Source organism: Pleurodeles waltl, chromosome 4_2 (genome assembly GCF_031143425.1).
Source record: "Pleurodeles waltl isolate 20211129_DDA chromosome 4_2, aPleWal1.hap1.20221129, whole genome shotgun sequence".
Lineage (NCBI taxonomy): Eukaryota > Metazoa > Chordata > Amphibia > Caudata > Salamandridae > Pleurodeles > Pleurodeles waltl.
The window spans coordinates 595,627,352-595,699,440 of NC_090443.1; positions in this window are offsets into that span (position 1 = coordinate 595,627,352).

Here is a 72,089-nt window from a genome sequence, read left to right on the forward strand (position 1 = left end):
TCTGTAATCCACTTGATAGACTGTGGCTTTGCACTCCCCAGGATGGTACAGTGGGCAATCCACCCACTGTAGAGACTTGTGAGACTGTGGCTTTGCACTCCCCAGGATTGAACAGTGGGCAAACCACCCACTGTAGAGACTTGTGAGACTGTGGCTTTGCACTCCCCAGGATGGAAAAGTAGCCATGGAGGACTCATCTGGCTGAGGTGCCCCCCCTTCCCCTCCCCCTGAGGTGCCTGTAGTTTTGATATCTGATGCCCCTGCAGTGTTCTCTCCAATGGGACGGGGACGGCAGCACAGGAGGGCCCCACAAGCGAGAAGACAGATGTGCACGAAGGGCCCAGCAGCCACATGTCGGGTGGCGAGTGAACTCCATCTCATGGTTGGATCTGGTGCCCTGGAGACACATGTCAAGAACCGCTGAACAGGGCCCTTCAAGACAAGCACCGCTGAACAGGGCCCTTCAAGACAAGCACCGCTGAACAGGGCACCGCCGTGTCAAGAACCGCTGAACAGGGCCCTTCAAGACAAGCACCGCTGATCAGGGCACCGCAGTGTCAAGAACCGCTGAACAGGGCCCTTCAAGACAAGCACCGCTGAACAGGGCCCTTCAAGACAAGCACCGCTGAACAGGGCACCGCCATGTCAAGAACCGCTGAACAGGGCCCTTCAAGACAAGCACCGCTGAACAGGGCACCGCCGTGTCAAGCACCGCTGAACAGGGCCCTTCAAGACAAGCACCGCTGGACAGGGCCCTTCAAGACAAGCACCGCTGAACAGGGCCCTTCAAGACAAGCACCGCTGAACAGGGCACCGCCGTGTCAAGAACCGCTGAACAGGGCCCTTCAAGACAAGCACCGCTGAACAGGGCACCGCCATGTCAAGCACCGCTGAACAGGGCCCTTCAAGACAAGCACCGCTGAACAGGGCCCTTAAAGACAAGCACCGTTGAACAGGGCACCGCCGTGTCAAGAACCGCTGAACAGGGCCCTTCAAAACAAGCACCGCTGAACAGGGCCCTTCAAGTCAAGCACCGCTGAACAGGGCACCGCCGTGTCAAGAACCGCTGAACACAGCCCTTCAAGCCAAGCACCGCTGAACAGGGCACCGCCGTGTCAAGCACCGCTGAACAGGGCACCGCCGTGTCAAGATCCGATGAACAGGGCCCTTCAAGTCAAGCACCGCTGAACAGGGCCCTTCAAGTCAAGCACCGCTGAACAGGGCACCGCCGTGTCAAGAACAGCTGAACAGGGCCCTTCAAGACAAGCACTGCTGAACAGGGCCCTTCAAGTTCAGCACCGCTGAACAGGGCACCGCCGTCTCAAGCACCACTCCGCTGGGCCCTTCATCTCATGCCCCGCTCCGCTGGGCCCTTCATCTCAAGCACCGCTCCCCTGGGCCCTTCATCTCAAGCCGCGCTCCACTGGGCACCGCCGTCTAAAGCACCGCTCTGCTGGGCCCTTCATCTCAAGCACCGCTCCGCTGGGCCCTTCATCTCAAGCCCCGCTCCGCTGGGCACCGCCGTCTCAAGCACCGCTCCACTGGGCCCTTCATCTCAAGCACCGCTCTGCTGGGCCCTTCATCTCAAGCACCGCTCCGCTGGGCCCTTCATCTCAAGCCCCACTCCGCTGGGCACCGCCGTCTCAAGCACCGCTCCGCTGGGCCCTTCATCTCAAGCACCGCTCCGCTGGGCCCTTCATCTCAAGCCCCGCTCCGCTGGGCACCGCCATCTCAAGCACCGCTCCGCTGGGCCCTTCATCTCAAGCACCGCTCCGCTGGGCCCTTCATCTCAAGCACCGCTGGCCCATTGGCAGAAGGGGCAGGGCCGGATCTGTGTCGGGCAGGGCTGCACGAAGCACTCTGGGCACCATGCCTCCTCCAGAACCAGTGGAGTCTGTAATCCACTTGATAGACTGTGGCTTTGCACTCCCCAGGATGGTACAGTGGGCAATCCACCCACTGTAGAGACTTGTGAGACTGTGGCTTTGCACTCCCCAGGATTGAACAGTGGGCAAACCACCCACTGTAGAGACTTGTGAGACTGTGGCTTTGCACTCCCCAGGATGGAAAAGTAGCCATGGAGGACTCATCTGGCTGAGGTGCCCCCCCTTCCCCTCCCCCTGAGGTGCCTGTAGTTTTGATATCTGATGCCCCTGCAGTGTTCTCTCCAATGGATTCGGGTCTCCTGTGTGGGCTTTGCCCATGTGTTTCGCCCCATTGGCCCACGTACAATGGCTGATACCCAATTTGGACAAGACAATTTACATATGTATATTTAGTTATAGTTGTTTGTTATATTTATTTACTTAGCCGTACAATATACTTCAATTTTCATGATCATTTTATTTTGTCTTTGCATTCTTCCGGGGGGTTTGGGGGTGTCACTCTGAGTTTTTGCTCTGCATTGATGTGTATGTAGTTGTGGGTGAGGGTGAGGGTGGGTGTGTCGCGTATGTGTGTGCCCGTAATCTTTTCTCCTCCCCCTTCCCCTGTGTCGTAGGTGCAGTACTCACTGTTGTCTCCTGCGGCGGCGTTCGTGCTCCTGGTAGAGGAGCAGGTAGACAATAGCTGGTAGGATGTGTAATTCGGGATCCATGCTGTCCAGATTCCTCGTGGAGTGTGTAGAGGTGAGCGTTTTCCGTTCGTACAGTCTGTTTCCGCTGTGTTTTTATCGGCGGGCTACCGCCCTGGGAAAGGTGGCGGATTGATGGGTTATGATAGGGTGGGCGGTACATTGTCTCCCGCCTGTCTGTTGGCGGTGACCACCGCGCTGTTTGTTTGTCCCGCCGTGGCGGTCGGAGTGTTAAAGTGGCGGTCTCTGTTGGCGGTTCCCGCCAGGGTCAGAATTCCATTTTTTTTACCGCTGCTTTAACACCGACCGCCAGGGTTGGAATGACCCCCTAAGAGTTCACAGGTAAGATAACATTTAGCCACCAGCCAAACATGTACACAGGACAAAGTAGACTAAGGGGGTCATTATGAACACAGCGGTGTTTACCGCCGTGTTCATGCTGGCGGTCATTTCACTGACCACCAGCCCCCCTGGGACCCTGCCAGCCACATAATGGACATTCTTCTGGGCCGGCGGGCAGAAACATTGATTCCGCCCGACAGCCCAGCAGAATGCATGGCTCGGATATTGTGCGGCGGGTGCAGCTTCACCCGTCACGCAGATCACTGCCCGTAAATCGGGCAGTGACCTGCACGATGGTACACTGCACAGGGGCCCCTGCATTGCCCATGCCAGGGAAAGGCAGAGCACCCCTTCCGCCAGTCTGTCCCTGGCAGGGGAACCCGCCATGGAAAGGCTGGTGGCAGAAGAGATCATTATCCGAGGGGCAGTGCTGCTTGCCACGCTGCCCTATCGGAAAATGATTCCATCCACCATCAGGCTGCCTGTCGGTGGCAGCCTGGCAGTGGAGGAGGGCTGCCATAGGTGGCCCTCAATGTGTTGTTTAGATGGCGGTTCAGACCCCATGCCGGTGGCGGTCTTTTCCGCCGTCGCCGGCATGGCGGTCTGAACCACCATGTACATAATGAGGGCCTAAGATTCCACAGATAGGCAGCTACATTACAAAAGTCCCAGGAGATTGGTCCCAATAAAATACACATGGTCAGAGGGACACAGACTATCCAAAACACCATTAAGTTATGCCACATGTAGTTAGATACACCTAACCAATCAGAACACAACACACACAGCACACATGGTGACCACACACCCCTTAGGCCGGATAGCTGGACAAGAAGTCATTGTATCCACACCAGGTCTAGGCCCCCTGCATTCTTTCTCTGGTATTTATATTCATGACTCCATGACAACCGTTCTCATTTTAAAGTTTTATGGTCCTCAGGAATGATACAAATATGTGTTCCAAACTGTACTCTGAGAGGCAGTCCTCAGACCAGATTCTGTAACTGCTCCCCTGGCCATAGTGTTTGATTAAACACACTGTTTCCTGTTCTGCCAGATGGCTCTTTTCTCTTGTTTTTCAAGGTAAAGTCTAATTTTAAGCAACATTACTGCACGGACATGGTAACGTTAAATGTCCTACTTTTAAATACATATGCCCTGCCTTGTGGGGTTTAAGGCCTACATATGAGTGACAATAATATTTAAAAGCAAGGATTTCTTGTGTTAAATAGCTTTTTTTTGATAGGTCACATGGCAAAACTTACACTGAAGCAGTCCAACAACACAGAATAGGTCTGAAGACATGTTTGTCCTGCCATTGTAGTGGATGGCCCGATAGGTTCAGGAATACACACATAGCATAAAACTTCCAGGCCTTGTGTTCACTTTCTACACAAGACACTAGGGACTTATAGGCTAGATAAAAGTGCAAATTAGTAGTAAGCCAACTTAACCCATTGAAGGACAGTCCCTTTAACCCTGGTGAGCATGGGCAAAATGCATAGATTTATAAAGCCAGCACAGTAGATTAAGCAAACATCTGGGAGACAGCACACAAGAGGTGGTAATTTCCTTTATGTACTCAGCAATCCAATCATCAAACAATAAAAAGCCCCACCTTCTGCCATTCTGTAGAAGTATAGCTATTTCAGTGGGACAATGTGTGATCCCTACAGCTATTATTTAGAAAATGGGCCAAGGCAAATTTCCAGTTAGGTCTAGCTATTGATAAAAGCCACTTAGGATAGAATTGACTCTGAACAAGCTGTGGTGTCCTCAACGTTACACATCCTACAGAAGCGTCATTGCTGTCTGTTGAGGCCAAATAAGATAAACAATATGTCATCAATTTCAAATCATACACCTCAACCATGCCAGTCTGCTTCAGCCACTAGATACATAGCGATATACTGGTAGTCATTGACTCATCCACAGAATTCAAATGGGTATGATGCCAAATCTAGATCTCATCTCAAACAGTCGCAAAATATGTATTATTCTTAGTTGCTATGGATTGAATTCAGATATTTAATTCAGTGACCAATGTTTATCTCTAATGCATTTCTCCTACCCCTTTGGATACCATTTCAAACCAGGTCTTCAAAGACACTATTTAAAACACTGCAAAGGTTGTAGTTATTTGTGGATCATGAGGATCATGAGTTTACAACTTGCAGAGTGCACCAACACATTACCGTTTTGAACCCCCTCAAAAAACGGACAATCACCAGTTCTAGTAAGCAGCGCTAACTATAATTTGCACCCTCATAATGCACTGTTTCTGACCTTAATATTGTCGCTGACATATTCACCTAACTATACCATTACTTTAACTTTTCAGTGAATTTCTAAGGTTTTGTTTAAAACAAAAACAAATCTTTTCAGCACACCTAACTATAGCGTTACTTTAGCATAGAGTAATGTTTTAATACCATACCTAAAGCCAACTGCAGTGGGCACACAGCTAAAGCCTGTACTTGATAGGGGGTATCAGGGCCTGCCATGTAGCCAGGTTTTTGGCCAACCCACCTGGAGTCAGCTAACCCCCCACAGGCTGCCAACTCCACAATGCACACGACGATTCAGCATGCACGGTGTTTGGTTGGCCACAGCCAGGCCCTGCATCTAACTCCCTGCAGGCATCCATCTAGAGGCAGCCAACCCCATGCCATGAATGGCCCTTGGTCGTGCATGGCGGGAGGTTAGTCTTGCAGCCAGGCCCTGGTTTCAACTCCCCACAAGCTGCCATCCCCTAGTGCCAAAACATATATTAAAGTGAGGGGGCATGTGGTCTCCCGATCCCCTAGTTTGCCCCCAGGACCCTTTCTTGGGAGGAATACAATTAAGGGGAGGTGCATGTGTAGCCCTCTACCTGATTTTTAATAGACCCTGGAGAGATGCCGTCTCACTTGGAGCCACATAATATGAAAATGGCAGGGGACACGCAGCCCCCTTCCCCAGGACTTTTTTGGCCACAGTGACCCAAGCCCCCAGGGCCAAATTTAATAAAAAAGGGGAGCTGTCATGTCCCCTATCTTCAAGCCTTATTAGGCCCTGGTGACCTGGTGTAGGAGGGCATGCAGCCCCCTTCCTGAGCTTTATGACACCCCAAAATCCCCATTTCCTGTGGTTGAAATTTAAATAAAATGGCTACCCAGCGGGAGTACTTTGTCTCACGGAGGGACACTAGCCAATATTACCCCTGGACCAATCACAATGTGCCTTCCACTGACCTAACTGTGGTGGCTAATCCCCCACCCATGAGTTGGTGGATTGGGAGGAATATAAGTTCAAAACTCACCTTTTTTTGCCTGTTTTGAGTTTTCACAGTTCCTGCCACCATGAACTTGATTGTGCAAATCCTGTCTTTGCTGCTCCTACTGGACCAAGATAAAAATCAACCCCATTGTCACCAGAATGGGCACTAAGTGACTGTTTTATCTGTTATGCTCGGAATTGTTGGTGTACATTAGCACTGGACTTGTGCATTTAAAAAATACTTGCAAGAAATAGTACAATGATGTGCAATGCATATGTTTCAAGTGTGGTAGTTAGAAAAACTTTAAAAACACACCTCAATATATCATTAATGCTCACTAATCCAGTACCAAGCCTTCATGCCAATGGCCTGGCACACAAAAAGTCACATCAATCCCTAAGTTGAAATGCGTCAATACAGGCGTTTGTAATCATTTTCCCTAAACTACCATATCATATACATAAACAGTACACATCATTGTAACTACATAATGCAAATATAATGTAGTAATTGTATTACACAATGCAACAAGTGCGTTTACACAGAATGTGCAAACAATGTTACCTCTAAACTTCAAACATGTCAGCGATGTATTAAAGTCACATTCCCCTTTGGATTGTGCAATAATTGTTAAAAATTAGATGTCATTTAACTCTAAAATGTTGTTTTCCCTGTGTAGTGTGTATATCATTAACACATCATGTTAAAATAAACACACATGCATTCTCAAGTCACAAAAAGATAAACATGTATAACTTTGGTGTAATTGTCCAGTAACATGATGAATGCTGGCACCAAAATTAACATGTCCACCACAAATGCACTATATAATTATTTAAAAAGAAAACACGTGCTTGTCTCTGTCAGAAATGAGAATAAATGCATAACACACACATCTGCATAAATAACAGTATCGGCAACCAATTACTAATAATCTAAAATTAATGCCATAATAAAGGTTTTGAAAATTAAAGAAAAGTTAGTATAACAATGAGATACTTCTCTCCATGAAATGAAAATATAAAGAAATAAACTGCCTAAATAGTCCAGGAGTGGGCATGTGAGGTTCAGGCCCCGAACTTGCCTCCATAATTGCACTGACAAGTACAAACTCCTTAGGAAGAGACATCTATTGGGCACGGAGCAGGCATCTTAATTATCTTACTTGGGAGGGGTGAATTTGGGTTTTGGAGGGGTGGCTTGGTGTGTGGGAGGGGTGGGTTTATGTTTCGGGAGGAGTGGTTTGGGATTTGGAAGTGGTCAAGACCAAGGCAAATAAAATATCTTCTTTTGGAAAATGAGTAGGATTGTTGTCTGGGAGTTGGGTTTGGGAGGTAGAGGGAGCAGCAGTGGGTGAGGTGTTGCGTAGGTTCCCATTATCCTACTGAGACTACTGGATCTGGGTGGCCGAATCACCTGAATTGTGAGCTACTGAGTACAATCCCATGTGACTCCTGTCGGCCTAATCCAGGTTTTTCTGGCCAACTAGCAGTGCCTCATCTCCACTCGAGTGAGGTGATGACTGTGCAACCGGACACATGACTGAGAGGACTCCTCAGGGGAATCGTGGTCAATCAGATCTCATCCTTTTCTCTCAGGTACATTAGCCTCACACAGGCAAAGCCAAACAGAAGCAGAGTATAGTTCAATAAGGTTTATTGAAGTAACTGCATCTTAGATGAAATGGCATGTATTGCCATATACAGGATGAGAAAACACAGGGTGAAACACAAAACCAGTCCCACCATACTGTTACCAGGAATTATTATGTATATATTTCCTACCTAAGCTATGTTAGAGCACAGCCTGATAAGCCCTAATCCACCCTTCAAGTTTCCCCCACTGGGAAGACATCATCCCCCACACCTGAGCAAGGAAGCATGTTGTTTGTAAAGACACAGTCCTCATATAGGCCAGGGATTCAGCAGTCTAAGCAAGCAGTTGTTGTGAAGACATTCAGCAGTAAGCATGCAGTTGTGGTCATCTGGGCATCTGGCTGGAATATCTCTCTAACATGTAAGGGCGCTGGCATGCAGATGTTCCTGTCCCCATTATTCCAGGCTCCTCTACAGTACCTCGTTCCGACATTCAGATGGTGGCCTATAGTTGTACACCACGTGCTGGAGTTTTGTGTTGATATTATCGTTTCTGCCTTATTGCGCCATTTCCTTCCCTCTTTTGTTCTCGGTGCCCAACGAATTAATGGTTCAGTAGTTGCTGTAAATATTAGCCAAGGGTTTCTCTTTATCCAGTGACGCTACATGTGTGAGACTGTTGATGGTATGGTCTCGGTACACAGCGGGAGGCGCTGTGTGGCCACAGCTTCCAACCGGAAAGGGTTGGTGTGGCATTTCCCAGCCGGAGGGGCTGGGGAGGAATACTCTGGCTGGAGGGGGTGGTGATTGTCCAACCCAGCAGGAAGGGCAGGTGGTGCCCAGTGATTTATCGAGTGGTAGTTGTCCACTCCAGTGGAGCAGGCAGTGCTGTGTTCTCGCATATTTTTCTGCTCTGATAGCGTTGAAGTGTTGTGCTCTATGGGGGTGTCATATTGATTTTTTTTTTCTCTCTCCTGCTGGTTACATGGAGAGTTGAGTGAGATGAATGAATGAGGTGTAAGAAAAGGGTGTTGGAGAAATAGACGGTGTGCATGACTTCTGTGTTAGGACACTAGTGAGAATATAGTGAGGTAGGAGTGTGGGGTACATACTGACATAAAATAAGAGGGGTGTACTGACATGTGTATTAACTGGCTGACTTAAGCTGCTATTATACAAGAACTCAGGAGAAGTACGTGCCAATACCGTTACAGTGACTGATTACTTCAACTGACAGGGTCTGCCTGTGCACCACACTCTGCTGTCACCACGCACCAGCACAAAGGGTGGGAGGCATGACCATCAGTTAGGGCAAGTACCTGTTTTTGTTATATTGTTATCTTATAGTCCTTTATGTGATTGAGTGCACTGCTCACCATTGTTGCATTACCTGTGTGTCACCCGCCATGGATCTGGTCCGGGTTCTAATCCCATAAAGCCGCCCCCTGCCTCAGGGCAGGAAAGCAAGGGTGTGGGATCTTTGCCTTTCTCTCTTGACCTTTCTGTCATTTTTTATTCGCTAAAAGAACACCAGTGTACGCTGTCACCAGCACCTTGGCACTGTTTTTTCATTCCACCTTGTGCATGCTTGCAGTGGACAAGGCTGCGTGTACTGTTGTGTGATTGCAGACAAGCTCTCCGGTTCACTAATAACAAATGCGGTTGGCAGTGATGATTTGATTGCGGGTTTTCCTCATGTGTCATTTGATATGAGCGGCAAAGATAGCCGACTCCTTGGTGTTTCCTGGTGTGACCGAAGTGTTTGCGTGAAGTGGTAAGGGAAAGCGGTGACCTTTAATTTAGCTATGGGGAATTACAGGGATAATCCATTTGTGCAAATGGTGAAATTTTATAAGGAATTGGCAAATGTGTCGGATTGCTATATTTGTACACATTTACCCACCTCTGCCCAGGGAAGGACAGATTACGCTCAAATTCCTCTTCCCCAGTATGTTTCATGTCACATACTAAACTACATGTTTGCAAAGGAAGTGAATGGGACTATAAAGAGAAGGTCACCTAAAAGGAAGAGGAAGGTTGGAAAAGGGAGATTAAAGCAGGGAAACAGTAGGGGGGAAAGAGAAGGTAAAGGAGGAGGTAGGATAGGTGTGTGTGGACAACTAGTACCAGAAACACGTGAAACAGAACTGCTGGAAGCATTCAACATAGGAAGAGATAAGTGTTATGCACAGGGGGAGAAGAACATAGATATATCACAAATGTCCCTTTCTATGCATAAGGAGAAAAAGGGGTCATGGTGTTTTTGATACCTCAAAGGCAGCATCCCAAGGCCAAACACATTTTATGATAAGGTGTGTCGAATGGTTACACCAGTAATGAAATGCCCTAACATGCACCTCCCCGACCATAATAATAGCAGCATAAAGGTAGGAGATAGCACCTGCTCCAAATGCTCTGATTTGGATAACAAACGGAAGGGCCCAGAAGGTTTGTCTATAGGTCTCTCAGCTCCAAGGGGAATCTTCATAGTATGCGGGACATCTGCATATTTTAGACTGCCTGCAGGGTGGCAGGGCTCCTACTACCTGGCGTTCGTACTACCCTGAATATTGCATATAACCAATTCGACCAATGCAACACAAGGGGCACCCGGAAGGGTACGAAGAAGAAGGACACCTACTTGGTTGGATAGGTTCATAGCAGTGGAAGGAATATTTGTGATGCCATTAGGGATAGCGCATTCAGGATATCAAATACACAAATTGGCCGAATTGGTGGAAACATTAGCAAGTTCTACCGCAGCAGCCCTATGTAACATTACTGAAGAACTTACAGACTTAAAAGCTGTTGTAATACAGAACAGACTTGCATTAGACATCATTTTAGCAAGAGCCGATGGTGTATGTAACGTGATCCATCAGGAATGCTGTGTTTATATACCGGACAACAGTGGGAATGTGAGGATGGCAATAGGGAAAATAGAGGAGGTAGAAGAGGGAGCGAGGAAAGTGGCGGATGTGATGGATGTGACGGAAGTAGGAGGAATACTAAATGACATTGCAGCATGGTTCCGTGGTTGGGGATCCTGTCTAATAGAAGTACTGGTGGTGGGAATAGTGGGATTTATAGCACTATGGTGGTCATTACAACCCTGGCGGACGGTGTTAAAGCGGCAGTAAGACAGCCAACAGGCCGGCGGTAAAAAAATTGGAATTATGACCGTGGCGGAAACCGCCAACAAAGACAACCACTTTAACACTCAGACCGCCATGGCGGTACAGACAAACAGCTTGGCGGTCACCGCCAACAGACAGGCGGAAGACAATGTACCGCCCACAGTATCACAACCTACCAATCCGCCACCTTTTCCGAGGCAGATTCACCGCGGATAAAAACACGGCGGAAACAGCCATTTCAAAGGGAAAACGCTCACCTCTACACACTCCACGAGGAAGGAGGGCACAATGGAGCCGGAACTCCAAATTCTGCCAGCGCTAGTCTTCCTGCTTCTCTACGAGGATCATCAACGTCAGAGGCGAAGACCACCGTGAGTACTGCACCTATGACATAGGGGAGGCAAAAACACAGGGACACACACAACCAACATCCCAACCCCCACCCCGACCCTCACCCACTACAACAGACACACCAATGCATATCTATACATTACAGTAACACCCCCCAACACCCCCGGAAGAATGTAAAGACAAAAGGAAATGAGTGGAACCTTTGTAATATATCAAAATACAGTAAGCAAATATATACATATATATATATACACAATAAACAAAATATACACCACGATTAGTAGTCCAGGTATTGCACCATTCATAGTCCGTGGACCACTGGGCCCAAAATGCATGGGGGAGGCCCACACAAGATACCCGATCCAAACGGAGAGAACACTGCAGGGGCATCAGATCGAAATACAACAGGCACCTCAGGGGGAAGGGAAGGGGGGGCACCTCAGCCAGATGAGTGCACCACGCCAGATCCACGAGAGGGCTCCATGCCCATTGATATATCCTGGGGAGTGCAAAGCCACAGTCTCTCAAGTCTCTACAGTGGGTGGCTTGCCCACTGTTCAATCCTGGGGAGTGCAAAGCCACAGTTTCTCAAGTCTCTACAGTGAGTGGCTTGCCCACTGTGCAATCCTGGGGAGTGCAAAGCCACAGTCTCTCAAGTCTCTACAGTGGGTGGGTTGCCCACTGTTCAATCCTGGGGAGTGCAAAGCCACAGTCTCTCAAGTCTCTACAGTGGGTGGCTTGCCCACTGTGCAATCCTGGGGAGTGCAAAGCTACAGTCTCTCAAGTCTCTACAGTGGGTTGCTTGCCCACTGTGCAATCCTGGGGAGTGCAAAGCCACAGTCTCTCAAGTGGATGCAGGTCTCCACTGGTTCTGCAGGGGGGGCTGGTGCCCAGAGTGCTTCATCCTGCCAAGGACAGACGGTGTGGATGCTGTTCTCCACTCGTTCTGGAGGGGGACTGGTGCACAGAGTGCTTCATCCTGCCAAGGACAGACGGAGTGGATGCTGTTCTCCACTGGTTCTGGAGGGGGACTGGTGCCCAGAGTGCTTCATCCTGCCAAGGACAGATGGAGTGGATGCTGTTCTCCACTGGTTCTGGAGGGGGACTGGTGCCCAGAGTGTAGCACACACCCCGTGACGGTCCCAGTTGCGTCACTGCCCCTGCCCCAAATGGGCTAGCGGTGCTTTCCATGGCGGTCTTTGCCCTGTTCAGCGGTCCTTGGCCTGTTCAGCGGTGCTTGAGTTGCCAGTGTCAGGCCTGTTCAGCGGTGCTTTCCATGGCGGTCTTTGCCCTGTTCAGCGGTCCTTGGCCAGTTCAGCGGTGCTTGAGTTGCCAGTGTCAGACCTGTTCAGCAGTGCTTTCCATGGCGGTCTTTGCCCTGTTCAGCGGCCCTTGCCAAGGCGGTCCTTCATTGCCCAGCAGGGTTGTGGCTGGAGGTCCTTCATGGGTCAGCTGGGCTGTGGCTTGCGGGGCCCTCCTGGGCAGTGACTCTGGCGGTGTTCTCCTGGGCAGTGACTCTGGCAGTGGCCTCCTGGCCAGTGAGTCTGGGGCTGGCGGTGGCCTCCTGGCCAGTGACGATGGGGCTGGCGGTGGCCTACTGGCCAGTGACGATGGGGCTGGCGGATGCCTCCTGGGCAGTGACTCTGGCGGTGGCCTCCTGGGCAGTGACTCTGGCGTTGGCCTCCTTGCCAGTGACTCTGGGGCTGGCGGTGGCCTCCTGGGCAGTGACGATGGGGCTGGTGGAGGCCTCCTGGGTAGTGACGATGGGGCTGGCGGTGGCCTCCTGGGCAGTAACGATGAGGCTGGTGGTGGCCTCCTGGCCAGTGACTCTGGGGCCGGCAGTGGCGGTGGCCTCCTGGGCAGTAACGATGAGGCTGGCGGTGGCCTCCTGGCCAGTGACTCTGGGGCTGGCGGTGGCCTCCTTGGCAGTGATTCTAGGGGTGGCCTCCTGGGTAGTGACGATGGGGCTGGCGGTGGCCTCCTGGCCAGTGACTCTGTGGCTGGCGGTAGCCTCCTGGCCAGTGACGATGGGGCTGGCGGAGGCCTCCTGGGCAGTGACGATGGGGCTGGCGATGGCCTCCTGGGCAGTAACGATGAGGCTGGCGGGGGCCTCCTGGCCAGTGACTATGGGGCTGGCGGTGGCCTCCTGGGCAGCGGCTCTGGCGGTGGCCTCCGGGCAGTGACGATGGGGCTGGCGGTGGCCTCTTGACCAGTGATGATGGGGCTGGCGGTTGCCTCCTGGGCAGCGGGGATGATGGCGGTCTTCTCTGCTGTGCTGCTCCTCCCAGACTTTGGAGATTTCTTCTGCCCCTTCCTCACCTTGGGAGGAGTCACAGCTGAGTCGTACTCCCCCCGGGACCCCTGTGAGCGGCTTTGCTGGCTGGAGTCTTCCCCCTCTCCCGTCGGGCACTGTCTAACTTCAGGTGCTTCACAGGGGGGGGTACTGGCTGTGCTGTGGCTCCGTGCCACACTGGCTGGCCTGGTGGCCGGTGCACTCCACATACCTGTAACAACAGGCACCACTGGTCCCGGAGATTTTTTGGCTGAGGTGCTAGTACGGGACCTATCTGTTGGACAGGGGGGGTGGGGGTAAATAGGTTAAGGGTGGACAGGAAAGGTTTTTTGGAGACACTGGGACGGGTAGCAGGAGGGGGTTTGGGAGTGGAGGAAGAGGTGGTGGTTGTAGGAGGTGTATCTTTTGTGGATTTGGGTGCAGCTGGATGGCTGTTGGGTGGGTGTTTGCCTGCGTTTGTGTATCTTCGGAGGGGGCATCACAGACACACTGGGAGAGGACACAGGGGACGTGGAAATGGTAGTGGGGTGGTGACTGCACGTGAGCGGGGTGTGGTGGTGGGTGTGCTGGGGCGGACGTAGTGGCTGTAGTGGTAGTGCATGCAGGTGTGAGTGTAGACGAGACTGGGAGGGAGGAGGGAGACGAGGAGGAGGGGGACACAGTGGAGGCAGTGGATGTTGGTGTGTCTGTATGTGTGTGATGCTTGCATGAGTGCCTGTGGGATGTGTGGTGCTTATGTTTGCCTGAGCTTCCCTTGTGAGGTGAGGTGTGTGCAGGCTGGTCTGATGGTGTGCTTGGGATAGGCTGGGGTACAGGGGATTGGGTCTGGGTGGAGGAAGTTGGAGGGGGGAGGCTAGACACAGGGACAATGGCTGCCATCAGTGCTGAGGCCAGAGTTTGCAAGGTTCGATGAGGGGCAGCCTGACCAGAATGAATGCCCTCCAGGAATGCATTTGTGTGATGCAACTCCCTTTCTACACCCTGGATGGCATTCAAAATGGTAGACTGCCCGACAGTGAGTGACCTGAGGAGATCAATGGCCTCCTCACTGAGGGCAGGGGCTGAGGTGCCTGGGGCGAAGGTGATGCCCACCCTCCTGGGTGAGCAGGCAAGGGGCGAAGGCTGAGGGGCTGCTGGGAGGGCGCTGCTGGTAGGGGGGGTGGCGGCTGTACCTCTATAAATGGAGGGCACAGATGTTGCCGCCATCACAAGGGAGCTCCCATCGGAGGACGAGTCCGTGTCGCTGGTTGCAGATCCTGTGACCGCATTGGTGCTCCCCTCACCCTCCGTCCCACTGGTGTATTCTGAATCCGTGGTGTGGCCCTCCATGGCCATGTAGGATGCAGCTCCCTCGTGCTCCGGTGCCACTGTACCTCCACCTGATGATGCTAATGCACACAAGAACAGGGAGACCACAAAAAGGGGGGGGACGACAGAAGAAAGACAGGTTGAGTGCATGGCTTACCGCTACCGTTGGCGGACAATACAGACACAGCAGCCCCCTGCACTACGTCGCGCTGTTGGGCTCTACAGATGCAATTTCTGGGAAATGGCCTACATGGCTATGGACGACATCTGCACACATAGGTGACACAGGGGCATGAATACCTGTACTTGCCACTCTACAGAGGTGGGGTGAGGTGCCACATGACCTGCATTATGGAGGGGCCTAGCCTACGGAACTCTCCCTGGCCTAGGGAAACCCACAGCCCTCCTCCCCCACCCAGACACCTTCACTGCACGCAAAGTCCGCTGAATGATAGTGTACTCACCACCTTGTGTCTGCTGTGATGCCCTCAAGTGCCCATTCAACTCCGGGTAGGCCACCGCCAGGATCCTGAACATCAGTGGGGTCATGGTTCGACGGGCACCCCTCCCACGTTGGGAGGCCATCCCCAGCTGGGCCTCCGCAGTCTTCTTGCTCCAGCAGCGCAGGTCCTCCCATCTTTTACGGCAGTGGGTGCTCTGTCTGTGGTAGACCCCCAGGGTCCGGACGTCCTTGGCGATGGCACACCAAATACCCTTCTTCTGTTGGGCGCTGACCTAGAGGAATGGTACAGGGGGAAAGGAAATTACTTACCCGTCTGGACCGTCATTCTCATTGCCCCCCAGTTCCCACCATTGCCCTGACACACATACACTCACCATCTGCACACGCAGGCCTCAGCCCCCACATGTATCTTCCATCCACACCACTCAAAACAGGCACTGCCCATGCAGCATGCTCACAGTGTACTCACCTGTTTGTCTGGATGACCGTACAGTTACGTTAACTGGGGGAGGACCCCATCCACTAGTTTCTCCAACTCCTCCGAAGGGAAGGCAGGGGCCCTTTCCCCAGACACATGAGCCATCGTCGCTTCCAGACTGAGGTCACAGCAGCACTTGCAGTGTAGGTCCTCTCCTGTTGAAGGTCAGGTATCAAGTGAGTGAACAGACAGAAAATGGCGGTCACATCCGCGGCGGTGCGTACCGTCACCATCGGCATACATTGTCATTGGCTCCTGGGACCCACAGGGCCCAATGTTAACCAATGCAGAATTGCGCCGCGGTCTTCGACCGCCCACCGCGACGGTGTACAATGCCAGCGCAGTTACCTCATATCCTCTTGTCCCACCTTACAGGTCAGGAGGCCACATGGGAAGGATGTTAACTGCGTCACATCTATTTAGGCCGGGAATATAGACAGATACTGGCACACTGCGGATTAATAACGTTTCTGAAAATAAGACATTGTGATACCTCAGTGTTGGATGACTCTCTGCTCGCTGTTCTCCTCCATAGGGCACGTCCGCTGCTGCAGGTGATGAGATGGCGGCATCCTCTGGTGTACAGACCTCTGGTGGACCTGTCAACAATGGAAGAGAGATACATCCTGGTCACATACAGACTTGATCGTGCAACAATCCAGGAACTGTGTGCCCAGTTGGGGCCGGACCTGATGTCAGCTATCCGCCATCCCACAGGAATCCCCCCTCTAGTGCAGGTCCTGTCTGTACTCCATTTCCTGGTCAGTGGGTCTTTTTAAATAACAGTGGCCATGGCATCAGAGATGTCCCAGCCAATGTTCTCTAACGTGTTGTCCAGAGTGTTGTCTGCCCTGCTGAAACACATGCGCAGCTGCATTGTGTTCCCTCAGATGGAGGATTTGCCCACAGTGAAAGGTGACTTTTATGCCCTGGGACATATCCCCAACGTAATTGGTGCCATTGATGGTACACATATGGCATTTGTACCCCCCCACAGAAATGAACAGGTGTACAGAAACCGGAAGACCTACCATTCTATGAATGTGCAGATGGTATGTTTGGCAGACCAGTACATCTCCCATGTGAATGCCAAGTATCCTGGCTCTGTGCATGATGCTTACATTTTGAGGAATAGCAGCATCCCTTATGTGATGGGCCAAATCTAGAGGCACCGTGTGTGGCTAATAGGTGAGGCCAAGGTCCCAATACAGTTGACATAGGTGTCTGGGTATGGGGCTGTCCCGAAGGGTTAGTGTGTGTCTAACAGTTGTCCCTCAACATTTGCAGGTGACTCTGGTTACCCCAACCTGTCATGGCCACTGACCCCATTGAGGAATCCCAGGACAAGAGCAGAGTAATGCTACAATTAGGCACATGGGCAAACTAGGAGGGTGATCGAACGCACCTTCTGCCTCCTGAAGGCCAGATTCTGGTGCCTCCATCTGACAGGTGGCTCCCTATACTACTCACCGAAAAAGGTGTGCCAGATAATCGTGGCCTGCTGTATGCTGCACAACCTAGCTTTGCGATGCCAGGTGCCTTTTCTGCAGGAGGATGGTCCAGATGTTGGTCTTGTGGCAGCTGTGGAGCTTGTGGACAGTGAAGAAGAGAAGGCAGAAGAAGAGGATATTGACAACCAAAACAACATCATCCTGCAATACTTCCAGTGAGACACAGGTAAGAAGATGCCACTGCTTCCCACATCTCATTCTATTCGTGGAACTAGCATAAGTGTGTCATTTTCATTTAGTGTATGGACCCTGACTTGTCACTTTGACTTTCCATTTCACAGATCTGGGTCCCACTTTGTTTTGTCATTGAAGTGTGTTTATTCCTGTGCTAATAAGTGGAGGGGGTTGTAAAATGGGCTGGGGGGGATGGAGGAGGAATGTCCATGGCAGAGTCCAGTCTATTTGTTTCCGAGGTGCATTGTCCAAAGGGGCATAGGAAGTGGAGCAATGGCAGTTTAAGGATGGACAGGGTGACATAGTGGGACAGAAGGGTGACATTCAGGGGGGTTTAATTTCCTGCCGGGGTCTTGGCAATGTTCTCTGTCTTGTTCTTGGATCTCAGGGACCGTTTGCAGGGTGGTTCTCCATCTGCAGGGGGTGGGGTGCTGGTGTACTGTTGTTCCTGTGGTGGTGCCTCCTGCCCACTAGCGCCGGCGGAGGTGGAGTGCTGTTCATCATCCAGACTAGTGTCAGGGGCCCCTTGTTGTGCCACTGTGTCCCTCCTGGTGTTGACAAGGTCTGCCAGCACCTGTGCAATGGTGACCAGGGTGGTGTTAATGGACTTCAAGTCCTCCCTGATCCCAAGGTAGTGTTCCTCCTTCAGCCGCTGGGTCTCCTGAAACTTGGCCAGTACCGTTGCCATCATCTCCTGGGAATGATGTTAAGCTCCCATGATGTTGGAGAGTGCCTCGTGGAGAGTGGGTTCCCTGGTCCTGTCCTCCCCCTGTCGCACAGCAGTCCTCCTAGTTTCCCTGTCATCCTGTGCCTCTGTCCCGTGAACCATGTGCCCACTGCCACTGCCCCCAGGACCCTGATTTTCTTGGGTTGGTGGGTTTTCCTGGGTTCCCTGTAGAGGTGGACACACTGCTGATTGAAGTGTCCTGTGGACTGAGGGATGGGCCTGCTGGGTGGGTGCTGTGCTGGTGTTTCCTGAGGGGGAAGACTCTGTGGTGGCTTGTGACAGTGTCAGGGGATCCGACTGTCCCGAGGTCCCAGATGGGCCGGGCTGGTCATCTTGATCCAGTTGTGCAGAGCTGCTGTCATCACTGTGGGCCTCTTCTGTCCTCTGTCTGGCACCTCCTGTCTGGTGACGTTGGTTAGGGGTCCGGTTGGCGTGTAAATGCATAATTATTGTATCTGTGTGTGCCATCGTGTGCAATGGGTGGTTGACCCTCTACTCCAGTGCTTGGATTATTGGCTCGGTCCTTGTGTGATTGGTGATTTTGGGGCATGAGTGAGTCTCTGTAGTGGGCATGCTTGGGTGATGGGTGTCCATGCATTGGTGTTACATGCAGGGCTTGGTTTTGGGATGTGTGGGTTGTGTTGGTGGGGTATCTGTGGGTTGTTGGGGTGATGAGTGTGAGGGTAAGGGTGGGAGTATGTGATGGCATGCAGGCTGGGTGGGGGGGATAAGGTAGTAAAGATTTGCCTTACCAGAGTCCAGCCCTCCTCCTACTCCTGTGAGGCCCTCAGGAGGCAGTATTGCCAAGACTTGCTCCTCCCATGTTGTTAGTTGTGGGGAAGGAGGTGGGGTCCACCGCCAGTCCTCTCTACAGAAACCTGGTGTCTGGAGACCACAGAACGCACCTTCCCCCGTAGGTCATTCTATCTCTTTCTGATGTCATCCCTAGTTCTTGGATGCTGTCCCACTGCGTTGACCCTGTCGACAATTCTGCGCCATTGCTCCATCTTCCTTGCAATGGACGTCTGCTGCACCTGTGATCCGAATAGCTGTGGCTCTACCCGGACGATTTCCTCTACCATGACCCTGAGCTCCTCCTCAAAAAATCTGGGGTGTCGTTGAGGTGCCATGATGTGGTGTGGGTGATGTGTGAGGTGGTGTCTGTTGTGATGTGTGAGGGGGGGTGTTGGTGTGTGTTGTTTGAGGTGCGTGGATGTTGTGTAAGTGATGGTGTTGTGTGTCTGTGGATGCTGGTGTTGTTTTAGGTAGTGTCTCTCTCTGGCATGCTTTCAAAATTCTGGTAGTAAGGGTTTGTGGGTGATGTGGGTGTGTGCTTTATATTGAATTGGGTGTGTGGGTGTGTTGTGTATGTGTATCAGGTGTGTGTATTTTGAATTGTCCAATGTGGTTGTGTTTTGTATATGTGTGTGTATTTTGAGCGCAGCGGTGTGTACCGCCAATGGATTACCGCAGTTGAAAGACCGCTGCGTTGATTCGTGGGTTGTGATTGTGTGGGCGTATTCTTGTTGGCGTGACGGTGTCGGTTTTGTTATCACCAGATTATCACTGACCTTTGGTGTGGCGGACTTGTGTGGGTGTCTGTATTGTGGCGGATTCCGGGCTGGGGGTCGTAATACCTGTAGTGGGATTCCGCAGCAGCAGCGGTATGTTGGCGGTCTTTTGCACGGCGGTAAGCGGGATTTACCGCCAGGGTTGTGATGAGGGCCTAAATGTCTTAAACTCAAAGCCATATATTCAGAAGACAAAGAGAGTGATCCTTCCACCTCAAACTCAAGTGAAAAGTGACCAGGAGATGGACAAAACATTGGGAGGAGGCAGCTTGACAGGAAGAGGAAGTTGTAGTCCCCGGTGCACTTCCTGCTTGTTTGAAAAAAAAATTAAAAAATGGCTTTTTGCATAAAAAACTACCTGAATTGTCCATTGGAATAGAAAATCCACTCAAAAACATCTGTTCGAATAGATTTAATTGCTTCTTGAGAAGAGAATCTGCTCAAGGTGCACCTGTGGTGGCTCGTGAGTGGCACTACAAGGGCACCACCATAGTCGGAAACCACGTGAGCGGGCACAAAATTTCCTGCACGCTCACTAGAAGCCTGGGAATATTGTGGCACTCGTCAGTGAGTGCCAAAACAATTCTCACATGCACTAATGGTAAAAAAACATCACCACATTTCCAATGGCTGAATTTTGGAAATTTTGCATTACTCCCTGTATTGGGGAGTGTCTGAATTCTGCAAACTCCGTGAGAGGAGCAGATTTTATCTCCCAGGCCTAATTTATTCCAGAGCTTTGCTTGAGAAAATCTATAGCAATTTCCAAGGTGAAAAAAGGTAGAGAGAAGTTTGTGATTTACCATCAACTCTCAAGCTGGTGGACATTCACAAACTCTCGAAGCAAATCGTGGTAGATCTACCTACTGAATACTCTTTGGTTAGGGTTTCAATCATTAATTGTACTGAGCTGTGATGTAGAGTTATCCAGTAGTGATGCTAGGTATGTTTTGGTGGACAGTGCTGTAATGAAAATTGAGTGCCCCCTGCAAAGTACATGGGGGCCCTCCAGACTCAGTTAGGAGCTCTCAGGCTGTACTACTGTGCTGAGAGGGTCCTCCTGGAGCTCGTCGCCACCACACACGGCGGGATATTATGGGGCCTATTTTACTCCACTGTTGGTGGATACTTGACAGCCATAATTAGAAAGCCCCCAATGCAAATATGACATATTGATGAGATGGAGGAGCACTATGTAAATATCAATTGTCCTCCTTTCTGTTTTTTTTTGGGGGGGTATGGTGGAGTTTGACATGGAATGACAGTAAAACAATGTGCACAATAAACCTCCTAGTGCAATATTACATAAAGTGCCTTGAGGGGCGTTACAAGCATGTGCACCCACTTTCTGTGCTCTTTGTGGTCTTTGGTATTACAGAAGATGGAACAGGTGCCTGTGTGGCCCTTTCTGTAACAAAGATTGAGCTGGCGCTAAACATGCTCAGGCATGTTCCCAAGGGGTTGTTGATTGGTGTGGCCCCCATCTAAATGAGGAAAACAATTTGACTTTGTGCAAACACCATAGTATGGATGTGGGCACAGGGGAACAAAGACTCTCAGAAGGCACATAGACTGCGTGCCATTAAGTAGTGCCATACAGTGAGGGTGCCCCAAGGGCACCCCTTCAAGGGAGTATAGGGGGGTCTCATGGATACTCCAGACATTCCCCTGCAGGCATCTGCATTTCCTCACTTCACACTCCTGCAGGGAGATCTCTATCCCCCTTTGTAATGCAAGCCAGGTTGCTGCCTGCACTGTGAAAGATGGGCAGGTTGCTGTCTCCACTGTGAAAGATGGAATGAGTGCTCGAAACAGCTGCTCCAGCTTTCACAGAGATGCAGCTGCCAGGCCGGGTGCCAGTTTTCAGCTTCCCAAGGGTCAACACAATATCTGTAATAACTTACACTCTCTCTGCTTGTGCCTGGTAAACCTATTTAAAGATGCACCACAGCGCAAACAGAAACAGTGTCCCCTATATACAATGCAGCCCCTGTTACTTTAATGCTTCCAATTGCACAACTAGACTGGAAGCTAAAAACAACCTTTGAAAAAAATGGTCCAAATACTGTTTCTCATTGCACTGAGTGAGGACAACAAAAAAGTGTGACTCTCTCTGGGAAGACTTGGCTTATCCCACCAACAAAATCTGAAACAAACTTGGGACTTAACAATTTATTAATACATTGATAAAAACCCATGTGCACAGTTAAAAAGAAAAAAAAAGCACCCACCATGCTGCAGCTACATATTTCTCACCACTCAACCCTGCTGCCACTACTTTGATAGTTGGATCTTTAGGATTCACACCCTCTGAATATTACTGGTTAGGGTACATAACCAAACAAGGCACCCTTCGCCCCCTTTTGGGAACCATCTTTATGCAAGCCATCCTTGACTTCACCTTGGCAACCTTAAGTCATAGTTCAGATGTCTTGATCATACATGGGGATGCCCATACTCCTTGGATGTAGTATGTAACCTGTTGCACATTGCAAAACATTGCATTTTGACAGGGCTTACATGTGGAGCTTAACTCAGAACTATGGCCCCATCAATGTTCTTGAAGTAGGACTTAGAACAGTGGTCAGCATCAGCAGGTGTTTTCACTGACTAGTGATCTCACATTTCACCTGACCGGCTTGTGTGGTTGCTGCAACACAGTGGCTAGACGGTACTCAGTAAATGATGAATGTTAGAATATGACACCATCTACATATACTATTCTGAGACACCACTTTGGCAACCCCATGAGGTCAGTGATCAACTTTCAGGTCTGTAGAAATTATCAATCCATATATATACAACTAATCTCTTTAAGTAATTTCCATTCTTTAAAGGTAAACATCATTCACCCATACTTTTAATTTCCACTCACATCAATGCACCTCATATGGAGTGTATTGACAATAATATATAACACTTTAAATACTACATCCAAACAGCTTACTTTTTGGCTTCATTTATCTACAATAACTGATAAAAAAGTGAGATTCTATTTTGTTTTCTGATACCACTAGGTGCTATTTAGAACTCCATGCATGTTGCTACGTACATTTATTTTCATTTTCAACTCAATCCAATTTTGTGACATATTATTCCCCTGCCACCATGTAAGAGGAGAACTCCGTAAAGGAAGTGTAACTTTTGTGGCAGAGGAGTTTTCCAGCAACTACAAAAAACAGGAAATGTTAAACATGAAGTAGGATATTCATGACCCATCCAAAGACCATTAAACAATACTCCTCCTTCTTTCTGCTCCTTTTGCTCTGGAAACAGCTTAAATTGATTAAGATTGGCAAGGGAGAGTCCTTGGTTTCTTCCAGGAGAAATTCACATTGTTGGGTAGTGGGCTTTCCAAAATATTTGTAGGTCTATGGAAAACAGAAACCCAGCTAAGTAACGCTAATCAAATTGAAATCTAGCAGAAAATTGTCATGCTCTTCAGTGCAGTGTGGTTTCACATCAGCAGAGCCAGGGAGTATAGGGAGGAAATCTGACAATAGGCATTCTTGAAGGCACTGGATATTCTGGCAATATTTCCAGCCCCAGCTATCCCAGACATTCAACTTTGTCCAGCAAAGTCCGGTGAACAGATTAGCCAGACCTCCATGCTCCGATGGAGGCTATTAAGCTGCATCAAGTATGCAAGTCTTAGAATTATTTTATATATATATATATATATATATATATATATATATATATATATATATATATAGAGAGAGAGAGACAGAGAGAATTTGTATCAACACACATATTAATACAGTGAACACATCACAAAAGTGACACAACACCAGTTTAGAAAAATAGCCAATATTTATCTAAGTCAAACAAGACCAAAACGACAAACATCCAACATACGCAAGAAAATGTATTCATTTTTACAGCCAGAAAAGTCTTAATCTATAGAAATCAATGGGTTTCCATGGTTTGCATCAAAATTAAAGCTGCACAGGCGAGCGTGCGCCATAAAAGTCAACAATCAACCAATTCCTTACTCGCAAGTAAGGCTGTGTGTTGTTTCTTCTCCGGTCGGGTAGGTGATGCATCATTTTTCTTTCCCATAGAAGAGCATGCGCCGTTTTCTGGATCGGCAACCTCGGGTCCACACAGGTTCACTGTGGTTTTGACGCCAGCGATGATGCATGCTAAATCCTGGTGAACGATGGTGAAGAGCTGCGCTGCGTGGGTGATGCGTCAATTTTGGCAGCCTCACACAGGTGCTGCGTTGATTTCCCAGTTGCGAAGCAGGTGGTACATCGCTTTTTTTTGCAGGTGAAACAGATTTTTCGCCTGCACGGCTCTTGGGAGTGGATTTCAGTCTTGTTTCCACCAGCTTCCCCTTTCAGGAGCCTAGGGGCTGGATTGGGCACCACTTGGCAAGGTAGTCTCAGCAAGAGAGTTCCGGTGCTGGCAAAGAAAGTCTTTGATGGTCCTGAGACTTCAAAACAGGGGGCAAGCTCAGTCTAAGCCCCTGGAGACACTTCAGAAGTAGGAAAACAAGCAAAGGTCAGTCCTTGTCCTGTCAAAGGCAAAAGTAGAAACTGCCGGCCAACCCAGCAAAGCACACTCACAGGCAAAGGGGCAGCACTCCTCCTCCAGCTCTTCTCCTTGGCCGAGGTTCCCCTTGATCCAGAAGTAATCTAAAAGCCTGAAGTTTTGGGTCCACTACTTATACCAATTTCTGCCTTTGAAATAGGCAAACTTCAAGGGAAAGTCCCTGTTGTTGACAAGATCCTGCCTTGCCCAGGCCCGGCCCAAGACACACATCAGGGGTTGGAGACTGCATTGTGTGAGGGCAGGCACTGACCTTTCAGGTGTAAGTGTCAGCTCCTCCCTCCCCACTTTTGCCCAGGAGACTCATCAGGATATGGAGGCTTTAACCTAGCTCTCTTTGTGTCACTGTCTAGAGGGAATTCACAACAGCCCAACTGTCAGTCTGACCCAGTCGTGGAATAGACAAGCAGGTAGAGGCATAGAATGGTTAAGCAAAAAAAAAGCCCACCTTCTAAAAGTGCCATTTTCGAACTGACAATCTAAAAAATATTTTTACCAAAAGATGTATTTTTAAATTGTGAGTTCAGAGACCCCAAACCTCAGGTCTCTATCTGCTCCCAGTGGGAAATTGCACTTACAAGGTAATTAAAGGCAGTCCCCATGTTACACAATGAGAGAGATAGGTCTTGCAACAATGAAAACCGAATTTGGCAGTATTTCACTGACAGGACATGTAAAACACCTCAGTACATGCCATACATTTAACATGAACACATCAGTACAATGTCCTACCTTTAACATACACTGCATCCCGCCCATGGGGCTACCTAGGGCCTAACTTAGAGGTGCCTTACATGTACAAAAAGGGATGGTTTAGGCCTGACAAGTGGGTACACTGGCCAGGTCAAATTGGCATTTCAAAACTGCAGACACTGCAGTGGCAGATCTGAGCCATGTTTACAGGGCTACTCATGTTGGTGTCACAATCAGTGCTGCAGGTCCACTAGTAGCATTTCATTTACAGGCCCTGGGCACCTCTAGTGCACTTTACTAGGGGCTCACTAGTAAATCAAATATGCCAATCAGGGATAAAACAATCACCAATACAATTTACCCAGAGAGCATATGCACTTCAGCACTGGTTAGCAGTGGTAAAGCGCTCAGAGTCCTAAAGCCAACAAAAACAGGTCAGAAAAATAGGAGGAAGGAGGCAAAAAGTCCAACAATGTGTGTGTGTGTATATATATATATATATATATATATATATATATATATATATATATATATCTGTTATTTCTCATGCTTCATTTATCTCTAGCGTCTGTATTATAGGTTGTCTACTAAAATGGGTGGTTCAATTAATCTGAGTATTGTCAACGTTTGATAATTACGGTACAATTTAGCATGTTTTTTTTAAATTTGTGTTAAATGCTGGAAGACAGGAAATTGTTACTGACAATTCAGCTGACCTTTTCCAAATTGGAGTACTAAACGAAGTGACTTACTGTTGATAAAAGCTTGTAGCAAATGTAAAGTGAGTTAATTCTATTGTATCAGACACACATCACAGGCAGTGTGAACCATGTCATTGGCCATTTGACATAGTAACGCAAACAAAATCACCACTGTCAATTCTTGGGTACAGTGTTTGCCGGGAAGATCTTGTCGTCACAAATTCATCTAATAGCATCCACGCATCATCCATCTATAATTCATCTTTTGGTCTTCAAATCACGTCGACATTTCAGTTGGGCATTACAGGGGAATGTTTGGAGACATTATTGAGTTTCAGAGCATCCCATGTTCTATTGTGACATTTCTTCATTTAGACCACAAAGGATAGTGTTTGAGAGATTAGAGTGTTTTTTCTTTTAAAAATGTAGATGAATACGATGTAGTTACTTTATTTTTCATATTGCATATTTTCAAGTTATACGAATTAATGTACCCTAATATTAAAATACGGAGTTCAACACTCGAAATGAAAATATTGACTAAGCATGCTATAGAATATTTGGCAGAATACCAAGCAAGCTTTGGAGACGGAGCCCAAGCAAAAAAAACATTTTTTCCTTCCATCAATCGATGTGGACCTTTACAATACTAAGCAGAATCTGAGACATGTCAGTATTTCCCATTTAGATGTAACAAATTAATTTCTTTGGGTCATTTGATTGATTTTAAATACTAGGGAGTGCACAGACATCATGGGAGCTGCGCAGAGACATATTAAATGTCAGGCTTTTGCAATCATGTCAGTAACGATGTTAAGAGAGTTCTTAGAGGACGCGCGGTGCCTTGCGTAGGAGCACTCTGCAGTAAATAAGCAAACGCGTGATCAGCAGGGAAATCGTATTGCAATTCCAATTCCCTCTGAGTAAGGCCGACACAAGGCAGATGACTGCTAGAAAGCTTATTTTACAAGGTTACTTCATAGGAAATATATTTCTAGAACTGAATGACTTTATGCGGATGTTCGATTCGCTTCCCGTTACCCGTCCAACGACTGTGAGGCAGAAACGAGTCACTGTTCTGTCTGGTTGGCAGGCTCCCAAACCCTTAAAAGTCTTTTAGCTCGTCTGCTCGGAAAAGTATTTGCAGCACTGTTTGATTTTGACGAAGTCATTTTTATTATCTTTACCCTAAAACACTCTACTGCACAAACCAGTTGGAGGAATTGTGTTTTATGCTACGAGTTTTAAAATGAAGAGTGTCAACAAAATGTGTACACCAACACAACCGGAAACTGTGTTTTAGTAGCAAATCTATTTCTAAATCAATTTTACTGTTTCCAGCTTTGCAATACGTCTCTCAGTGATTCATGATGCAGAGTAAAAGAATGATATTTAAGCTGAAATTTCACTGGTTATGTTCAAGGAATTTGTACAAAATAAAGGTAAAAAAGATAAAATATATAGAACAACCCATTATGCACAAATAATGCAAAATGTTCTCATTTGATGTTTTATTTAGAATGTCCGATCCCTATAGTTTCCTTGCAAAGGCATAGTTGCTCTAAGCTTTGTATTGAAGGTTAAATGGGCGCACACCTTTTAACATGATGTAAAAGTTACCTACATCTTTTTGTTGTCCAACATTGTTTGTAGCAAACTAGGCAATCCACTCAATCAGGAAAAAAACCCTTGTAAATGAGGACTTAAACATTGCTGTGACAACATCTGTGCTCAATAACAAAAATAACCAATTCGACTTGTTTTCTAAAAAACAAATACAGTTGAAGTAGGTTTTTATACTGTTTAGTATTTTCTGCCCAAGAGAGATGGCAAGGGTTCAATGCACAAAGTCTCCACGCTGGTGGGGGAGGCTCCACAGTCGTGGTGGGATCTTTGCATTCCTGGCAGGATCTCCGCACTACAGTTTCTCATCGCGGACATCCGGCCACCACTGCAGATCCTCCACCACAGGTTCGGAGGCCTTATCAATCAGGCACGAAATGTATGCCTTTTGTGCTACAGCCAAGAGCAAAAATGCTCATAATATCCGTAGATGATTGGTGTTTGGCACTATTGATCTTGTTGGATGTGATCACCTACTTTCAAATGCTAGATGATGAAGTCTTGAGCAGGTGACTATCACCGTCACAGCATGATATCGGTAAGGGCAGGTAAGTACCTACTCCTAGCAATAGGCCACTAACACCCACTTAGATCCAGTTAGATCTCAATAAATTAAATCCAGCTCAACCTTTGGTCGCTTGGCAATGAGTGGTAAGGCTTAACTTAGGAGAAAAGTGTGTAAAACATTTAAAAATCACAAAACAGTAAATAAGTAAAACAGAAAACATAATAAAAATGCAACACCAATTTATAAAAATAGATTATATTTTTATCTTTAAAATGGATTTTCTTCCAGAGGTCCTTTTTGGGTCCTTGAAGTGTCCACAACTTGATCCAAGGTTCCAGAAGCTCTGAGTTGCTCCTTGGGAGTTGGGACTACAATTCCCAGAATGCACCTTGTCAGAATCCTCAAATGGCCACTGGACACTGGTCAGCTGGGCTCTGCTTCTAGAACTTGATGCAGGAGACTCTGGGCAGCTCCTTTGTACCTGTAGCAAACAGGGAGTCCCTTCTTGAAGCACTAGAAGACAGGCAGAGTCTTTTTTTTATTTTTATTTTTTTATTTTATTTATTTATTCAGCAGGTGGTATTGGCATTGCATAAATCCATCCAACTTTACAGCAGAACTTTAGAACACGATGTCCATGTATAAACTCTTAGACCTACTCCCTTGGCTACCCCCCACCTAATCTACCGACTAAATCTTCATTTTTGTCCATATCCCTTGATATCTTTACACTGCTCCTATTCGTTGGGCATACAGCTTTTCTTTATCCCTAGTAGACTCTGCATTGCTCCTATTCGTTGGGCATACAGCTTTTCTTTATCCCTAGTAGACTCCATTTTTACTTCCCATAGTGCGTATGTCGGAGGAATTGGAGATTTCCACGCCTGAAGAATGAGTGATAAGGCTATTATAGTACCCACAAATTTCATTTGCCTGGAAGAGAAAGGAAGATTTGTGATTTGCGTAATGCCCCAGAGTGCCACCACTGGGCTAGGGGCTATTTCATAGGCAACCTAAGAACTCAACCTCTGGAAGATCTGCTGCCAGTAATATGCCAGAAATGTACATGAAAAGCAGCACATATGTAGCCAATCTCCCTGAAATGTTTGGCAGTGTGGACAGAGACCTGATGTCTCTGGGTGCATTTCTCTTAACCTAGTGGGGGTATAATAAAGCAACCATTTAGAGAATAAAGCGATCCTTTTAAAATTTGCCCCTCTAAGGGGCATATTTATACTCCGTTTGCGCCGAATTTGCGTCATTTTTTTCGACGCAAATTCAGCGCAAAACTAACGCCATATTTATACTTTGGCGTTAGACGCGTCTAGCGTCAAAGTATGAGAAAAGAGCGTCATTTTTATGCGTGAACGCATTCTTTGCGTTAATGAGATGCAAGGTAGGCGTTCCCGTCTAAAAAAATGACTGCGACGCAAATGCGTCGTATTTATACTCCCGGGCAAAAATCACGCCCGGGAGTGGGCGGGGCAAAAAAACCCGCATTTGCGCCGGATTTTAGCGCCTGGGTCAGGGCAGACGTTAAGGGACCTGTGGGTTCAAAATGAGCCCACAGCTGCCCTCCCATGCCCCCAGGGACCCCCCCTTCCACCCTTGCCGACCCCAGGAGGACACCCAAGGATGGAGGGACCCATCCCAGGGACATTCAGGTAAGTTCAGGTAAGTATAATTTTTTATTTTTTTAATATTTTTTTTTGGCATTGGGGGGCCTGATTTGTGCCCCCCTACATGCCTCAATGCCCAATGACCATGCCCAGGGGACATAAGTCCCCTGGGCATGGCCATTGGGCAATGTGGTTCTAAAAATTCTGGACCCATGTAATCTGCTTTGCCACAGCAGTACGATTTTAGTATCAAAAGACCGATAATGACTAGTACACTAAGCATGAGCATTTTCGCTCAATTCCAGCAGCATTTTCACCTCGAAATCGCCATTTTTGTCCTGCACTCGTGGCTCCCATTTTATACACGACAGCCATTTTAAAAATTGCCCTCACATAGGCTTATAATACAGTCGGATTTGATTCCAAGGACACGTACACCTTGATTGACTTTTCTCTGACCTGGGCAAGCTGGAACCATTGCCTCAGGCCGAACCTGTTTGGTCAGTCTCTCTCCCAGTGGCCGAATCAGATAGCATCAAGGCACACCATGCCATAAAACCCTTATTATCGCTCACACACCCTGCCTAATCTTGCTCACACCTGCACCTGCTCTTTTCTTCTCCTTACTTTACGAGGGGGAGGTGCCCGTTTTTATTGGGGGTCCACACTTATCTGATGTGAAATTCTAGGCCTTGCCGGGTAATTTATTATGGGTTGGATGACATGAAATATGAGGTTTCATCATGACACAGTTTTTTTCCTTTGTAGTGAAGACATGTGAATGACCAACCAAAATGTCAAGAATGTTTGCCTGAAGCTTAAAAAACGGTATATAAGGAAACCTGATTTTGCATTGACACACAGTCTCCTGAGAACATACAAGTTGTGCTGTTGTACTTCTAGGACGCTTGTCAATTGGTTGCAGCCAATAAATTCGATCTTTTACTTCACCTAGAAGACTCTGAGTTTCTGTAGTCTGAATCAGGAAAGTACCCGAGGTCTTTGGGTGTACCCTGGCACCGCTGGGTTACCGGATCAGTACCGGTTCTGAAAAACCCAGTACCTCAGCAAGGGGGCATGACTCCTGTCTTTACTAAGACAGGAGTCATGTAAATGGTGTCTGGGCGTCATTAAAAATGGCGCAAATCGGGTGGAGGCGATTTTTTGGCGTCAACCTGACTTGCACCATTTTAAGACGCCCTAACGCCATTTTCCCCAACGCCGGCGCTGCCTGGTGTACGTGGTTTTTTTCCACGCACACCAGCCAGCGCCGGTCTGCTAGCGCCGGCTAACGCCATTCAATAAATACGGCACCCGCATGGTGCTTCAGAATGGCGTTAGCCGGCGCAAAACTTTTTGACGCTAAACTGCGTTAGCGCAGTTTAGCGTCAACAAGTATAAATACGGGCCTAAGTGCTTTATGTGACACCTCATTGTGCTTTCTCCAGTGCTATACCTCTATCTTATATCCTGTCATGTTTGCTATTCGGATCAAATGTAGGGAAGTTGCCGTAATTGAGCCTGCATCCTGAAGTAGTTTATACTATTTGCTGATATCTATTCGATTGTCGCAAAAGGCCTGAGCAATGGCTTTGTTAACGCCATTCGGTGGTTGTCTCGTTGCATGTAAGGAATGCTGCATTTGGTAATATGAACATTTAAAATTTTCTGGAATATCGCTTGCACTCATTACACACTGCGCCCAAGTCTTGAAATGGTCCGCTAGGTAGAAATCCACTAAAGTCTTAAAGCCCAACGCTTCCCATTGCTGTAGGTTACTTTGACTTATTTCTACTCCTAGCATCCAGAAGTCCCTTACACGAAGCGCCAAATATGTCTTATCAATTTGGTACTTAGCCTGTATCTGTAATATAGCGAACTGAATCATAGCTGGTAATTTATATCAAACCCTTTTTGGTAGGGAAGGGAATTTTAGAAAGCATGTAAGATGAGTATTGGTTTCTACCAGCATCTGATTAAGATAGAAGTTGAGTTTTATTTTTTGTGCTGCTCTTGACGCCCAATCCAATAGAACTGTTTCATAATAAGTTGTAATATTGGGAAGAGCTAGTCCCCCATCTTCCACTGCCAAGGTTAAGTTTGCCAGCCAAAGGCGGGGTTTCTTATGATTCCTTATGAATTGACTGATTAATGCATCTAACTTATCAAAAAAAGTTTTAGGTACTTTCAGAATTACACTTGAGAAAGCAAAAAGTAATAGGGGCAGGATCATCATTTTAACCAGTGCAGTCATTCATATAATAGTCATCGTAGTTTCCTGCCACTTCAGAAATAGCCCTTGAATCTTTTTAAGAACATTCATGTGATTCAACTGGAACAGATCTGCTGAGCTCCCAGACACATAGATGCCTAAATATCTAATGGGATGAGATGATGGAGATACAACACAGATATCTTTCGGCAGGACCGATGTCTCAGCGTTACACAACAAGGCCTCTGATTTAGATTGGTTGATTTTATACCCCCTAGCTCAGAAAAGGCGTGGATTTTTGCAAACGTTCTGTCGATATTATACTGATCCGCATGGAGATACAAGATCATGTCATCCGCAAATAACTTTACTTTGGGGGCGAGAGGCAGTGGGCCTGAATATGTGAGTCCTTGTCGAATTACTGCAGCCAGAGGCTCGATAAAGAGACCAAACAGCACTGGAGAAAGGGGACAGCCCTGTCGCGTACCACGTGAGATTTGTACTGACCCTGCTATTTGAGTATTGACAGAAACTTTGGCTTGGGCCCCTGTATAAAGTGTCCGTATTGTCTGAATAAACTTCTCTGGAAAGCCAAACTTTGCGAGCACCGAAAATAACACTTGCCATTTGACTGAATCGAATGCCTTTTCGGCGTCAAGCATTATGATTGCCACTGAATGGGAACTATGCGATAAATAGTCTTTTGCCTGTACCAAAAAAATTGTATTAGTGGACAATAACCTACCAGGTACAAATCCGCACTGGTCCTCATGTACCAATGCTTGCGCTACCTGAGCTGTGTGAACTGCCAGAATTTTGGTAAATAATTTATAGTCTTGGTTTAACAGGCTAATTGGACGATATGACCCGGGATATTCGGGAGGTTTGTCTTTTTTGATAAAGCTACCACTATTGCTCTTGAGAATTCAGAAGGAATTTCCGCTCCTGTTAGTATTGCATTGAATAAATCTACTAATATTTTGGCAATTTGCTTTTCTAGAATTTTATAAATTTCTGCCGGAAGGCCGTCTTCTCCTGGAGCTTTCCCATTGGGAGCGCCCCTTATTATTTTAATAACTTCTTGAATTGTGATTGGCGATAATAATATATTCTTTGCCACTGGGTCTAATCTTGGTAAAGTTACTGCATCGAAGTATTGTGTAATTTGCGGGTTATTTACTTGTGACTTTTCTATATATAGTTTGCGATAGTGTGAAAGAAATACTCTTTCGATCTCTTTGGGGTGTGTGACCGTTCTGGCCTCCTCTTCATCAAAAATAGCTTTTATTAAATTACTACTGGATTGTTTTTTGATTGACCAGGCAAGGAATCTGCCTGCATGCTCGCTTTCTTCATATTGTCGTTGAAAACTGGTATGTCTATTTAGTGTCTCCCTTGACAGAAAAAAATCCCTTATTTTGGCCTAAGCCTTTGCCAGCCTTAGTGCTGTCTCCGGACTAGAAAGCAATTGATTTATTTTTAATGCCTGTTCTAACTCCTTTTGCAGTATTCTGCTTATTTAGCAGTCAATTTTACCTAGATATGCCTTGAAGGAGATTGCCTCCCCCAGTATGAAGGCTTTGGTGCCCCCAGATATAAAAAAGAGGGGCGGACCCTTTATTTGTCGCTAAAAATTTAGTAACTAATTCTTTAAGGTTTGCTACCCAGTCTTCATCTGCCAGAAGTGATCTATCCTGCACCATTGCGAGTGATGCTGCTGGTTACCAGGGTCCTTAAAGTCATTAAACTCGACCCAGAGTGATCCGAGAAAGAGTTTGCAAGTATTCCTGTTTGCTGCCATTTTAATGCGAATTAAACTAGAATATAATCAATTCTTGATGCCATATTGAACCTTTTGGAATAACATGTGAATTCTTTAGCATAAAGGTGGTCAGCTCGCCATACATCTACTAAAGCTAGATCTAGCATCAGTTTTGCGAGCGACTGAGAAGTTTTTGGTTTATTCTGTGCTTTATTCTTCCATGATCCACAAAGTATTTGGTATGGTATTAAAATCCCCTCCTATTATAAAATAGCCTTGGAGAAGAGACAGGTGCGTATACAATGTCTGCATATCTTAATATCATCTCCTATCAGGGTGTAGTAACTTACAAAGTGGACCTCTTTGCCTGCCAATATGACAGTGACTATTATCCATCTCACCAGAGGGTCTCGCACATTATTTAATCTCCCTACAAATTTTCTAGAGAACAAAACTGCCACCCACCCATACCGTGGCATCTGCTGACGCATAAAAGGAATGAACAATGCATGCCGGAAGTCTAGGTAACTTGGCGTTTGCCTTTAGATGCGTTTCTTGTAAAAGGACCACTTGCACCTGTGCTGATTCCAGCCAGTTAAGTACTGCTTGAAATTTTGCATTTTTATTGGCCCCATTTAAATTGCAGGAAGCTACTCTTACCTTAAATCCCATCCTTTCTCAATGTACCAGCCCTTCGCTGCCACGCCCCATTGTACTAGTACTACTAATTTGACTAAACTCTTGTCTTGTGTTTGCTCTTTGAATAAATAGTAAAGTTGGTTGATCGCCACCTGCATTTTTTGTTCTGATTCCGCTAAACCTTGACCTTGGGTAGCAGATATAACTATTTCTTTTCCATGTGCTTTTTCTTTTTGATCTGGCTCCACCCTGTGCTCCACCCCCCCTACCCCCGTACCCCCCCTCGAACATCCCCCATCATGCCCCTGCCCTGTCCTGACCCCCCCTCCTTCCCAAGTCCCCCCCACCCTGGCGGCTCCGACCCGTCATGAACCCACTGGACATTGAACCACCCCCCTCCCCTACACCCTCACCCATGAACCCAAATTTGGGGTGCAGAGTCATGGCACCCTTGGAGACCTTGTACTAAAAGAGCTGTGTGGCGGCACTTTTTAGTGGTGAAGCCCAAGTGTGCAGCTGGTGCAGTCCTTCAGAGTGCAATATCCAGGTGAAGGTCAGGTTCTAGCAGGGCAGTCCTTCTTCTTCTTTGTTGTGTTCCTTGTAGGGATCTGAGGTGTGACTGCAGCTCTGCCATATTTATCCTTGCTCCTGTGTTGAAAGCAGGGGGGGCCTGGTTATCCAATCACAGGCAGGCTCCTTCTCCCTTTGATGACCACTTCTGGGGAAGTGTGGCAAAAATCAATCCCAGGGAGCAAAATTCTTCAAAAATCCAACATGGCTGAAAGGGATTTTTGGAGGTTGGATCTACTTGAGCCTACCCACCAATGTGGCTAAAAGTCCTAAACACACCCCTCTCCTGCTCTCTCGTAATCTAATCAAGAGGGCACCTAATTGTCTGGGGTTGCAGGATGTGAGGGAGGTCCTGAGCAAATCGAAATGTCCTTCCCTGCCTTGGAAGACCAGTTTGGCTGCTCTCTCCCCATCCTGCTTCACCATCTGCTGAGACAGATCTCCTCCCCCAGGCACGTCCTTTGTGTTCAGCTCAGGCCAATTCATAGCTCATCAAGACAGCCTGGTCAGGCTGCCAGAGGCTGGCCAATCTGAGAAGGGCACTACAGAGCTGAAGTTGACAACTTTCAGGTAGAGTTTTAAAACTCTTTACCTGAACTAGTTATATTAAATCCAGCAATTGCCAGTTGTGGGATTTACAATTAATTTGATACCAAACTCAAGGTATCTGACACTTAAGGGGACTGTGTTAATTAAAACAAAGTCTCCCCATTTTAGCCTATGGAGGCCATTCACTACAGTGAAGGAAAAACAAAATTGGCTATTTTACCTCACCAGGGCTTATAAAACATTTTGTATAAGGTCCCTGCTTATAGTTACATGGCACCTAACCCTGGGGTTACAGAGGGCACACCGTTGGGGTGACATGTGTAAAAACTATGGTAGTTTAAGACTTTGGAAGTACTTTAAATTCCAAAATCAAATTTGCATATACCTTTAGTTTAAAAGCAGCCAGGTAGGCAGGCCTGCTTTTAAAATGACACCAGGCTCCTCTGCAGTGCACCTATGGGTGCACTACCTATGCTGGGGTCCCGAAACCTATGTGCCCTACCATATACTAGGGACTTATAGGTACGTTGGCACAGCCAATTATATTTAGCCTAATTTGAATACTCATTTTACACAGAGCATAGGCCCTGGGACTGGTTAGCAGTACCCAGGGCACCATAAGAGTCAAGAAAACACCAGTAAATAGGGGGAAAAATAGGGGGCCTCTGAAATCAGCCCTGTTTTCTCACAGTATCCATCATCTGGATGGAAATAATTGAAAACATTTATGGTATAAAAATACAAAAACCCAGGCTAAGGCAGCCTTGTCAAAGATTATCATGTAGACTCATATGGTTGTTAAAGGTCAAGAACTCGAGTTATATGCCCGAGCCGCAAGAGAGGCAGCCCAGTGCAGAAGTGCTTCAACTACTGAGAGCAGAATCTTCTAAATGAAAAAGGGTGAAACACAAAGACAAACACTGGAATGTCGATAATATAACTATTGAGGTCAATGTGTCCCCATAGGTAGACTGAGGTTAGGGATGTATGATTATACTGGTGAGAAATTGTGGTCCAAAGGAGAACGTTTTGAAGTAAATAGAGGCAGAAGCTACTGAGATATACACCTAGCTCTGAAAATAGAATTTGTGTTAGAGTATATCTAGGATTGGCTTCAATTACTGGGAAGCACCTGCAAGACTCCAGAGTTATTGTGTCAGGAGAAGTATATGGGAAGGGTACACATTGTTGGCATTTGATTTGGGTCCCGGTATGGAGGACTGCAACACCTCTAACTTGATTAAAACTGGACAATTAAAGCTGTAACACATTTTAAGCAACCCCTGGGTTCGAATGTGATTATAGTTGTATTTTCTGTGTTTGCCAATATCAGTCAAATCAATCACACCAATCAGATTTTGTTTGGTTATCTTTAAAATATTGTGAAATTTACCTTTTTTCAGATTCATGATTTCTTATGCAAACATGAAAACACCAAGTAACTACTTTGTAGGTATTTTTTCAATTGACACGCTACTTAATACATTTAGGAGAGAAAGGCTGCTCACTCTTGTTTTTCAGATAGATATGCACTGTGTAGGAGAAACTCACTAGCTGGCTTTGTTTTTAGATAACAGCATTAGTGTTTGATAGTCCTGTGATTTTCCCAGCACACAAACCAATATTTTTGTATCTACAAAATCTGCTAAAAGGATCCAGTGTAACAAAATACAGGTCCTGGATCCTGTCTCAGTCACTTGCGGAAAGCATTGTATACATTGTCTTAGTAATATTTCAGAGTATGACTTTTAGAAATGTTTCAAAACTATATTCAAACAGCCTTTCAAACAACAACCATCATGTTATGGAATACGTGGAACACAAGGTCTACAACATGCATGGCTAAAACAACCTACACAGTTTCTCAAAATCATGAAATCTTGCAAGGCAAGTAAGGTGAGCTTTTGTGTAATGCTATACATGTAAAATAAAAATATTAAACCTGAGTACCAGGTCTGCACCATTATTCACCATTCATACAAATCTCCACTCACTTCTCCCAAAAAAAAAAATACACACACACACCAGCACAATAAAATCACACACACTTTCAAAATACTTTCCATCACACCCAATCCCACCATCCTGACTACACAAATTATACAAATCTTAAACCAACTTTACACAAATGTGTATAATAATAATTTGATCTTAAAACATATGCATACTCTTTAGGCCTATTTAAAAAAGTATATTTTAATTCAGCTAAGTTTCTATTTCTATGTATTTGTATGTGTAGTTGTATATATTATGTATATGTTTATGTTTATATGTGCATATGATTCTACACTTAACATGTTTCTAGGTCATTGCATAGTTTCTATATAAGTTGCTTAATTAGATGCTTATGAGTCTATTGAAATATAAGGGAAAGATAACATAATGTTATAAAAGTACACACATAAATAATACATTAAATTCACATACTGTAACTTTTGAAGGCCTGTGTTCATACGATACAACTTTAAATCTCAATATATTATATTTTTACACATTTATTAAGCTTAATTATGTAATCATGTATCTATATACGTACTACTCTAATCCTTCTGTACAAGAGGAAAAAAAATACTCTGTCGAAAGCTTTACTCTGTCTGACCATCACCCTATACCTCTATCAATCTATCCTCTTTTTCTATTCTCTGACTCATCCCAAACCCATTCTACTAGTATGATCTCCAACGAAACTAACCTTTCCCTCTTCTACTCCTCCTCTCTCACCCCAAACATCAGTTTACAACTTTGGCTCATCCCAACCCCCATTTAGCTACTATGATCCCTGTAATCCCTTTCTACAGATTCATCCATCCTCCACATCCCCTTTACTCATCCCAAACCTCATCTTACTACTATGATCTCACAATTAACACTTCTGGATTCCTCCCTCCTCTATCTCTCCATTATTGTATTCAAACAAACTAACAAACTCACGTGTCCTCCACTCAAATTAACTCATACCTCTCTAATATTAATAACAATTTTGTTCTCATATTTCCCTATACTAATCCACCACTAATCCTTTTGGGTTCTGGTGTAGCGGCTACTTACTATAAAAGGCTTCAACGCCTCATCAGGGGTAGTGAGCGCTATATAAATACAATTACAATTACCATTGCAATTTAAGCATCCATATTTAACCTGCAAAATAGGATGTTTTAAACAATACCAGAAAAATAAAGAACAGTTAAAATTGTTATCTACAAAACAATTTATGCAGTACAAGCAACCTGCAAATAATATTTATTACAGAAATAAAAATATAAAATGCAACCTCAAACATATCTATACATGCATTTTGACCGGCATTTATAAATTCAGTTTTACATGGCAGCATCTGAAGAAACAGTAGGCAGCCATATCTTCTTTTTCAATAATGTATTTTTGGATTCCATAAGTAGAGTCTCAGTACTCCTTTCAGGTGAATGTTAGGGGAAGAATGGCAATGTGGCCAGCATCAAGCACAGAAGATAAAAAACAGGTACTGGGGTCTTTGGAGCAATATAAGACAGATCGTTTAAGCTTTAAAGTTCTTGGTGTAAGAAATTATGATATGTTTGTGTGGTGTATACCCAGATTTTTGCCTTAACTATTTTACTGGTTGTCGAGCTTATACTTTACCCATGATAAGCAGAGGAAAATTGCCTGTGCTCCGCTTCCTTTTAACATGATGGAATTGGTAAATTCCTTATTGACCTAATTAACTTACATATAAGCCCTTAGCACATGGCACAAAGTCTACCCAGGGCCTGTACATTAAGGCCCATATGTTTATTTTTTTTACTCTAACCAGCGGCGGCTCTAGTTTGTGTCAAAAAATTTACCGCCGGCTAACGCCATTCCAACGCACCAGGCGGGCACCTTATTTATGGATTGATGTTAGCCGGCGCTGCGGGCTGGTTAGAGTAAAAAAAAAATGACTCTAACAAGGCAGCGCAGGCATAGGGAAGAATGGAGGTTGTGCATCAAAAAATGGTGTAAGTCAGGTTAGAGTAAAAAATCATGGCTCTACCCGGACTTGCACAATTTTTTGACGCACAACCCCCAACCGCCATTGAAATGACTCCTGTCTTAGGAAAGACAGGAACCATGCCCCCTTGCCCAATGGCCATGCCCAGGGGACTTCTGTCCCCTGGGCATGGCCATTGGGCACAGTGGCATGTAGTGGGGCCCAAGTTAGGGACTTTTTAAAAAATTACTGACCTCAAGTTACCTGTACTTACTTGGGATGGGTCTCCCATCCATGGGTGTCCTCAGGGGTGGGCGAGGGTGGCATGGGTTGTCCCTGGGGGCAGGGAAGGGCACCTGTGGACTGCTTCCATGGTCAGAAACCATGGAAATAAACCCACAGGTCCCTTAACGCCTGCCCTCACCCAGGCATTAAAAAACAGCGCAAATCAGGCTGTGCGCTATTTTTTAAGGTCCACCCCCCGTGCGTCAAAATGATGTGGGAGTATAAATAAGGTGCAGATGCCTTAAAGTCATTGTTTGGACGGGAACGCCTACCTTGCATGTCATTAACGCAAGGCAGTTTCACGCATCCAGAAAATGACGCACACTGCTGAATTTTGATGTTCACGGGGTCGAGCATCAAAGTATAAATATGGTGTTAAGTTTGTGCTGAATTTGCGTCAAAAATTTTGACACAAATTCATCGCAGAGTATAGATATGTCCCTAAAAATCCCTGTTAGACTGCAGCACCTATTGCACAATTAACTAGAGTTACATTGTATAATATGGCTTCAGGCCTTTCATCATACCCTGAGCAAAGCAGCTTTTGAAACTGCAATTCATCTTGCAAAAATAAACCCTTTTGACAAGTCTAAACCTTCATTTTAAATAGTAATGAGTCACCTTTAAGTAGGCCTTACTGCCTATACTGTAAGGCAGGGTGCATGATATTTAAAAGTAGTATGTGTATAAATATAATGTTACACATGTACTCAAAGTGACTAGGCCTCAAAAACTATTTTCACAGTAGCAAGGCTGGTTTTTCCATAGGAAAACACTGGTAGGCAATATTACATTTTATAATACTGTTGTTGGAAAGTCCACTGTTTTGCCTCGGTCACCCCTAAACATTTTGGACAGATACTGGTAGTGAGGTGAGGTGTAAGTGTGGCTCTGCTATATGTATCCTTGCTCCTGGGGTGGAATTTTGAGGTGGAAAGCAGGGGGCAACTGGTCAATCACAGACAGGCCACCACCCTCTTGAATGACCAATTCCAGGGAAGTGTGTCTAAAATCAATCTCAGGGAGCAACATTCCTTAAAAATCCAAAATGTCAGAAATTCAATTTTGGAGGTTATGTCCCCCACATCAAATCCTGGAGAAACAGACCAGCTGACCACTGTCCAGTGGTCATTTTTGAGTTTGAGCCAGGTACATTCTGGGAGTTGGAGTCCTAACCTTTAAGGAGCAACTCAAAGCTTCGGGAACCCTGAGGTGAGTTGAGGACTCCTAAAGGACCTTCAAAGACCTTCTGGAAGAAGATCCAGAAGTTTGGAGAAGATTGGAGAAATTTTGAAAATAAAAGCTCCATAAAGGAACTGACCCAACATTGTGAGTCAAGTCGGCTTAAGACTTCCGTAACCCATGCGGACTTGAAGGTTCGTCCCGCTGAGAAGCTCTGGAGCCCTAGACTTCCAGGATTTCACCAGGGGATTTTGGAAAGGAAATATAACGACATCAACTCGAAATTGGCTTGCTGCTGTGGAGGGTTGTCCTAAGTCAGAGAGAGAAAAACTCCAAAAAATGACAAAGTCCAAACGTAAAAAGTTGACAGAGACTTCCTGCGCAGCGTATCCGAGAAGGGCTCCAGGGATGTGGCATCCAGTTTTAAGTTCAGCTCGCATGAAGATGTCCGTCATGAAACATCGACTACGTTCGAAGATAGAATGCTTCAATGAGATCTCCTGCGATGCGTATCTGAAAAGGCCTCCAGGGAGGTCAGATCCAATCTGTGGCTTGGTCCCAGTGAGGAAAATCTTGAAGAAAAAGACTAAGGCCCTGATTTATACTTTTTTAGTGCCGCATTTGCGTAACTTTTTTATGCAAAAGCAGCTCAAACTTACAAAATATAATTGAATTTTTTAAGTTTGTGCCGCTTTTGCATAAAACAATGATGCAAATGCAGCGCTAAAAAAGTATAAATGCATTCTGGGAGTTGGAGTCCTAAGCTTTAAGGAGCAACTCAAAGCTTCGGGAACCTTGAGGTGAGTTGTGGACTCCTAAATGACCTTCAAAGACCTTCTGGAAGAAGATCCAGAAGTTTGGAAAAGATTGGAGAAATTTTGAAAATAAAAGCTTCATAAAGGAACTGACCCAACATTGTGAGTCAAGTCGGCTTACGACTTCTGTGACCCACGCGGACTTGAAGGTTCGTCCCGCTGAGAAGCTGTGGAGCCCTAGACTTCCAGGATTTCACCGGGGGATCTTGGAAAGGAAATCCGACGACATCAACTCAAAATCGGCTTGCTGTGGAGGGTTGTCCTAAGTCAGAGAGAAAAAAACTCCAAAAAATGACAAAGTCCAAACGTAAAAAGTTGACAGAGACTTCCTGCGCAGCGTATCCGAGAAGGGCTCCAGGGATGTGGGATCCAGTTTTAAGTTCAGCTCGCATGAAGATGTCCGTCATGAAACATCGACTACGTTCGAAGATAGAATGCTTCACTGAGATCTCCTGCGATGCGTATCTGAAAAGGCCTCAAGGGAGGTCGGATCCAATCTGTGGCTTGGTCCCGGCGAGGAAAATCTTAAAGAAAGAGACTAAGGGCCTGATTTATACTTTTTTAGCACCGCATTTGCGTCAATTTTGGATGCAAAAGTGGCGCAAACTTACAAAATATAATTGAATTTGTTTATGTTTGTGCTGCTTTTGCATCAAAAAATTATGCAAACGCAGCACTAAAAAAGTATAAATCTGGCCCTAAGTCCAAAGATAAACTTTTGACTGAGGCCACCCTGCCAGGAAATCCCTGGCGGAAAAGATACTGGCAACAGGAATTTACATTCCTGTCACCACTATGCGACTCCCCCACCACCCCACACAGCCACGGTCCCCCCTAAGCCCGTAGGGACCCCGCAACCCCAGTAGAGACCCTCCACCCCACCCCATCCAAGCATGCATGTACCACACACATACACACACACAATGCAATCACACATTCACGCACTCATACATACACACACATACACTCCCACACACCCCCACCACCCACATCTATTCACACACTCACACAGACACGCACAATCACACACATACACGCACACAAACATCACCCCCCTCCAATCACACAAACGCACACCCACATGTACTCACACACCACTCATCATCCCCTTCCCCTATTGGATGGGCACTTACCTTTTCTCAGTGGTCATCCGGAAGGGGACGGGATCCTTGGGGCCTGCTCCGCGACCTGCGCCCCATCACCACAACACCGCCATGCCTATTACCAACTTGTAATAGGCATGGCGGTGTTGTGATGACATGGTGGTTCAAACGGAGCAGCATCCACTGCACCGCCAACTGCCAGTATGGCTGCTCGTAGCACTCTGCTCAGATTCGGGGCCAGCAGTCATAATATGGTGGTCTGAAGACTACCATCCCTGGCGCTCTTGTGGCTAGCAGGGCTTCGGCGGTCTACTTTGTAGACCGCCAAAGTCATAATGAGGGCCCTAGTATTTAAAAATTAAAATCTCCGGTTCCCTTTATCTGATTTTAACCGTTTTGGTGTCAAATTAAAGATTAAAATAATTTCTATTTTAAAAATAGTTTTTGGATTTTTAAACAGTTTCCTGTTTTTTATTTAATTACTATGGTGTGATACTTGAATGCTTTACACAGTTTGTCATCTAAGTTAAGCCTTGTCCCTCATTGCCAAGCTACCAATGGTTGCGTTGGGGTTAATTTATTGAGACCTAACTGGACCTAGTGGGGGTTAGTGGCCTATTGCTAAGTGTAGGTACTTACCTGTCCTTACCAATAATCCACTTTCCAACATCTAACTATACCTAGAAATGTATTTCTTAGACTTTGCAATATTTACTCGCTGATAAAGTCAGATTTTTTATAAATATTAAGGAAACGGTTCTTTTGGAAGTTGCATTTTCCATGCATTAACCATATGAAGGTTAATTTGCTTTAGTCTCTAGCTGCAGCCCCTTAAGTCCTTAACCCTGAATGAGTATGTATATCAAACCACATCCAGAGCAATGACAAAGGCTTGGATATGATGTGGTGTTTCTGTTCCTCTGGCAGGATGTCTATCTGGCAGTGCCCATGAACTTAATTACTTTCAAAGGGGCCTCCTTCATCACAGGGAGATGTCAGATGACACTTGCACTGGCCCCTTCTTTTTTCCCTCAGTAAGCCAGTCTTCAATCAAATTGGGAAGAGAGGTACCCTCATAACTGCTTTGAAGTGGCCATAAAGGGAGGGTTACTCATTTCACTGAATACAACTATAGAGTTTCACCATCTTGAATTTAGGTAGAAAGGGACACCTTGGGTTTGCTTGTTTGCAGTAGGGTACACAGGAAATGATGTACATGTGGGTAGGCTAACCCTATGGAAGTTTTAATTTATTGGAGAAGAAAGAGGTAGGAGTCAGGTTAGCGAAAGGCATAAAAGTGGCAATGGCAGTATCCTCTTCACAACACTACTGGACCTATGTACAATCAGAAGACAGAACCTGTTGTCAGAGAACTGAAAAGAATATAGAAGACTGAACTGTTCCCCACTTGCTTCCAGAAACAAAAGATGGACTGCAAAGGTCATATGGCTGACCTCCTGCTCAAGCTACATGGACAGAGCAAGCTACATGAGGCCTTTCCTGCAACTGCCAAGCTGACCATTTCCAATTGGACCTTTCCTAGACCCTGCTCCTGGCTTCTGCTGGAGTGATCCTTGACCCCCATGTGTTGTCCCCAAGGTCTTGGGACCCTTGGCTATGTCAAACTGCATTCTTTCTAGCATATCCTGAAATCTGTGGCTTTAGAAACTATTTTGCTCAGAAGACCTCTGGAGGATTGGGCCAAACCTGCCAAACCAATGTGACAACGGTGTGTTGCTGCTGGGCTGAAGATTCAGTATACACGGGCTCAAAGCTTTTCTGCAGCAGGAAATCTGATTCAGCAATACCTGAAGAAAAGGTTATCTGCCTCATGGATCTCTGTTTGACTGCAGCCTTGCCTCGCTAGGATAACATGGGCTGACACCTGGGCAAACTCCAGCTGTCCTGCTCTATGATTGCCTGACTGAATTTCCTTGTGTTTGGTATCATGCACTGTGATTTTTAACTCTTAACATGATCCTCATGCCCAGGTTTACCTAACATGTACCCATGTGGCCTCCATAGAGGATGCCAAGCGAGTTACCAGCTTTCCCCTGCCGTGGCTGTCTTTCCTGAGTGTTTGCCATTAAGTCAAAGTTGTGGCACATGCTGGGATTTGTGTGCCACTCCCAGAGGTCAGGACAAAGGCTTCTGCAGGAAGGAGGTCACACCTCCGCACTGCCAGGATGGATAGTTATTAGACCAATCACAGTGGTTGAGCTTCAATGGCTACACCACCGTTGCTGGACAAAGGAATTTGTCCCCCACTTGAGGACAAAGCCTCCCCCTGTCGCAGGCACCTTCTGAGGTGGGCAGGCAGGAAAATTAGTCAAGAGGCAGACACTGCCTTAAGGTTGAACACATCTCAATGGTAGGCCAGCCGGTGTGTACTATCGCAAATTGGCCATGCCATCTTGAAAAGGCTTAAAAATGGTGGGTTCTGGGTAGTTTAGTGCTGCACTTCCACTGGATGTGGTCACCTCGTGGACAGATTAGCTGCAGGACTAGACGCCTATTGGCCACTAGTTCTCACACCCCTTAACACCCCTAAATCTAGGATTTAAGGGTCATTCCTAGCACCTAAACCTTAGATCTGCTATGAAACAAAAAGAGACCCGACTCCAAGATAAGGTAAGACTCCACAAAGAAGAGTCACAGTATCTGCACCTGTTACAGCCACTCTGGACACCACGGGTGAACCCCTCTGCAACCGAACCCCTTCACCAGAACTCCCTAGGACTACAGGGACAAGTCCCCTGGCAATGGCAGGACCAGACCACACTTCCACGACCACTGAAGAACTGACTAACAGGCCCCAAATTGTGTCCGCCTGAAAGTAACTGGCAGGCACCTTCAGAGAACTGCATCCCGACATCTCGAGCCATGTAAAATTGTACTGACTGTTGTTGCTTTGTCTGTGGCCTGCAAAACCTTAACCCCAGGTGGGGTCCTCGGAACTCACCCCACAAGTGACTGATTGCATAACGTGTTTTATCTCATTGGGCACTATGATATAATTTGACAGCTCTGCAAAGTATTGATTTAGTTGATGTTCTAAAATTGATAACGCTGGTTATCCTCAATGTATCAACCTTGTTTTGGTGTCTAAATTAATATAAACATCTGCTTTATTTTTATAAATTTGTGCTGGATTTCTTTTAAGTCTTGTCAATTACTATCATCTATGATGGGGTTGAGAAGTACTTTACACATGTTCCTTTAAGTAGCCTGACTGCTCTTTGCCACTCTACCAGGACTGAGCTAAGGTTTTTTTGTGTGACTCTGAGGTCCACTTTTGGGTATTGTGTTAGTATAACATGATAAGACCGCACATCACACCACACAATACTGCCACCTTGCTACTGGTTTTGCACTGCTCCAACCACAGCAGTTGCCTGTAACCACCACATACCACCAGAACGCATGACCCACATAGGAACCAAACAGGGCTGCCCTTCTTCCTCACTTCTATTTGTCTTGATGGTAGAACCACTGTCTATAACCACTCATCAGAACAAAGATATCTCCAGTATTGGGACACCAGTTTTATGATGCTATGATAGATCAGTTACCTTAATACAAACAAGGAAATCAATAACAAACCTAATAAACAAGATTTCTAAATTCTCAAAATCATTTGAGCGTAGGATCAACTGCAAGAAATGTGAAGTGCTATTGATCTCAAGGCACACAATAATGACCGCCATAGGCAATCACCCATTTAAATGGGAAACATCAACCCTAAAATACTTGGGCATTTACCTTAACGCTGGCTTCTAACACTTGATTGAAGATAACATTATTCTCTTCATACAAATATTAAAATCTGATTTTATTCACTGGTTGGCTCTAACTCCTTCAATGTGGGGGAAGATCCAAGTAACAAAATGAATGTAATGACCCACTTGAGATTTATCTTTATGATGTTGCCTCTCAATATACAACCCACACTAATTAAAGAATTGACAACATTTTTAAAGCTGTTTATATTGGAAGGGTGGAAACAACATTGGAAAATGATGACAGTGCACACCACAACATAATGTGTAGACTCACGTCTCCCACACATTGAGTTATAGTGGTTCTCATTTATATAATGCACAATAATCCTGAGACACCAATGTGGGCAGACAGACTGAGAGAAGTATTCTTGGAAGAGGGGGAGACATTAAATCTCTCTATAAAGGATATGGCTGCCATCTAATATCATCTATTCTAATACTCTGTAAAATGATATTTCCTTGGTTCACAAAATATTCAATTTTGAAGGAAAATAGCTTGTTACACCAAACAGAACCACTGTGGAACATTGGGTTCATATTGATGGAGGGCAGAAAGTGCATGGGAAAACAGCCTAGATTTCATTCTATCTTTGGAAATCTGAATACCTCACTCATTGCCTACTTACGTTTTTAGGACATAAACCCACAGGCTTACAGGTCTCAACTATTCGAAAATATCTACATGCATGGGGACATACAAAGGGGTAGTTTCAGGAATCAAATCCTGATAAAACATAGCTTGTCAGTACAAACTACTGAGCAACTAAGATATTGGTGGTCATGCCACCTGCATATACATTACACAGAAGATGACCGGGCAGAACTTAAGTCAGACCATTATAAACCATTGAGAGAGATATGGCTGAAACTAGGATTTTTCAAAGTGCTACATGGTTGACACTGGGCACCAAAGAAACTAAAAGCTTCAAGTCTGCTACTTGGAGCGGTCTGCTGGAGATGTAATACCTGAATGCCTACATTGTACACTTATCCTGGGAATTAAATGCACAGGCTTGTACCATGATGTGTGCGCACTCTCGGGCATAGCATTACCCTTCAATTACAAATTCGTATTATTAGACTATCTCAGAAGGATTCCACAGATTGGGTGTGTGTTGTGCACTGCCGCACACATACAATGCATACGTTTTTTTAGACCTGCCAAATCACACGGTCCCACTGTGTGACACGTGATATTGGCTCCCATCACTGGGTGAGGAGCCAATTTCACATGGTGGCACTGTAAACAGTGGTTTTATGCTCCTTTTTGGATGCTTCTAACTGCAGATGTCCATTAATGGGTGTGAAAACACCCAGGACATCTGCAACAGCCTCATCAGGTTTTATTTATTTTAGAGGGGATTTGGGTCCAGGGTGGGGGAAAGGTGCTTGGTAGGTGCTTTTTGGCTCGGGGCCATTTCCCCTACAAGGGCCTCCGCTCCATCCTCACACTGTGAGATTTTTTTTAAGTCGGCAGGTCTGTTGTTTTGGAGAGATAAACGTATTTTGCCTTCTTAACGCCTCCTTCTAGGAAACATTGTTTTTTTGAATGGCAGCCCTGCCTCTCCCTCTTAGTAGAGCAGCTCTGGTTTATAGCCTATTGGTGTTTGCTCTGATCCACCCCATTAACAGCCCAGTAACACCCACGTTACACATAGTAATGCACGATAGCACAAAGGTGCTTTTATGTTAATAAATCAGCACCTTTGCATAGAAAGTACCCTTGCGAGACTTGTGTTATGTTACGCCAGTGGAAAGGCTCAGTTAATCTGGGCCCAAATCTTCAAAATTAATCGAAACTCAATGAACTATAAAGCTGAACAGGTGGATGTAGTCATGATCCCTCAGGGGTTCACGCTTTGCCCAAGACTGGTTTATCTGTGGGAATAGGAAGCATACATATATACAATTGTTTAGGCTCTCCCCAGATTTTGAAGGGTAGTCATTTTGCAGAATCCGAACAGTATTTGTGAGTCTGCTAGAAAATAACAACTACAAATAAGAGTTTTGGAGACTATTACGATTTCCTTGTCACCAGCAACTGTTAAATCGAAAAAGAAGGCATTGGTGTTCTATAACAAAAGAACTCAAAAATGTGTAAATTACACGTTGGTAAGCTTTCCAGAAAGAAGCCCTTATCTTTGAGTTGTTTAATAAAGTGCATGCTACCGGTACTTTGTATATTCATGAGAATTTCGTTTGATGAAAAAGCATCAGGGAAAAAGTAGTATTTGTCTGAATGTTCTAATTAACAAACGGCTTCACAGCGGTTTACATAATATGTATAAAAACTGTGCCGTTTTTCGTGCCATGGATTAATAATAATAAAAAAATACGTTTCTCAAAAAAACTTCGTTTATTCTAAATAAATAAAGCTTAAAATACATGTAAATGTTAACAGTGCATTTTTGAAAAAGTAATAATTAAGCGAAAATTGCAAAATCCCCGAGAGTGAGATTATACAGTCTTTTTAGCCAGACTTGTATTGGGAATGTTGGTTCTTAATTGTTTCAGTGTAATTATATTGAAATTATACTTTTCTCATCTAGCAAAAAGCTTTCTATGTTTGTCTGATTTTTAAAATTAAAGAAAAAATATAGACTCTCTGCAGGACGTAACGCCGCATTTTTATTTCAGTTATTTAATACAGCGTGAACATCTCAAAGGAGAAACAGAGCAAGGATCGCCATTGACCATTAGAGTAAGAGTTCGGTTTAAGTTCAGCATTAAATAGTAGGACAAAACCAACAAGGAAAAGTAGATAACGGGATCGGTAAGATTGACAGTCTTATGAGTAACCTTAAATTCAGGAATAAGTAGGATGAATTAAAGGTGCTAAGGAAAATGGTGATGTTAATGCTCAGCAGAGGTTTTGAAATAGTGTAAGGATGGCAAAACATCATGAGCCATATTTATGACCCTGACTGCGTCTTTCTAGCACCATATAGTGTGGTGAAAGAGCGATGCAACTCCTAAGGCTGATTTAAGGTGGCTTGTGTGGCTTCATAAATCTGGAGTAACACAACGCAACAAAAAAATGTTGTGTTGCGCTACTGTGTCCCAGGTAGGCATTCCATGGGGTTTGGATGGTTGTTCCTATGCAACTTTTATGGATTTTGACACATGTCCAGATTTACAAGAAGTTGTAAACCTAGGAATGCACAAAAATGCTATCCCTTCCCTGGAGTGGCATAACGAGGAGAAATATCTTTATTTTTCCTTGTTAATTCCTCTTTCTATGTGTGCTTCATCCTGCAGCACACATAGAAAGATGAATATGCCTCTCAGGATTGTTTTTGTTCAGGAAGGTGTCCATTCATGCATAAAAGCAGTCCTGAATGCAACACAGCACTATAGTGCAAGGGTGCCTGTGCTGGTGCTAGGCTGCCGAAAGGGGGCCAGCACAGGGGAAAAGGCAGGAATGTGCAGTATTATTTAAAATATTGTGCATTCCAGCCCTTTCCCTGTGATGTAGTGCAGTAAGGTGACTTGCAGTCACAACGATGAGTCTGTCTTCTCCTTCACAACAATCACAAAATCAAACACAACTGACACCTACAGACCAATGTGGAGTCGCTTCTCATCTGTGAGATTTGGCATACAAATGTTCACAGCCACACAAAAGCTGCTCCCATTTCTAATATGATTTTTTGATCACCATTGCACCTTGCATTGCACAACCACACTCAAAACAACCATCAACAAACATTATAAACTCTGGACTGATCTCCCCACCACATTCATGATAACAGCAGAAAAAAAAGTAATAACCAATTGCAGGAACATATTGAAATGCCCCCCTTCAGGATAGCTTTCTCAACAGACCCTGGGCATGGCGAAGAAACAATCCACTTGAAAAACATGGGGGAGAAACTAAAGCAGCTGGTTAAGGAAAGCCATGCAGGAAAATTGTACCTTCAACAATGTTTTTTTTATTTTTAAAAAACTCTGTTTGAACAGAGCTCATGGTACAGCATGTATACATTAATATCACAGATCTTCATAAAATAAACACAATAGTGACAGTTTTACCGCCCACATAGGAATTAATTGAGCATGATAGAACAGCGCTTTTACGGTCTGATGCCATGTCTGTTGGAATGTGGCAACCATGGTAACCCACAATTGCAAGGAGATGCGTATTATTATGACCCAATGTCCACGGTTCCCCCGAGGTCACATAAACCTTCAACAGTATTGAGCACAGGATCCTACTTTAACTGTTCTTAGAAGAAGTAGGCTTTCTAAACTACTCTTTCACCAAGTTTGCATCTATCATTTTAGACAATTTCAGCATATAAAATTGTCCTATGTGAGTCACATCAGGTTTCAGGGATAGCTGCACATCTATAGCCCCTCACAACTGTTCCTCCCAACACCTATCTCCATCTTTCAGTGACGATGATGCAGAATTAGAAGCTACCCTGCTACTTCAGTACAGATAATGCTGAACTCTACATACACACCCTCAGCAATTAAACACAGCCTACAGATCCGCATGTCCACAATTACCATACAAGTAAGTTACTGTTTCTTAGTGTAACATGGACTATCCTCCATCTGACTTTTAATTATTGTCTTGGCTGGTAAAGCATAAACAGGGCCAAAGTCAAACAACGTCAAACCAATTTTGACTAAGAAATTTTATCCAGAGTCTATTGCAATGTTGCCTACTCATCCACACATGGGCTTTTGTCGCCACAGAAAAACAGAATAGTAGCTGGAAATGCTATGACACCCCTCCCCATTTTGATTGCACACGCCATCTCTAGATCCACCTGCTAAAATAACGCATTTATTTCAATTAGTGTATAAACTACCATTACATTTCCAGTACGAAATAAGTCCTCAGTGTTACTTAGCATCCCCACATTCAAATGTATTCATGGATCAGCCGTAAAGGTGCGTGTTACTTCAGAAGGTCTGTATGCATCAATTTTATTCATTCACTCATGCATGTATTCATTCCTTTAAAAACAATTTAAGAAAGTGCATGAAATCGCAATGTCTTTGGGGTTTGTCACTGTTTGACTCATTGCAGTAATTTCATATAATGTTGTTTGCCAGTTGCATCCCAGGAAATTAAATGCATTCAAATGCATTTACTTGTCTTCAACTTCTTTGACTACGTAACAGAGGCTTTATGTGCAGAAAATGAGACATTGAGAAATGGCATAGCTAACGCAATTATAATACAGGTATAGATATAAGCTAAGACAAACATATGGATGGCATTCCTTTCCCCATGCACCACAAAATGGTATATATATGATTCAAATCCTCTGTGATACAGTTATTCTGCACAAAACAGTGTTGCCAATGATAACAACAGATGTAAAGAACACACAATAAATGATGGAACATCATTGAAAACACATTGCCACTGGTGAATACAGAACCTGTATAACAAAGGGTCCCCTTCCAGTAGAAAAACTATTCCTTTCAGAAAGCAAACAAGCTTGCATTTTGGTGGAAAGGTGTGTGTTGGTGCATGGCAGCTTAAAGTCCGCCTTCACAGGGAGAGAAGAAGACAGTGACATATTTTTGTAGATATGGCACTGTTATGGTCTCTCCCAATTACGCTATGCAGTGCAGAAACTTTATCTGCTGTGCTGTATTGCGAGATGTTTTTGTAAATCTGGACAATGCTGTTTTGCAAGCCTTACCTTATTTCTAATTCCCTCACAAGACATGCAACCAATTAGGCATGTAAGCAAGTCACATCAATTTCTACCAGGTTTGACCTAGATGTGGCTGAGATCATCAAATACAAGTTCTGATCACCTTTTCCTCTTGTGTTGATCATTTTTAGGATTTCTCACAGTGGTGCACCACCTAAGATTTTACAGTGAGCAAGGGGCATGAAAAGCTTTCAAATTAACTTAATGGTGCTGTTAGATGAAAACAGAACAGGTTTCACTCTCTATGGTATCTGAGGATAAGTTTACCTAAACTCTTCGGAACCAGGTGTCACTATATATCAACCACCAATAATCGTGATAGCATTGTAGGGGTTATCTGTTCTTATATTTTAGTGGGTGTTAGACCTGACAGCCTTAGGGTGGTCACCCCTAACTTTTTGCCTGCCTCCCTCCACTTTTTGGACACTATTTTTGCTGGTTTTAGGACTCTGCACACTTTACCACTGCTACCCAGTGCTAAAATGCATATGTTTTCTCCCTTCAAACATGGTAACATTGTTTCACACCCAATTGGCTTATTTAATCTACTTATAAGTCCCCAGTAAAGTGCACTACATGTGCCAGGGCATGTAGATTAAATGCTACTAGTGGGCCTGCAGCACTGAGTGTGCCACCCACATAAGTAGTCCCTTAACCATGCCTAAGGCCTGCCATTGCAAGGCGTGTGTGTGCAGTCTCACTGCCACTTCGACTTGGCATTTAAAAGTACTTGCCAAGCCCTAAACTCCCTTTTCTACATATAAGTCACCCCTAAGGTATGCCCTAGGTAATCCATAGGGCCGGGTGCTGTGTAGACAAAAGACAGGACATGTACCTGTGTAGTTTACATGTCCTGGTAGTGTACAACTCCTAAATTCATTTTTGCACTGCTGTGAGGCCTGCTCGTTTCATAGGCTAACCTTAGGGCTACACTCATATATTGTTTGAGTGGTAACTTCTGATCTAAAAGGAGTAGGAAGGTCATATTTAGTATGGCCAGAATGGTAATACAAAATCCTGCTGACTGGTGAAGTTGGATTTATTATTACTTTTACTATTTTAGAAATGGCACTTTTAGAAAGTGGGCATTTCTCTGCACTTAAATCCTTCTGTGCCTTACAGTCCACGTCTGGCTAGGTTCAGTGACAGCTCCCTTGTGCATTCACTCAAACCCCAAACACAGGATGCTCAGCCTCACTTGCATATATCTGCATATTTAATGGTGCTTCCTGGGCTGGGAGGGTGGAGGGCCTGACACTTAGATGTCAAAGGACAGTAGCCTACACTCACTCAAAGCAGTGCTACACCCCCTACTGGGACCCTGGCAGACAGGATGGAACTGAAAGGGGACCATGTGCACTTCTATACCACTCTTTGAAGTCTCCCTCACTTCAAAGGCACATTTGGGTATTTAAACAGGGTCTTTGACCCTACCAAGACAGACACTACCTGGGAAAGAAAATCTGCACCAGAACCTGCAACCTGCCAAGAAGAACTGTCTGGCTGCCCAAAGGACTCACCTGACCACTTTCTGGGAAGGACTGCTGCCTTGCTGCTCTCTTGCTGTGCTGAAGGAGTGCTCTCCAAGGGCTTGGATAGAGCTTGCCTCCTGTTCCCTGAAGTCTCAGGACCAAAATGACTTCACTCCCGCAACTGGTCTCCCGTGCGGCGAAAATTAGACGCACCGCCTGCCAAAAATGACGCGCAGCCTACATTGTGGTGAAAAGTTCACCACACGCCAAACCAGAACGACGCAGCCCGACTTCGCAACGAGAAGATCGACGCAGTGCCAGCATAGCGACCGGCAATTCGACGCATGGCCCACTGGATCGACGCACAGCTGAGACGGAACGATGCAGCCCGACTTCCAGAGAGGTATCAACACAGCACCTGCCATGCAGGAGAAATATCCACGCAACGGCCACCAAATCAACGCAGCGCCTGTGACTTCGCTCCGCAGGCCCAGGATTCCATTCATCGACCACGGGGCGTCCGAAAACCCTGCAACCCGAAGAGGAACCAAGTCCGTGTGCCAGAAATCAATGCAAAGTTTTCTCGTGCATGAAAAATAACGAGGGGGTAAAACCGACGCACACCTCCCTGTTTTCCACGCATCGCCCCTCTGCGGTCCCTTGCAGAGATTTTGAACACAAACCAGGTACTTTGCGCTTGCATGAGACATTTATTGTTTTTAAGAGACTAAAGATACCTTATATCACTTTTACAGTGATATCTCAACATATACTTATTGCATTTTAATCGTTTTGACCTGCATCTTATCAGATAAGTATGATATATTTTTCTAAACACTGTGTGGTGTATCGTTGTGGTGCTATACTGTGTTATTGCATGATTTATTGCACAAATACTTTACACATTGCCTTCTAAGTTAAGTCTGACTGCTCAGTGCCAAGCTACCAGAGGGTGGGCACAGGATAATTTGGACTGTGTGTGACTTACCCTGACTAGAGTGAGGGTCCTTTCTTGGAAAGGGGGTAACTTGACTGCCAACCAAAGACCCCATTTCTAACAGTGGGTATAAAGAATTCTATTGCTAATTAATTGTATGAAAGGCTCAGCTCTGTAGACCCTTTGGATCATTTTTGGATTGATTAAAGCAATGTCAATAATGTTATGCCCTTTGAAGACATATATTGAATTTCTCTAAAATACAATAGTTCTGACATCCTTTTTCTCTGAGTTTGCCATAAAACAATAACTCCTCTTTGGTTCACACCCTGTTCTGCTTCTTAAAAATAAAACTCCATAATTTAATGGTGAAATCTCTCACAGTCTAATTTTACTTCTCTTCTTTTTCAAACTAGCGTGATTCTATTCTGTTAACTGTCTTATCTACTCGTATGAACATTACTTTTTTCATTTAGATACTCAGGGCCAGATTCACAAATGTAAAGTTAGACCAAAAATCTAACTTTACTATTTTCAGTATTCACAAAGGGACTTAAGAGTTGTATCTTTACGACTGAGGAGTTTCCACACTCGGAGAGCAATATCTGCACTCGGGGCACAATCCCCGCAGTCAAGGCCCAATCTCTGCCCAGTGTGTAGGACCTCTGTACTCAGGGCAGAATCTTCACAGTCTGGATGGAGTGAGTGTCATTTTATACACCTGCAGACAATTAACGTCACCAGCAACCCATGGACTACAAACCACATAAAAGCAGCACACATCCAAGGCTCGGGTTTTTACACACCAAAACTTCACTTGCCTGTGCTGCGCCTTGCCATCACCATGCTACGTGAGGAGGAAGAAGTACCACACTGAGGAGGTGATCAATATGACTGTAACATTTGTAGTGCAGAACTACAAAAACTGAATGGTCTGCCTCCATATCTCAGTAGTGAAGAACAGAAGGCAGCCCTATAGTAGCAGTTGGCTACTGCAGTCAGTGCATTGGGTAGCTTGTCTGGTCCATTACAGACTTCAAAAAGAAGTGTCAGGATGAAAGGAGGTAGGTGAAGGAGAAGTTCACCAGGATAGAGGTGGCCAGAGCTCTCCCTGGTGTACAAATGGAAACCCGTCTCCATCTCACCCCACTTGAGAAGAATATCTTCTCCACCCCATGCCTCCACCTGCTGCATGGGGTGCCTGTGAATCATGACCCTAATGTGATACCAGGTAATATGTGATCACTTAAACAATGAATAAAAATGATAAATGAACTGCAAATGTGACTATGTAAGCCACTTCACGTCTGTGCAAATATTCATATTGATTTAGGGCCACATGTACGAAGCATTTTCCACAGCGCAAATGGTGAATTTGCGACTTGGAAAATGCTATTTGGGATGTAGAGACCCAATTTTGTTAATCAGTAGTCTATTTACCGAATCGCAAAAAGGGTTTGCGAGTCGCAATTAGGAAGGGGTGTTGCATTCCTAATTGCGAGCCGCAGTCCCAAGTATGTTTGTTTTGTGATCGCGAATGCGGTCGCAAAACAATCACAGTTAGCACCAGTTTCAAACTGGTGTTAATCCATTCGTGAACGGGAAGGCATCCCCAGGGGATCCCTTCCCCTTTGTGAATGGTAGCGAAAATAATTTTTCAGAGCAGGCAGTGGTCCTACGGATCGCTGCCTGTTCTGAAAAAATGTAAAGAAAACTTTTAATTTTTTGTTTTTGAAATGCATCTCATTTTCTTTTAAGGAAAATTGGCTGCATTATAAGAAAAACAAATAAAAACTCCTTTATTTAAAAGCAGTCATAGACATGGTGGTCTGCTGTCTCCATCAGGCCACCATTCCTGTGAGGGCTGTCATTCACAATGGGGTCGCAAATTGCTACCTACCTCATGAATATTCATGAGGTAGGTGATTTGCAACCCCATCGGGAATCGCAAACAGTGTCATTGACACTGTGGTGCATCAGGTTTTGCGAGTCACAAACTGTGAGTCGCTATGGCTCGTAATTTGCGAGTCGCAAAACCTGAAGTTCGTACATGTGGCCCTTAGATTCTCATTTTGTACCATTGTGTCTCATTTTTTCTATTGCACTACAAGTCCCAGAATCCGTTGCGATGGAAATGTTAACTTCCAATTCCTCATTCAAAAACAGTGTCCCATCACTGTTGTTGATTTCATTTTACACTGGTATTTGGCACTAGAGAATGTGCCTAGTTTAGTAATCATCACAGTTGACTTGTAAATGCAATTGAGAACATTTGAGAAACGTTGTACATAATTATTTTATGTTGGCATTGGCTGTTGACTTCTTCTTTTAATTGCCACATACAGTTAGAGCAGATTCACCCACTGGAGCAGAGATCCCTGTATTTGCAGAGAGGCAATGTCATGGGGCAAGTCAACCCATACCACCAGCACAAACTGGTACATAATATGGCCAGAAGAGGGTCCCATTTACTACATTGTGATCAGACAAACCATAGATATTATGAATGGAATCCTTCAATAGCTTTAAACAATGTGAAGTGAACTAGAATATGTTGTTCATGACGTGTCAACTGGAATGTAAACTAAATACACTCATATAATTTTAGGACCTGTGATGTTGGCCAGAAAAACCCATACTACAGCAATCTCTGCTCCATGTATGAGTGTGACATATGGCCAGGCACTACACACTGAGCAGATGGTAGAACCTGGTAAGTACAATTAAAAATTACTTTATTTAACGCTCATAGGGGGTCATTCTGACCTCGGCGGTAAAAGGCCCTTACCGCCGGTCAGAAGTCCGCCATTCTACCGCCACGGCCGCGGTAAACCGCCACGGTCATTCTGACCCACAACGGCGGAACCGCCAAAATCCCGACATCCAAGGAAGGCCGCCACATCAGCGGGCCGCGGAAAACTGGAGATGACCAAACCTCCACCGTCACGCCAACACAAACACGCCCATGCCATTCTGACCCACGAATCCACGCGGCGGTCTTTCAACCGCGGTATTCCATTGGCGGGACACACCGCCGCGGTCAAAATACACACACAGCTCCAAAACACTGCCACATTGGACAATTTGAAATACACACACCTGACACACATACAAACAACACTCCCACACATCCAACCAACTATAAAACACACACCCACATCACCCACAAACCCCTACGACCGAAGATCATAGACGAAGGAGAGAGAGACACATCACAGAATAGAGAGCTACATCACACAGAGGCACACTACACCATCACACACACCACATAGAAGCACAAAGCACCACACACCAACACACTCTTCACCATATACACCACCCCACACCTCATCCACACCACCCCATGGCACCCCAAAGGCACCCACGCTTTTCGGACCAAGAACTCCGGGTCATGGTGGAGGAGATCATAAGAGTCGAACCCCAGCACTTCGGCTCACAGGTGCAGCACACCACTATAGCCAGGAAGGCGGAGCTATGGCAGCGGATCGTGGACAGGGTCAACGCGGTGGGACAGCATCCCAGAAATCGAGAGGACATCCACAAACGTTGTAACGACTTACGGGGAAAGGTGCGCTCGATGGTCTCGCGACACAACATTGCAGTGCAGAAGACTGGCGGGGGACCCCCACCCACACCACCCGAATTCACAGCATGGGAGCAAGAGGTACTAAACATCCTGCATCCTGATGGCCTCGCTGGAGTACACGGAGGAATGGACTCTGGTAAGTACAATCTCAACTACTTCACCCCCCCCAGCATGCCAACCCCCACCACCACCCTCACCAACAACCCCCCATCACACATCCTCCCTGAGAATGTCTCCCCAGCACAACCCACCCAACACCAACCCCTGCATGCCACCACAAACTATGGACACCCATCACCTAAGCATGACCACTGCACATACCCCCCAGCCCAACACCCCCACAACACCTCCACCAAGGGAATGACAGCACTGGAGGACAAGGGCACCCATAAATCGCACACAATAGCACACACAGAAACAATAACCATACTCTCTTACCCCATGCAGGACCCGAACGCCAACACACCGGCCAGGACGGTCCAGAAATGTCCATCCCCCCCCTGGAAGAGGCACCCAGTGATGACAGCAGCTCTGTCGACCTGGAACCTGACGACCAGCCTGGACCATCGGGGACCTCTGGACAATCGGTTCCCCACACACAGGCCACAGCAGACCCAACCCCCTCTGGGAACAACAGCACAGCTCCCACCCAGCGGGCCCATGGCTCTGTCTCTAGGACAGGTCAATCAGCGGTGTGTCTGCCACTACAGGGCCCCCAGGCTAACCCACCACCCCAACAACAACAGGGACCTGGGGGCAGTGGTAGTGGGCACACCGTCCAGGGGACAGAGTCCGGGGGAAACAGGGCAACTCGGAGGGCTGCTGTGCGACAGGGGGGGGAGGAGAGGCCCAGGGAACCGACTCTCCAAGAGGCCCTCCCCACCATCATGGCAGCCTACCACCGCTCACAAGAGACGATGGCGACGGTACTGGCCAGGTTCCAGGAGATCCAGGCACAGCAGGAGGAACGCTACATGGGGTTCAACAATCATCTCACCACCATCTCTACCGCCATGGGGAGCCTAGTCCAGGCCCTCCACCGGATAGAAGACACATTGCGGGACCATGTGGCACCACACAGGGCCCCTGTCACTAGCCCGGACCAGGAACAGCCTACCACCTCCGCCGGCGCTAGTGGACAGGAGGCCCCACCACAACGACAGGCCACCAGAACCCCACCTCCTGCTGAAGAACAACCACCCCGCAAGAGGAGCCTGAGATCAAAAAAATCGATAGAGTAGGATGTCAAGACCCCCGCCAGCATGAGATACCCCCTGAAGTCATCCCACTGTCCCACATTGCCACCCTGTCCAACCTTGAACTGCCCCTGCTCCATCCTTCCACAGGCATATGGACAATGCACCTGTGAGACTGAGAACTGGACTCTGCCATGGCCATTACTCCACCCCCACCCATCACCGTGTTTATATCATGTACCATTATCTAGCACCAAAAATAAATCACTCAATGCACTGAAATCATGCTGGAGTCAGGCTGTATTATTTACAAATGTAAAACACATTACCGATCAATTATGTTCTGTAAACTTTGTGCTGAACACATACCGAGATCAATAAGCATTAGTCCATGGGCTAACCAAGCAGAAGTCACGCAGTGGGTCATACAGCACTGAAAAGGGAAGGGAGAATCAAACATCAGTTTCAAATAACTGGGGGGTCATAGACAAAGTTGAAAAAAACGAGGCAGTCAGGAAAATTAAAATGGCGTGTGTGATTCTTACCTGTGTGCTACTGAAAATACTGTTGGATAACTCTGTCCCTGTTGTCTGGGTCATCCTCTGAGTCTTCCTCCTCTTCACTCTCCACAGGCTCTACAGCTGCTTCAACACCACCATCTGGACCATCCTCCTGCAGGAAAGGCACCTGACGTCGCAATGCCAGATTGTGAAGCATACAGCAGGCCACGATGATCTGGCACACCTTCTTTGGTGAGTACATCAGGGATCCCCCTGTCATATGCAGACACCTAAACCTGGCCTTCAGGAGGCCAAATGTTCTTTCAATGACCCTCCTGGTTCGCCCATGGGCCTCATTGTACCGTTCCTCAGCCCTGGTCCGGGGATTCCTCACTGGGGTCAATAGCCAAGGCAAGTTGGGGTAACCAGAGTCACCTATTAGCCACACACGTTGTCTCTGTAGCTGTTCCATCACATAAGGGATGCTGCTATTACGCATCACATACGCGTCATGCACTGAACCAGGGAACATGGCATTCACATGGGAGATGTACTGGTCAGCCAAACAGACCACCTGGACGTTCATCGAATGGTAACTCTTCCTGTTTCTGTACACCTGCTCATCGTCTTTTGGGGGGACTAAGGCTACATGGGTCCCATCAATGGCACCAATTATGTTGGGAATATGTCCAAGGGCATAAAAATCACCCTTCACAGTGGGCAAATCAACCTCCTCTGGGAATATAATGTAACTCCGCATGTGTTTCGTCAGGGCAGACAACACTCTAGACAACACCTTAGAAAACATTGGCTGAGACATTCCAGATGACATGGCCACTGTTGTCTGGAATGAGCCACTTGCAAGAAAATGGAGGACTGACAGCACCTTCACCAGAGGGGGAATTCCTGTGGGTTGGCGGATGGGGGACATCAGGGCTGGCTCCAGCTGGGCACACAGTTCATGGATGGCGGCACGGTCAAGTCGGTATCGTAGTATGATGTGGCGTTCTTCCATTGTCGACAGGTCCACCAGCGGTCGGTACACGCGAGGATTCATCCTTCTCCTCGCAAATCCCAGCGGACGGTGCCTAGGAAGGACAACATGGAGCACAGAGTCAAGATAATCACTGGTACGTTCACCACTGCTTGCATGGCACACGGTTATCTAGGTATTGAAAGGCGTGTATGTGTGGCAATGCCAGGCCTAGGCCTGTGTGTCGCAGTAGAGATTATGCCATGTGGGCCCTTGAAATGGCGGCTGCCTGACCTGTGAAGTGGGACAATGGGATGTGAGGTCACTGCGCTGGCGGAGCACACCGTGGCGGTAGGCGGTCGAAGACCGCTATATGGAGCCGCATTGGATAACATTGAAGCCTATGGGTTTCAGGAGCCAATGACGATGTGCGCCGGCGGTCGCGGTACGCACCGCCGCGGTACGCACCGCCGCGGGCGTGACCGCCATTTTCTATCTGCTTAATCACTCGAGACCTGATCATCCACAGGAGAGGACCTATACTGCAAGTGCTACTGTGAACTCGGTCTGGAAGTGACAATGGCTGCTGCGACTGGGGAAAGGGCCCCTGCCTTCACGTCTGAAGAGTTGGAGAAGCTTGTGGATGGGGTCCTCCCCCAGTATGCGTTACTCTACGGTCCTCCAGACCAACAGGTGAGTACACCGGGTGCACATGGAATGGGCGATGCCTGTGTGGAGTGGGGTGGATGTAAGTTGGTGGGGTGGGGGGCGAATGAGGAGTGCAACGCACGACAGATGAGAGCATGTGCTATATTGCAAGGTTGGGGAGGGGGGCCAATCACATCTAACATGCAGTAAGTTGTTGATTGTTTCCTTCCCACCCTGTACATGTCACATAGGTCAGCACCCATCAGAAAGTCGGGATTTGGCGTGCCATCGCCTAGGAAGTCCGGGCCCTGGGGGTCCACGTCAGACGGGGCACCCACTGCCGCAAGAGGTGGGAGGACATCCGCCGCGGAACCAGGAAGACCGCTGAGTCACTGCTGGGGATGGCCTCCCAACCTAGGAGGGGTGCCAGTCGTACCCTGACCCCCCTGATGTCCCGGATCCTGGCGGTGGCCTACCCGGAGTTGGATGGGCGCTTGAGAGCATCACAGCAGACACAAGGGGGTGAGTATCAGCACATTCAGCTATCTTTCTGCGCAGTGGAGGCGTCTGGGTGGGGGAGGAGGGTTGGGGGTGACATTAGGCCAGGGCGCTTTCTGTAGTGTAGTCCTCTCCCTTAGGCATGGCCCTGTGCTCCCGGCCCCCACCTCCGTAGGGTGACAAGTCCAGCTATTGATGGTCCAGCCTCACACATGTGCGCGCTTGTCGTCTCCTGACCTGTTGTCCGAGTCAGAAGTACTGAGTAGTGTGCCCCGAATGCGCGGCTTAGTGCATGCGGCTCCTGTGTCTGTCCTCTCCGCCAACGGTGTTGACATTGCATGCACTCAACAAGGTCTTCTCTTTCTCCCCCCACCCTTCTTCTTCATCTTCTTGTGCATGTGTGCATTAGCATCATCAGGCGGAGGAGATTTGGCATCGGAGCACGAGGGAGCTGCAAGCCACAAGGCCCCGGTGGGCACAGGAACAGACACCGAGGGCCCAAGTGAGACGGAGGGCGAGGGGAGCACCACGACGGGGACCGCTGGTGAGAGCAGTGACAGCGACACGTCCTCGGATGGGAGCTCCCTAGCGGTGGCGGCAACATCCGGGCCCCCCGCCTCTACAGGTACAGCCGCCACCCAGCGCACCAGCCCCGCCCTCCCAGCAGCCCCTCAGCCTACGCTCCGTGCCCACTCACCCAGGAAGGCGGGCGTCTCCTTCGCCCCAGGCACCTCAGCCCCTGCCCCTGTTACCCCTGCTGCCCTCAGTGAGGAGGTCATTGATCTCCTCAGGACACTCATTGTTGGGCAGACTACCCTTTTGAATGCCATCCAGGGGGTAGAAAGGGAGGTGCATCGGAGCAATGCCTACCTGGAGGGCATTCATTCGGGTCAGGCTGCCCATCAACGATCGTTCAATGCTCTGGCCTCAGCACTGACGGCAGCCATTGTCCCTGTTTCCAGCCTCCCTCTTCTAACTGCCTCCACCCTGTCTCTGTCTCCTGTTCCTCAGCCTATCCCATCCACACCACCTGACCAGCCTGCACACACCTCAACACCCAAGGGCAGCTCATCCAGACACAAGCACCACAGATCCCACAAACACTCACCCAAGCAACACACAGATGCAGACATCCCAACAGTCACTACCACCCCTGTGTCCCCCTCCTCCTCGTCTCCCTCCTCCCTCCCTGTGACGTCTCCACTCACACCTGCATGCACACCAACATCAGCCAGTGCTTCCATCACCACCACACCCTCCTGTACAGTCCGCACGCGTGCAGTCACCACCCCCACTGCCATTTACACGTCCCCTGTGTCCTCTCCCACTGTGTCTGTCACCACCCCTTCCAAGACACACAAACGCAGGCAGACACCCACCCAACAGACATCCACCTCACAACAGCCTACAGCACCTGCACCTTCACCCAATGACAGCACACCTGACTCTCCTACAACCACATCCTCTTCCTCCACTTCCATCTCCACTTCTCCTACCTTTTACCTTGGCCCTAAAAAACTTTTCCTGGATAATCTTGACCTCTTCCCCTCCGATGACCTACCCCCTCCATCTGCAAAGAGTCCCAAGAGCACCACAGCCACCACCAGCCCAACTTCGGGTGTCACTGTTGTGCATGGGTTCTGGAGCCCACCCTTTGCCAGCAGTGACACCTCCATCAGCAGCAAGGACACATCCAGCCCCCCCCCCGGCAAGAGGACCAGGAAACACAAGGGCCGCCGTGCGAAGACTGACACGGCTGCCCCCAAGGAGCAGAGTTCGCCCACTTCACCAGCCACAACGTCTAGGGGAGGCAAGGGCCCGAGAGCCCCATCTAAGGAGCGTAAGGGCAGCAGGGCGGAGACGTCAGCCAGCAGGAGCACGGAGCAGGTGGGCCCCACATGCCACATCCCAGCTGGAAAGGAGGACACCAAAGGGCCCAGGACCCCGTCACCGAAGGGCCCAGGAACATCACGGCCGGAGGGCGTCTGAGCACGGAGTCCAGGCCAGGTCTGGCTCCCTTGAACCTACTGGATGTGCACCGCTGAACAGGGCCCGCCGTGGAGAAGAGCACCGCTGAACAGGGCCCGCCGTGGAGAAGAGCACCGCTGAACAGGGCCCGCCGTGGAGAAGAGCACCGCTGAACAGGGCCCGCCGTGCAGAAGAGCACCGCTGAACAGGGCCCGCCGTGAAGAGAGGCACCGCTGAACAGGGCCCGCGTGAAGATAGGCACCGCTGAACAGGGGCCCGCCGCGCAGAAGAGCACCGCTGAACAGGGCCCGTCGTGGAGAAGAGCACCGCTGAACAGGGCCCGCCGTGGAGAAGAGCACCGCTGAACAGGGGCCCGCCGTGCAGAAGAGCACCGCTGAACAGGGCCCGCCGTGCAGAAGAGCACCGCTGAACAGGGCCCGCCGTGGAGAAGAGCACCGCTGAACAGGGCCCGCCGTGGAGAAGAGCACCGCTGAACAGGGCCCGCCGTGAAGATAGGCACCGCTGAACAGGGGCCCGCCGTGCAGAAGAGCACCGCTGAACAGGGCCCGCCGTGCAGAAGAGCACCGCTGAACAGGGCCCGCCGTGGAGAAGAGCACTGCTGAACAGGGCCCGCCGTGCAGAAGAGCACCGCTGAACAGGGCCCGCCGTGAAGATAGGCACCGCTGAACAGGGGCCCGCCGTGCAGAAGAGCACCGCTGAACAGGGCCCGCCGTGAAGATAGGCACCGCTGAACACGGGCCCGCCGTGCAGAAGAGCACCGCTGAACAGGGCCCGCCGTGCAGAAGAGCACCGCTGAACAGGGCCCGCCGTGGAGAAGAGCACTGCTGAACAGGGCCCGCCGTGCAGAAGAGCACCGCTGAACAGGGCCCGCCGTGAAGATAGGCACCGCTGAACAGGGGCCCGCCGTGCAGAAGAGCACCGCTGAACAGGGCCCGCCGTGAAGATAGGCACCGCTGAACACGGGCCCGCCGTGCAGAAGAGCACCGCTGAACAGGGCCCGCCGTGGAGAAGAGCACCGCTGAACAGGGCCCGCCGTGGAGAAGAGCACCGCTGAACAGGGCCCGCCGTGGAGAAGAGCACCGCTGAACAGGGACCGCCGTGAAGATAGGCACCGCTGAACAGGGGCCCGCCGTGCAGAAGAGCACCGCTGAACAGGAGCCCGCCGTGCAGAAGAGCACCGCTGAACAGGGCCCGCCGTGCAGAAGAGCACCGCTCCGCTGGGCCCCTTCATCTCAAGCACCGCTCCGCTGGGCCCCGCCGTCTCAAGCACCGCTCCGCTGGGCCCCTTCATCTCAAGCACCGTTCCGCTGGGCCCCTTCTTCTCAAGCACCGCTCCGCTGGGCCCCGCCGTCTCAAGCACCGCTCCGCTGGGCCCCTTCTTCTCAAGCACCGCTCCGCTGGGCCCCGCCGTCTCAAGCACCGCTCCGCTGGGCCCCTTCATCTCAAGCACCGCTCCGCTGGGCCCCGCCGTCTCAAGCACCGCTCCGCTGGGCCCCGCCGTCTCAAGCACCGCTCCGCTGGGCCCCTTCATCTCAAGCACCGCTCCGCTGGGCCCCTTCATCTCAAGCACCGCTCCGCTGGGCCCCTTCTTCTCAAGCACCGCTCCGCTGGGCCCCTTCATCTCAAGCACTGTTTATGGTTCACTGTGCCCACCATGCCTCCTCCTTGACCAGTGGAGACTGTTATCCACTTGAGAGACTGTGGCTTTGCACTCCCCAGGATGGCAGAGTGGGCAACCCACCCACTGTAGAGACTTGAGAGACTGTGGCTTTGCACTCCCCAGGATGGCACAGTGGGCATGGTGGCCCCTTCGTGGATCTTGCGCCGTGGACTCATGTGGCTGTGGTGCCCCCCCCTTCCCCCTGAGGTGCCTGTAGTATTTTCATCAGATGCCCCTGCAGTGTTCTCTCCAAAGGACTCAGGTCTCCTGTGTGGGCTTTGCCCTTGTGTCGCTACACTGTAGCCCACGGACTGTTCCATTTGACTTGGATGTAGCGGACTAATTGCCTCGGTTCGCCATGGCAGTGTGTATAGTATTATTTTGTTATGGATATTTTGCATAGTTGCCGATACGTCTCCGAGTCTATTTTTTATATAAAAATTTGGTTCACAATTTAATTATGTCTTTGCATTTTTCAGGGGGGTTTGGGTGGTGTCACTGTGCATTGTTGCTCTGCATTGGTGTGTACATAGTTTGGGGGGGTGGGGGTCGCATATGTGTGTGCCCGTAACCTTTCCTCCTCCCCCCTCCCGTGTGTCGTAGGTGCAGTACTCACGGTTGTCGTCTGCGCCGGAGTTCGTACTCGTGGTAGATGAGCAGGTAGACGAGTGCAGGTAGGATGTTTAATTCGGGTTCCATGCAGTCCTCCGTACTCGTGGAGTGTGTTTTGGTGAGCGTTTTCCCATCCGTAGTCTGTTTCCGCTGTGTTTTTATCGGCGGGGCTCCCGCCCCGGAAAAGGTGGCGGATTGGTGAGTTGTGATACTGTGGGCGGTACATTGTCTGCCGCCTGCCTGTTGGCGGTGACCGCCGCGCTGTTTGTCTGTACCGCGGTGGCGGTCGGAGTGTTAATGTGGCGGGCTGTGTTGGCGGTTCCCGCCAGGGTCAGAATTCCATTTTTTGGACCGCCAGCCTGTTGGCGGGTTGGCCGCCGCTTTATCACCGACCGCCAGGGTTAGAATCACCCCCATAGTCTTAAATATTAAATGACATGTCATCAGTATGTGGTGTGTGCCAAATATCCCTGTTGTCACTTATCTTCGTATGCTCATATGTGGCTCATAAGAGTATGCTTCTTCATGACACGTTCGCTAATGAAATTATGATTCTACTTTTTTTTGTAATAAATAAAGAATGTACAAATGTGATTATATTTAGATAAACTAGGTTGAAAATCTGTACCTATGACATATACATGCAAAATCCTTCACACCATCCTTTGTACTGAAATATGGATATGTCTGGCATATTACAACTGCTGTCAGGGGTTCCTCAGTTATCCAAAGTATCTCATCCACAGATTTGGGAGACATTCTGGCTCCAGGAGTCATACCCAGTACCATCCGTCCATCAGATCAGCGTGCCATATAGTGTTGCAAACTATTGTTTACCAAATAGTGAGCCAAATCTTTGTGAAAGCATCTGATGTGTGATATGTTTCCAACTTAATCAGCGATGTCTGTGTTACTTTTGCATGTTCACATAAGTTTCATGCTAAACTTTAATTACAATCTCACTTCCTTGTGAAGCTGCTGGTTCGAGGACCACCTCTTCCACCACACACTGAAGGAGCCAGGCTCTGGGACTGACATCATGAGGGATCTCAATAGCACACAGAGCTGTGGCTGGAGCTGGTGAGTATGATTTTGCATGGCACATCTGCATTGAACACGTCAGTGCTACAGTGTGAGCTGCCACATGTACGTTTACAAAAAACGTGTCACATGTGGAACATCCGATAGATACAAAGAATAATTGACCCATCCCTTGTGTTGTAGCACATGAAATACATGTGCAGGTGCTGAAGACAATGAGCAACTTGATGAAGCTGAACCATCCACCAGTGGAGGGTGACGGGCAATCCAAGAAGACAATCTGATCCTCTTCCAAGCAGCAATGTCAGTGGCCAGCAGTGCTCAAGGAGAGGAGGATGAAGAGAAAGAAGATGAGGATGAAGAAGATGATCAGGTGTTGGTCATGGAGGAGGACATGGATAATTAGGAATGCATTTTTGGCTCACTGGGCAAAACACTGTAACCTACATCAGGTCCGGCTTGCATTGTGCCTCCCACTTCACCTCTGAGGATTGCCCATTCACAGCAGTCAGCCAACCAGCCACAGTATTCACCTACCCCAACACAACCATCAAATCCTCACTGCCCTCACATCCAAGGTAGGTGTGCTCCTTGTGAGGAACAGGTATCTCCTAGGCACCAAACCCCTCCCCACGTGCCACCCCTCCCCATGGTGGTAGACCCAATGATCACATCAGAGGCTGTCCCAAGTGGAGGGGAACGGCAGATAGCCATAGTGGCCAGTGGGAGAGTGATTGTTTCCAATAAAAGGCTGACATGAGGCAAGATATTCGTGCCATATGGGCCACTCTGTCTGACATTTCAGACTCACTACAGGATATTCCTCGGATGAGTGACAGACTGATCCGTGTCTTGGACAGGATTGATAAATCTTGCAAGACATTTCAAGGAGGTAAAATGACAGATATTCCTCAGCTCCTCTGGGCAGTTACTTGAAGGGGGAGTAGTGGCATGGGTGCAGCTGGAGGTCCCATGGAATGGGGGCCTCTAGAATTAGTGTGGGGATTGTGGCAGGCACACATCGTTATGCAGCCTGCCCCAGGACACAATTTCAAAATCCTGTTCTTGCGGCCCAGGCGACACCCACATTCTTCACCCCCCTGGCTGGTGGTATCCCTCTCAATTCACCCACTTTCAGTGTCCTCAGCCTCCACCTGAGCTGATGATGTTGCTGGTTTTGACTCAGTCTGGGTGGGTGCATTACCCCTGCCTGCTTCTTGGTCTTCCTCCTCCTCTTCCTTGCTGGTGGTATACTGCGGACATGCTCTCCGATGAGCCAAGGATCTCCAACTCTGCCTTAGTCTTGCCCTGATAGTCCTTGGCCAGCTGGGTCCACTGAAATAGAAGGCAAACAATTATGTAGTTGGTGTACAATTCATAACAAATCTCAATACAACATGAAGCAAGTGCTGACTTTGTACTCATTAACCAATTATATGTTTATTGGACCCAAACGTATGTGTGCTACCACTGTAATGTCCTACAATTACTCATGCAATAACATCTTTCTCAGTTTTAGTCAGTATACTCTTCATTATTTACTAAACCTCACCTTCAGCATTAGTGCAATGTGAGTTTCCTGACAATGAAACATGGTTATCTTCCAATGAATGTTTATGAGTGGAGATGGGATAAGGGCCTGATTTAGATATTGGCGGACAACGTACTCTGTCACAATGGAAAGAGATATCCCATCTGCCGAAATCTAAATCCCATAGGATATAATGGGGTTTAGATTTTGGCAGACTGGATATCCATCACCATTGTGAAATAGTAACTCGTCCGCTGATATCTAAATCAGGCCCACAGTCTGGATGGACATATCCACACCTAAAAGTGAGTTCAGGGATATCCTGTAATGTGCAGTCTCCACAGTCCTACACTTACTATCAAATGTCATCTGTTGTGTGGCATGCTGAAACACGACAAAAATGCAAACTTGGGTATACATATACACATAATGCCTTGGATTTGACATTGCAAAGATGCGATTCAAAATATTGGAGCATCCTTTGACAACAAGAGACACTACATGGCAAATGCCGCATTTAGCGTGTCAAGACTGCTTCATTTTTGCTGTACCTTGGTAATCACATGTGCAGAGTTAGTACAGCTACCTAGATATTAGAAATTACACACTTGCCTTTGTTGAGAAGATGTGTGTATTTCCTTCACCTTGTGTATGTTTGTATAATTTTAAGTGAGACAATTATCACAAAGTCTGCCTCTATGTCATGTTACAAAAATATAATATTCAACCAGAAAGAAATTTCCCAAAACGTCAAGCACGGTACAGCATACAGCACACCAACACCTTGCATACCAGCACTAGACATTGTGCAAGACATTCTTTCACCACTTAATACAACAGTTATAAGGCCCTTAGTTGACTAGTTATGATGATGTAAGTGCATTGTGTTTAGAACACTACAAGCCCAAGAATGCACTTGGAAAACAGTATTCCAATTGCAGCATAGACCAAATACATACTGCAACGATTATGCCGATAAGGTGAAAGGTGACAAAAGACACCCACAAAAACCATGCATGATACAGCATCCAATACTCAAACCCCTCACATACCAACATTAGATGTTGTGCAAGCCTTTCCTTCACTATTGGATACAACAGTTATAAGATCCTTAGTGGATGACTCACAATGACGTAAGTGCATTTTTCTTTAACCCCTTCTCTGCCAGGCCTTTTCCCCCTCAGGTGCCAGGCCTTTTTATGGCTATTTGGGGTAGTTTGCTCTTAGGCCGTCATAACTTTTTGTCCACATAAGCTACCCAGGCCAAATTTGTGTCCTATTCTTCCAACATCCTAGGGATTCTAGAAGTACCTAGAGTTTGTGGATTCCCCTGGAGGACAACAAGAAATTAGCCAAAATACAGCGAAAAATGTGTTTGTTTTTTTAAACGGGAAAACGGGATGCAGAAGAAGGCTTGTGGTTTTATTGCCTGAAAATGGTATCAACAAAAGATTTATGGTGCTAAAATCATCATCTTCCCAGCTTTCAGGAACAGGCAGACTTGAATCAGAAAAACAAATTCCTCAACACAATTTCGGCATTTTACTGGGACATACCCCATTTTTACTATATTTTGTGCTTTTAGCCTCATTCCAGTTAGTGACAGAAATGGGTGTGAAACCAATGCTGGATCCCAGAAAGCTAAACATTTCTAAAAAGTAGACAAACTTCTGAATTCAGAAAGGGGTCATTTGTGTAGATTCTACAAGGTTTTCCTACAGACAATAACAGCTGAAATAAAAAAATATTGAAATTGAGGTATAAAAACAGCCATTTTTCTCCATGTTTTACTCTGTACCTTTTTCCTGCAATGTCAGATTCTGGAAAGCAACATATTGTTACATCTGCTAGACTCTTCTGGTTTTGGGGATATATAGGGCTTGATATATGTGGCTTGTAGGTTCATCAAGAACCCTAGGTACCCAGAGCCAATAAATGAGCTGCACCTTGCAATGAGTTTTCATTGTAGACCGGGTATACAGCAATTAATTTGCTGAAACATAAAGAGTGAAAAACAGGTATCAATGAAACCTTTGTATTTCCAAAATGGGCACAAGATGAGGTTTTGAGAAACAGTGGTTATTTGCACATCTCTCAATTTCAGGGTCCCCATATTATCATGTGAATGACAGTGCATTTCTCAAATAGTGGTCTTTTTTACACAGTGTCTTACATTTGGAAGGAAAAAATTTATAGAAATACAAGGGGCAATAACACTTCTTCTTCCATTCTGTGTTCCTCCAAGTCTCCCGATAAAAATTATACCTCACCTGTGTGAGTAGGCCTAGTGCCTGCGGCAGGAAATGCAACATGGACACATCACATTTTTACTTTGAAATCTGATGTGTTTTTGCAAAAGTACCTAGCTGTGGATTTTGGCCTCTCACTCAGCTGGACCCTAGGGAAACCTACCAATCCTCTGCATGTTTGATAACTAGACACATAGGATGGGGTGACCTGTGGGGCTCACATTGAGTTCTATTACCCAGAATCCTTTGCAAACCTCAAAATTTGGCAAAAAAACACCTTTTCCTCACATTTCAGTGACAGAAATTTCTGGAATCTGAGAGGAGCCACAAATTTCCTTCCATCCAGCGTTTCCCCAAGTCTTCCGATACAAATGGTACCTCACTTGTGTGGGTAGACCTAGTGCCCGTGACTGGAAATGCCCCAAAACACAACATGGATACATCACAATTTCCCAAAGAAAACAGAGCTGTTTTTTGCAAAGTACCTAGCTGGGAATTTTGTCCTCTAGCCCAGCCGGCACCTAGGGAAACCTACCAAACCTGTGCATATCTGAAAACTAGACACCTAGGGGAATCCAGGATGGTATGACTTGTGGGCCTCTCACTGAGTTCTATTACCCAGAATCCTTTGCAAACCTTAACATTTGGCCCCAAAAATGCTTTTTCCTCACATTACGGTGACAGAAAGTTCTGGAATCTGAGAGGAGCCTTAAATTAAATTTCCTTCCACCGAGCGTTCCCCCAAGTCGCCCAATAAAAACACTATGGGGGTCATTCTGACCCTGGCGCCATGGGCATTCTGACCGCGGCGGTACAGCCGCGGTCAGAAACGGGAAACCGGCGGTGTTCCGCCGGTTTCCCGCTGCCCCAGGGAATCCTCCACGGCGGCGCTGCAAGCAGCGCCGCCATGGGGATTCCGACCCCCTTACCGCCATCCTGTTCCTGGCGGTTTTCACCGCCAGGAACAGGATGGCGGTAACGGGTGTCGTGGGGCCCCTAGGGGCCCCTGCAGTGCCCATGACATTGGCATGGGCACTGCAGGGGCCCCCTAACAGGGCCCCACATAGATTTTCAGTGTCTGCGTGGCAGACACTGAAAATCGCGACGGGTGCAACTGCACCCGTCGCACCCCTTCCACTCCGCCGGCTCCATTCTGAGCCGGCATCCTTGTGGAAGGGGGTTTCCCGCTGGG